General features: G+C 39.0%; 1 protein-coding gene across 1 annotated transcript; it reads left to right on the top strand.

The window, feature by feature from the left end:
• Nucleotides 1-46191: 46191 nt before the first annotated feature.
• On the top strand, nt 46192-57163 carry LOC127664539 (prolactin-5A1-like). The gene is given in 7 exon segments (XM_052156604.1): nt 46192-46271; nt 47784-47848; nt 48072-48253; nt 55007-55114; nt 55996-56052; nt 56054-56188; nt 56978-57163. Coding segments are annotated over 7 exon segments (813 nt in total).
• The last annotated feature ends 14926 nt before the right edge of the window (nt 57164-72089 follow it).

Here is a 72089-nt window from a genome sequence, read left to right as displayed (position 1 = left end):
AACCAAACATCAGACTGAGCACAGGGACCCCAATGGAGAATTTAGGACAAGAACTGAAGGAGATGAAAGAATTTGCAACTCCATAGGAAGAACAGCAACCAACCAGACGCCCCTAACCCAAGGCTTCCAGGTGTGGGCCAACATACCAAAGCTTTCCACAGAGGTCTCTGACACAGCCGGGTATGAGAATTATTTTTTTATTCTATGTATTTTTATTTACATTTCCAATGATTTCCCCTTTTCTGGCCCCCCACTCCCCAAAAGTCCCATAAGCCCTCTTCCCTCCCCCTGTTCTCCCTTCTACCCCTTCCCACTTCCCTGTTCTGGTTTTGCCCTATACTGCTTCATTGAGTCTTTCCAGAACCAGGGGCCACTCCTCCGTTCTTTGATGTGTACCTCATTTGATGTGTGGATTATGTTTTGGGTATTCCAATTTTCTAGGCTAATATCCACATATTAGTGAGTGCATACCATGATTAATCTTTTGAGACTGAGTTACCTCACTTAGTATGATGTTCTCCAGTTCCATCCATTTGTCTAAGAATTTCATGAATTCATTGTTTCTAATGGCTGAATAGTACTCCATTGTGTAGATATACCACATTTTTTGCATCCATTCTTCTGTTGAGGGATACCTGGGTTCTCTCCAGCTTCTGGCTAGTATAAATAGGGCTGCTATGAACATAGTGGAGAATGTATCCTTATTACCTGCTGGGGAATCCTCTGGGTATATGCCCAGGAGTGATATAGCAGGATCCTCTGGAAGTGACATACCCAGTTTTCTGAGGAAACACCAAACTGATTACCAGAGTGGATGTAAAAATTTGCAACCCCACCAGCAGTGGAGGAGTGTTCCTCTTTCTCTACATCCTCACCAACACCTGCTGTCTCCTGAATTTTTCAATCTCAGCCATTATGACCTGTGTAAGGTGAAATCTCAGGGTTGTTTTGATTTGCATTTCTCTAATGACTAATGAAGTTGAACATTTTTTAGGATGCTTCTCAGCCACCCGAAGTTCTTCAGGTGAAAATTCTTTGTTTATCTCCGTACCCCATTTTAATAGGGTTATTTGGCTTTCTGGGGTCTAACTTCTTGAGTTCTTTGTATATATTGGATATTAGCCCTCTATCTGATGTAGGGTTGGTGAAGATCTTTTCCCAATTTGTTGGTTGCCGATTGTCCTTTTGATAGTGTCCTGAAGTCAAACTATCACTATTTGCAGATGATATGATAGTCTACCTAAGTGACCCAAAAACTCCACTAGAGAACTCCTACAGCTGATAAACAACTTCAGCAAAGTGGCAGGTTATAAAATCAACTCAAGCAAATCAGTAGCCTTCCTATACTCAAAGGATAAGCAGGCTGAGAAAGAAATTAGGGAAATGACACCCTTCACAATAGCCACAAACAGTATAAAGTACCTTGGGGTGACTCTGACAAACAAGTGAAAGATCTGTATGAGAAGAACTTCAAGACTCTGAAGAAGGAAATGGAAGAAGACCTCAGAAAATGGAAAAATCTCCCATGCTCATGGATTGACAGGATTAATATAGTTAAAATAGCCATTTTGCCAAAAGCAATCTACATATTCAACGCAATCCCCATGAAAATCCAAACTCAGTTCTTCATAGAGTTAAAAAGAGCAATTCTCAAATTCATCTGGAATAACAAAAAAACCAGGATAGCTAAAACTATTCTCAACAACAAAAGAAATTCCTCAAGCAATGCTACAGAGCAATAGTGTTAAAAACTGCATGGTATTGGTATGGTGACAAGCAGATGGATCAATGAAATAGGACTGAAGACCCAGAAATGAACCCACACACCTATGGCCACTTGATCCTCAACAAAGGAGCTAAAAACATCCAGTGGAAAAAAGATAGCCTTTTCAACAAATGGTGCTGGTTCAACTGGAAGTCAGCATGCAGAAGAATAGCGAATTGATCCATCCTTATCTCCTTGTACTAAGCTCAACTCCAAATGGATCAAGGACCTCCACATAAAGCCAGACACTCTGAAGCTAATAGAAAAGAAACTGGGGAAGACCCTTAAGGACATCAGTACAGAGGGAAAGCTCCTGAACAGAACACCAATAGCATATGCTCTAAGATCAAGAATGAATAAAAAAAATTAAAAAAAATAATAAAAAAAAAAGAATTGACAAATGGGACCTCATAAAAATTACAAAGGTTCTATAAGGGTATGAGAATTCTGACAGAGGGAAGAGGATGGTAACAAAGTGGGAAAGTCATTTCCGACACTGCAGCTGATCCACCTTTTCTTCACTGTGTCACCATCTTGGTTACCCATGTCTTCCTGCACAGAGTCGGGTCAGGCTGGGCCAATGAAAGGGTGACTAACCTGGGAGGAGCAGCTGGTGGTGTTACAGGAGAGCAGATCTCTTCCCAAGTGTTACAGCTCAATGACAGAAGCTCTCAGACAATGGAATAGTTCTTGCACACCTTTAATAATAATCTATAGGATTTAGGGTAGGATTTATATACAGTATTGGGGGTGCTTCAGGGTTTCACAACAGGTACTTCTCATTGGGCTTAGACTGAGCTTGAAACCATGTTTGCATCTGGGAAGGCTTGGTGCTGCTCTACAGAATTGATAGCCACACACCTCTCCTGCAGGGTCATGGGGAGAGGTGTCTGTGAGGGCTGTAGCTGTGACAGGAACCAGGGATCCAGAGGGCATGACCAAAGTAATCTGGTAGAATGTTTGAAGTCACTTATGTATACTATCATATTATCTGCAAATAGCAATCAGTTGGCGTCTTCTTTTCCAATTTCTATCCCCTTTATCGTCTTTAGTATTCTTCTTGCTGTAGCTAGGACTTCAAGTACTATATTGAAGATATACAAAGAAATTCAGCAGATTTGTCTTCTCTCTGATTATAATGAAGTTGCTTTGAGTTTTTCTCCATTTAATTTAATGTTGGCTAAAGGCTTGCTCTATACTGCATTTATTGTGTTTAGGTGTATCCCTTATATCTCTGATCTTTAAAAGACAACATGAAGGGTGCAAGATTTTGTCAAAGGCTTTTCAGCATCTAATGAGATGATCATGTGATTTTCTCAAAGAATTAGCTCTTGATATTCTTGAGTCTTTGTATCATTCTCTTTGTTTATAATTGATTGATTTCAGCCCTGAATTTGATCACTTCCTACTGTCTACTCTTATTGGGTTCTCCCTCTCTCTCTCTCTCTCTCTCTCTCTCTCTCTCTCTCTCTCTCTCTCCCTCTCTCTCTCTCTCTCTCTCACACACACACACACACACACACACACACACACACACACTTTTCTCTCAGTACTGCTTTCATTGTGTCACATAAGTCTGAGTATTTTGTTTCTTCATTTTCATTGAGTTCTAGAAAGTCTTTAATTTCTTTCTTACTTTTTTCCCTGACACAATTAACACTGAAGAAGTAGAGTTGTTCAATTTCCACAAGTTTCTAGACTTTCTCTTGTTTCTGTTGTTGTTGAAGTCTGGCTTTAATTCATCATGGCTTTATAATAAAAAAAAAAAAGCGTAGCTGTTCCAATTTTCTTGTATCTGTTGAGGCTTGCTTTCATGCCAACTATATAGTCAGTTTTGGACTAAGTCCCATGAGGAAAAAAGTATGTATCTGTAAGGACCATTTGAATCACAATATCTGTTGGTTTCATTATTTTTCTGTTTGGTTTCATTGGTAAGTGTGAATTGTTGAAGTCTCTCACTAATAATATGTGGGGTGTGATATGTGATTTAGCTTCAGTAATGTTTCTTTTACAAATGTAGAAATTGACATTTCAGGCATACATGTTCAGAATTAAGAGGTTATCTTGATGGTTTTTTCCTTTGATCAGTATGAAGTGTCCTTCCCTCTCTCTTTTGATTAACTTTGGTTGAAAGTATATTTTATTAGATATTAGAATGTCTACCAACTTGTTGCTTTCATTTGTTTGTAAAAAACCTTTCTTCAAGCCCGCTACTCTGAAGTAATATCTATCTTTGTTTCTGAGATGTTGTTGGTATTGGCAGTAAAATGATGGATCCAGTTTATGCATGTACTCTGTTTGCCTGTGTCTTTTTATTGGGCAACAGAGCCCATTGATGTTGAGAAATACTTATGATCAATGATATCTACTTTCTGATATTTTCTTTTTTGTTTGTTTTTCTTTTCACACTTCTTTTTTTATTGGATATTTTCATTATCTACATCTCAAATGTAATCACCTTTCTCAGTTTCCCCCTCCCAGACACCCCCTACCCCATTCCTCCACCCCCTGCTTCTATGAGAGTGTTCCTCCAATCACCCCATTTCCGCCTCCCTACACTTGATTACTCTACACTGGGGCATCTATGGAACCTTCATAGGACAAGGAACTCTCCTCCCATTGATGCCTGACAAGGCCATCCTCTGCTACATTTTCATCTGGAGCCATGTGTACTCTTTGGCTGGTGGTTTAGTCCCTGGGAGCTCTGGGGTATCTGGTTGATTAATATTGTTCTCCCTATGGGGTTGCAAACCACTCCTCTCCTTCAGTCCTTTCTCTAATTCCTCCATTGGGGACCCAGTGCTCATTCCAGTGGATGGCTGTGAGCATCTGCCTCTGTATTTGTCAGGTTCTGGCAGAGACTCTCAGGAGATAGCTATATCAGGCTCCTGTCAGCCTGTACTTCTTGGCATCCACAATAGTGTTGAGGTTTTGGTGACTGCATATGGGATGTACCTCTGAGGTGGGAGAGCCTCTGGATTACCTTTCCTACAGACTCTGCACTGAACTTTGTCTCCCTATTTGCTCCTGTGACTATTTTGCCCCCCTTTCTAAGAAGGACTGAAGCACTATAGTCTTCCTTCTTCTTGAGCTTCAAGTGGTCTGTGAATTGTACCTTGGATATTTGGAGATTTAGGGCTAATCTCCAAATATTAGTGAGTATATACCATGTATGTTCTTTTGTGATTGAGTTACCTCATTCACTCATAGGGTGAATTATCTAGTTCCATCAATTTTCCTGCTCAATTTCATGAATTAATCTTTTTTAATACCTGACTAGTACTCCAGTGTGTAAATAGATACATTTTCTATATTTATTCCATTGTTGAAGGACATCTGGGGTATTTCAGGCTTCTGGCTAATATAAAGCTATGCTGAACGTAGTGGAACATGTGTCCCAGTTATATGATGGAGAATCTTTTGGATATATGCCCAGGAGTGGTATGGCTGGGTCCAGTTTTCTGAGGAACCACTAGGGAGATTCCAGAATGGTTGTACCAGCTTGCAATCCCACCAACAATGGAGGTGTGTTGCTCTTTCTCCACATTCTCACCAGCATCTGCTGTCACGTGAGTTTTTGAACATTTCCATTCTGACTGGTATGAGTTGGAATCCTAGGGTGGTTTTTATTTGCATTTCGCTGATGACTATGGATGTTAAACATTTCTTTGGGTACTTCTTGGCCATTCAGTATTCCTCAGTTGAAAATTCTTTATTTAGATCTGCACCCCATTTTTTATAGGCTTGTTTGATTCTCGTTTGATTCTCCAGAATCTAACATCCTAACATCTCTCTCTTTTTTTTTATGTCATCACCTGGTATTTTTCTTTTTTTTTATTTATAATTTTTTATGTTCAATATTCTTTGTTTACATTCAAAATGATTTTCCCTTTCCTGGTTCCCCCTTCGCATAAGTTCGCTAAGCCCTCTTCCCTCCGCCCATTCTCCTATCAACCTCCTCCTACTTCTCTGTCCTGGTATTCCCCTACAATGCTGGAACAAGCATTTTCAGGACTAGGGACCTCTCTTTCCTCCTTCTTAGGAGTCATTTGATATGTGAATTGTGTCTTGGGTATTCAGAGTTTCTGAGCTAATATCCACTTATCAGTGATTGCATTCCATGTGCATTCTTTTGTGATTGGGTTACCTCACTTAGAATGATATTTTCCAGGTCCAACCATTTACCTAAGAATTTCATAAATTCATTGTTTTTCATTGCTGAGTAGTATTCCATTGTGTAAATATACCACATTTTCTGTATCCATTCATCCATTGAGGGACATCTGGGTTCTTTCCAGCTTCTGGCTATTATAAATAGGGCTGCTATGAACATAGTGGACCATGTATCCTTCTTGCATGCTAGAGAATCCTTTGGGTATATGCCCAGAAGTGGTATTGCAGGTTCCTCTGGAAGTGCTATACCCAGTTTTCTGAAGAACTGCCAGACTGATTTCCAGAGTGGTTGTACCAACTTGCATTCCCACCAGCAGCGGAGGAGTGTTTCTCTTTCTCCACATCCTTGCCAACACCTACTGTCTCCTGAGTTTTTAATCTTAGCAATTCTCATGGGTTTAGGGTGAAATATCAGGGTTTTTTTGATTTGCATTTCCCTAATGACTAATGATGTTGAAGATTTTTTAAGGTGCTTCTCAGCCATTCCAAGTTCTTCAGGTGAAAATTCTTTGTTCAGCTATGTACCCCATTTTTAATAGGGTTATTTGGCTCTCTGGAGTCTAACTTCCTGAGTTCTTTGTATATATTGGACATTAGCCCTCTGTTGGATGTAGGGTTGGTGAAGACCCTTTCCCAATTTGTTGGTTGCTGCTTTGTCCGCTTGACAGTATCCTTTGCTTTACAAAAACTTTGTAATTTTATGAGGTCCCATTTGTGGATTCTTGATCTTAGAGCATAAGCTATTGATGTTCTATTCAGTAACTTTTCCCCTGTGCCCATGTCTACAAGGGTCTTCTCTAGTTCCTTTCCTATTAGTTTCAGTGTGTCTGGTTTTATGCTGAAGTCCTTAATCCACTTGGAATTGAGCTCAAGGAGTTAGTACAATGAGATAAGAATGGATTAATTCGTTGAAAAGGCTATCTTTTTTCCATTGGATGTTTTCAGCCTCTTTGTCGAGGATCAAGTGGCCATAGGTGTGTGGGTTCATTTCTGGATCTTCAATCCTGTTCCATTGATCCTCCTGCCCGTCACTGTACCAATACCATGCAGTTTTTAACACTATTGCTCTGTAGTATTGCTTGAGGTCAGGGATACTGATTCCCCCAGATTTTCTTTTGTTGCTGAGAATAGTTTTAGCTATCCTGGGTTTTTTGTTGTTCCAGATGAATTTGATAATTGCTCTTTCTAACGCTGTGAAGAATTGAGTTGGGGTTTTGATGGTTATTGCATTGAATCTGTATAGTGCTTTAGGCAAAATGGCCATTTTAACTATATTGATTCTACCGATCCATGAGCATGGGAGGTTTTCCCATTTTTTGAGGTCTTCTTCCATTTCCTTCTTCAGAGTCTTGAAGTTCTTGTCATACAGATCTTTCACATGTTTGGTAAGAGTCACCCCAAGATACTTTATACTGTTTGTGGCTATTGTGAAGGGGGTCATTTCCCTAATTTCTTTCTCAGCCTGCTTATCCTTTGAGTATAGGAAGGCCACTAATTTGCTTGAGTTGATTTTATAACCTGCCACTTTGCTGAAGTTGTTTATCAGCTGTAGGAGCTCTCTAGTGGAGTTCTTTGGGTCACTTAGGTAGACGATCATGTCGTCTGCAAATAATGATAGTTTGACTTCTTCCTTTCCAATTTGTATCCCTTTGACCTCCTTATGTTGTCGAATTGCCCGAGCTAGTACCTCAAGTACAATATTGAAAAGATAAGGAGAAAGGGGGCAGCCTTGTCTGGTCCCTGGAGGTCAGCATGCAGAAGAATGCGAATTGATCCATCCTTGTCTCCTTGTACTAAGCTCAAATCCAAATGGATCAAGGACCTCCACATAAAGCCAGACACTCTGAAGCTAATAGAAAAGAAACTGGGGAAGACCCTTGAGGACATCGGTACAGGGAGAAAGTTTCTGAACAGAACACCAATAGCGTATGCTCTAAGAGCAAGAATTGACAAATGGGACCTCATAAAATTACAAAGTTTCTGTAAGGCAAAGGACACCATCAAGAGGACAAATCGGCAACCAACAAATTGGGAAAAGATCTTCACCAATCCTACATCAGATAGAGGGCTAATATCCAATATATATAAAGAACTCAAGAAGTTAGACTCCAGAAAACCAAACAACCCTATTAAAAAATGGGGTACAGAGTTAAACAAAGAATTCACACCTGAAGAACTTCGGATGGCGGAGAAGCATCTTAAAAAATGTTCAACTTCATTAGTCATTAGGGAAATGCAAATCAAAACAACCCTAAGATTTCATCTTACACCAGTCAGAATGGCTAAGATTAAAAATTCAGGAGACAGCAGGTGTTGGAGAGGGTGTGGAGAAAAAGGAACACTCCTCCACTGCTGGTGGGGTTGCAAATTGGTACAACCACTCTGGAAATCAGTCTGGCGGTTCCTCCGAAAACTGGGCACCTCACTTCCAGAAGATCCTGCTATACCACTCCTGGGCATATACCCAGAAGACTCCCCACCATGTAATAAGGATACATGTTCTACTATGTTCATAGCAGCCCTTTTTATAATTGCCAGATGCTGGAAAGAACCCAGGTATCCCTCAACAGAAGAGTGGATGCAAAAAATGTGGTATATATACACAATGGAGTACTATTCAGCCATTAGAAACAATGAATTCATGAAATTCTTAGGCAAATGGATGGAGCTAGAGAATATCATACTAAGTGAAGTAACCCAGACTCAAAAGGTGAATCATGGTATGCACTCACTAATAAGTGGATATTAACCTAGAAAACTGGAATACCCAAAACATAATCCACACATCAAATGAGGTACAAGAAGAAAGGAGGAGTGGCCCCTGGTTCTGGAAAGACTCAGTGAAACAGTATTCAGCAAAACCAGAACGGGGAAGTGGGAAGGGGTGGGTGGGAGGACAGGGGAAGAGAAGGGGGCTTATGGGACTTCCGGGGAGTGGGGGGTCTAGAAAAGGGGAAATCATTTGAAATGTAAATAAATTATATCGAATAAAAAAAAAGAATGGATCAATTCATATTCTTCTGCAAGCTGACCTCCAGTTGAGCCAGCACCATTTGTTGAAAAGGCTATCTTTTTTCCACTGAATGGTTTCAGCTCCTTTGTCAAAGATCAAGGGACCATAGGTGTGTGGGTTCATTTCTGGGTCTTCAATCCTATTCCATTGATCTACCTGCCTGTCACTGTACCAGTACCATGCAGTTTTTATCACTATTGCTCTGTAGTTCTGGTTGAGGTCCTGGATACTGATTCTCCCAGAAGTTCTTTTACTTTTGAGAATAGTTTTAGCTATCCTGGGTTTTTTGTTATTCCAGATAAATTTGAGAACTGATCTTTCTAACTCTATGAAGAACTGAGTTGGGATTTTGATGGGGATTGCATTGCATCTGTAGATTGCTTTTTGTAAGATGGCCATTTTTACTATATTAATCCTGCTAATCCATGAGCATGGAAGATTTTTTTCCATTTTCTGAGGTCTTTTTCGATTTCCTTCTTGAGAGACCTGAAGTTATTCTCATACAGATCTTTCACTTGTTTGTTTTGAGTCACCCCCAGATACTTTATATTGTTTGTGTCTATTGTGAAGGGTGTCATTTCCCTATTTTCTTTCTCAGCCTGCTTATCCTTTGCGTATAGGAAGGCTACTGATTTGCTTGAGTTGATTTTATAACCAGCCACTTTGCTGAAGTTGTTTATCAGCTGTAGGAGTTCTCTGGTGTTTTGGGGGTCACTTAAGTATACTATCATATCATCTGTAAATAGTGATAGTTTGATTTCTTCCTCTCTAATTTGTATCCCTTTGACCTCCTTATGTTGTCTAATTGCTCTAGCTAGAACTTCAAGTACTATACTAAAAAGATATGGAGAGAGGGGACAGCCTTGTCTAGTCCCTGATTTTAGTGGGATTGCTTCAAGTTTCTCTCCATTTAGTTTGATGTTGGCTACTGGTTTGCTGTATATTGCTTTTACTGTGTTTAGGCATGGGCCTTGAATTACTGGTCGTTCCAAGACTTTTATCATGGAAGAATGCTGAATTTTGTCAAATGCTTTTTTCAGCATCTAATGAAATGACCATGTGGTTTTTTTTTTCTTTGAGTTTGTTTATGTAGTGGATTGCATTGATGGATTTCCATATATTGAACTATCCCTGAATCCCTGGGATGAAGCCTATTTGATCATAGTGAATGATCATTTTGATGTGTTCTTGGATTCGATTGGCAAGAATTTTATTGAGTATTTTTGTGTTGAGTTCCTTGTATATATTGGATATTAGTCCTCTCTCGAAAGTAGGATTGGTAAAGATCATTTACCAATCTGTTGGTTGCTGATTTGTCCTATTGACAGTGTCCTTTGCCTTACAGAAGCTCTGCAAGTTTATGAGGTCCATTTGTCAATTCTTCATCTTAGAGCTTAAGCCATTAGTGTTCTCTTCAGGAAATTTTACCCTGTGCCCATATGTTCGATGCTCTTCCCCACTTTCTCTGCTACAAATTTCAGTGAACCTTGTTTTATGTGGAGGTACTTTATCCACTTGTATGAGAGCTTTGTACAAGGAGATAAGAATGTGTCGATTTGCATTTTTCTACATAATGGCCACCAGTTGAATGACTACCATTTGTTTAAAATGCTGTATTTTTTACACTGTATGGTTTTAACTCCTTTGTCAAAGATCAAGCAACCATAGGTGTCTGGGTTCATTTCTGTGTCTTCAATTCTAATCCATTGATCTTCCTGCCTTTCTCTGTACAGATACCACATAGTTTTTATCATTCAGTTCTGTAATAGAGCTTGCTGTCAGGGATGGTGATTCCCCCAGAATTTCTTTCATTGATGAGAATAGTTTTCAATATCCTGAGTTTTTGGTATTCCAAATGATTTTGCAAATTGCTCTTTTAACTCTATGAAGAATTGAGTTGGAATTTTGATGGGGATTGCATTGAATCTGTAGATTTCATTAGACAAGATGACCATTTTTACTATATTAATCCTGCCAATCAATGAGCATGGGAGATCTTTCCATCTAATGAGATCTTATTTGATTCTTTCTTCAGAGACTTGAAGTTCTTCTCATACAGATTTTTCACTTGTTTGATTAGACTCATATCAAGATATGTAATATTATTTGTGACTATTGTAAAGGGTGTCATTTCCCTAATTTCTTTCTCAGGTTATTTATCCTTTGAATATAAGAAGGCAACTGATTTGTTTGAGTTAATTATATGTCCTATCACTTTGCTGAAGTTATTTATCAGCTGTAGGAGTTCTCTGTTTGAGTTCTTGGGGTCACTTATGTATAACTTATATCTGCAAATAGTGATAGTTTGACTTCTTCCTTTCCAATTAGTATCTGTTTAACTTCCTTTTGTTGTCTAACTGCTCTAGCTAGAACTTCAAGTACTATATTGAATAGATAGGGAAAGAGTGGACAGCCTTGTCTAGTCCCTGATTTTAGTGGGATTGCTTCAAGTTTCTTTCCATTTAGTTTGATGTTGGATACTGGCTTGCTGTATATTGCTTTTATTATGTTTAGGCATGGGCCTTGAATTCTTAATCTTCCAAGACTTTTAACATGAAGGGATGCTGAATCCTTGTCAAATGCTTTTATAGAATCCATTGAAATGATCATGAAACATTTTTCTTTGAGATTTTCTATGTGATGGATTACGTTGATGGATTTCGTAGATTAAAACATCCCTGCATCCATGAGATGAAGCCTACTTGATTATGGTGAATGATCATTTTGATATGCTCTTGTATTTGGTTGGTAAGTGTTTTATTGAGTATTTCTGCTTCAATGTTCATAAGAGAAATTGGTCTGAAGTTCTCTTTCTTTGTTTGGTGTTTGTGTGGTTTTGATATCAGTGAAATTGTGTCTTCATAGAACGAGTTGGGTAATGTTCCTTCTCTTTATATTTTGTGGAATTGTTTGAAGAATATTGGTATTAGGTCTTCTTTGAAGTTCTGACAGAATTCTCCACTAAATCCATCCAGTCCTTGACATTGTTTGGGAGACTATTAATGACTGCTTCTCTTTCTTTAGGGGTTTGGGGACTGTTTAGATAGTTTATTTGATCCTGTTTTAACTTTGGCACCTGGTAACTGTCTAGAAAATTATCCATTTCATCCTGATTTTCCAATTATGTTGAGTATAAGCTATTGTAGTAGGATATGATGATTTTTTTGAATTTCCATGGTTTCTATTCTTATATCTCTCTTTTCATTTCTGATTTTATTAATTTGGACACTGTCTCTGTGCCCTCTGGTTCATTTGGCTAAGGGTTTATCCATCTTGTTGATTTTCTCAAAGAACCAATTTCCAGTTTTGTTGATTCTTTGTATAGTTCTTTTTGTTTCTACTTGGTTGATTTCAGCCCTGAGTTTGATTATTTTATTCTGTCTTCTCCTTTTGGGTGTATTTGCTTCTTTTTGTTCTAGAGCCTTCAGATGTGCTGTCAAGCTACTTGTGTCAGTTCTCTCCAGTTTCTGTTTGGAGGTATACAGAGCTATGAGTTTTCCTCTTAGCACTGATTTCATTGTGTCCCATAAGTTTTGGTATGATATGTCTTCATATTCATTAAATTCTAAAAATTCTTTAATATCTTTCTCTATCTCTTCCTTGACTAAGTTATCATTGAGTAGAGCACTGTTGAGCTTCCATGTGTATATATGCTTTCTGTTTTTTTTTTTTTTGTGGGTATTTAAAACAAGCCTTAGTCCATGGTTTGATCTGATAGAATGCATGGGGATATTTCAGTCTTCTTGTAACTGTTGAGACTTGTTTTGTGACCAATTATATGGTAAACTTTGGAAAATGTGCTGAGACGAAGGTATATTCTTTTGCTATAGGATAAAATGTTCTATAAATATCTCTTAGGTCCATTTAGTTCATAACTTCTGTTAGTTTCACTGTGTCTCTGTTTAGTTTCTGTTTCCATGATCTATCCATTGCTAAGAATGGGGTGTTGAAATCTCCCACTTTTATGTGGAGTGTGATGTGTGCCTTGAGCTTTAGTAAAGTTTCTTTTATGAATGTGTGTGCCCTTACATTTGAAGCATAGCTGTTCAGAATTGACATTTCATCTTGGTAGATTTCTTCCTTTGAGCAGTATTAAGTGTCCCTCCTTATTTTTTTTTTTTTGATAACTTTTGGTTGAAAGTTGATTTTATTTGATATTAGAATGGATACTCCAGCTTGTTTCTTGGGACCATTTGCTTGGAAAATTATTTTCCACCCTTTGACTCTGAGGTAGTGTCTGTCTTTGTCACTGAAGTGCATTTCCTGTATGCAGTAAAATGATGGTCCTGTTTCTATAATCAGTCTGTTAGTCTATGTCTTTTTGTGGGGAATTGAGTCCATTGATGTTAAGAGATATTAAAGAAAAGAGATTGCTACTTCCTGTTATTTTTGTTGTTAGAGGTGGAATTATGTTTTTGTGATTATCTTCCTTCGAATTTGTTAAAAGATTGCATTCTTGCTTTTTCAAGGGTGTCATTTCCCTCCTTATATTGGTGTTTTCCATCTATTATCCTTTGTAGGGCTCGGTTTGTGGAAAGATATTGTGGAAATTTGGTTTTGTCATGGAATATCTTGTTTACTGCATCTATGATAATTGATTGTTTTGCTAGATATAGTTGTCTGGGTTAGCGTTTGTTTTCTATTAGGGTCTGTTTGACCTCTGACCAGGATCTTCTAACTTTCATAGTCTGGTAAGAAGTTTGGTCTAATTCTGATAGGTCTGCCTTTATATGTTAATTGACCTTTTCCCTAACTGCTTTTAATATTCTTGCTTTGTTTAGTGCATTAGGGGTTTTGATTATGTGATGGAAGGAATTTCTGTTCTGGGCCAGTCCATTTGGATTTCTGTAGGCTTCTTATATGATCATTGGCATCTCTTCCTTTAGGTTAGGGAAGTTTTCTTCTATAATTTTTAGTTGGGATTTTTCATATTCCACTATAATTATTATCTTTAGATTTGGTCTTCTCATTGTGTTCTGGATTTCCTGGATGTTTTGGGTTAGGAGCTTTTTGCTTTTTGCTTTTTCTTTGACTTTTGTGTCAATGTTTTCTTTGGTATCTTCTGCACTTGAGATTCTCTCTTCTGTCTTTTGTATTCTGTTGGTGTGGCTTGCATCTATGACTCCTGATCTCTTTCCTATGTTTTCTAACCCCAGAGTTGTCTCCCTTTGTAATTTCTTTATTGTTTCTATTTCTATTTTTAGATCCTGGGTGGTTTTATTCATTTCTTTCTCCTGATTGATTTTGTTTTCCTTTTAAGGGAATTTTAGGGAATTCCCTTTAAGGGAAAAATTCTTTAAGGGATTTTTGTGTTTCCTCTCTAGGGACTTCTATCTCTTTACCTGTGTTCTCCTGTATTTCTTTAAGGGAGTTATTTAATGACCTTTTGAAAGGCCTCTATCATCATCATGAGAAGGGATTTTAGATCCAAATCTTGTTTTTCCAATTTGATGATGTGTCCAGGACTCGCTATGATATGAGAATTGTGTTCCAATGATGCCAAGTACCCTGGGTTTTTGTTGCTTATGTTCTAATGCTTGCCCCCTGCCATCTAGTTATCTCTAGTGCTACCTGTCCTCACTATATCTGACTGAAGCCTGTCCTTCCAGTGATCCTGGCTGGGTCAAAATTCCTCAGAGTCTAGCTGTCTCTATGGTCCTGTGATTCTGTGATACTGGGATCATGAGATCCTAGGTCTGTCACAGCTCATGGGAGTCATGTTGCCTCTGGGACCCGCAGATCCTGGTGTGACCAAGCTCCTGGGATCCTGAGGTCCTATGATCCTATGCCCTGGGCATGTTAGAGCGACTGGGAATGAGGCTTCCTCTGGCTGTTGTGGGACTGGCTGTGGAGTTTATGACCAAGGTCTGCTCAGGGCACCTCTGATCCTGTGATCCTGGGCATGTTAGAGTGCCTGGAAGTGGAACTTCCTCTGAGTGTGTGGGACTGACTGCAGAGTTTGTGACCAGGTTCTGCTCAGGGAACTGACCCAGACCAGAAGGAACCAGTGTCACTGGCCAGGCTGGGTTCCTGTGTCCCTGGATCCCTCTGGTCCTCATTACTCTTGGTGTTGGGACACATGTTGTGTCCTCCTCATCTCTGATTCTATGATCCTGGGTGTGTTAGAGCACCTGGGAGTGGAGCTTCCTCTGGATGTTGTGGAACTGGCCTTGAAGTTAGCATCCAAGTCCTTCTCAGGACACCATCCCAGCCCAGGACAATTTCTGTTATTTTCATGGTGGTGGTGGTTATGGTGGTGGTAGAGGTAGTGTGTGTGTGGGGGGGGGTGGTGTGAGTGTTTCTCTTCTTTTGGTTTTGCTTGTGTGAAATTATTTATTTCTTATATTTTCTTGAGTGTAGCTACATTCCTTGCTCTCCTTGTGTTAGAGAATTCCTTCTAGTATCTTCTATAGGAGTGGATTAGTGGAAAGATATTATTTAAATTTGGTTTTGTTGTAGAATATCTTATTTTCCTCATCTGTGGTTAATGAAAGTTTTCCTGATTATAGTAGTCTGGGATGGCATCTGTGTTCTTTTAGAAAACACAGCAAGACGTCTACTCAGGTTCTTCTGACTTTTAAAGTCTGTTGAAAAGTCTGGGATAATTCTAAAAAGTTTGCCTAAATACGTTACTTTGTTTTTATCCTGTGGCTATCAATATTCTTTCTTTGTTCCATATATTTAGTGTTTGAGTATTATGTGGCAGGAGGATTTTCTTTTTTGGTCCAAGCTATTTGGTATTCTGTTAGGTTTGTGTGTGTGTGTGTGTGTGTGTGTGTGTGTGTTCTAGGGATCTCTTTCGTTAAATTAGGAAAATTTGGTTCTATGACTTTGTTGAAGATATTTACCCAATAAACAATTCACATATCAAATGATTCCCAAGAAGAAGGAAGGAGAGGCCCCCGGTCCTGGAAAGGCTCAGTGCAGCAGTGTAGGGGAATACCAGGACAGGGAAATGGGAAGGGGTTGATTGGGGAACAGAGGGAGGGAGGAGGGCTTATGGGACTTTCAGGGAGAGGGGATCCAGAAAAGGTGAAATCATTTGAAATGTAAATGAAGAATATATCAAATAAAATATAAAAATGTAAAAAAATAGAAAAAAAGAAGATATTTTCTTAGCCTTTGAGTTAGAAATATTCTTTTTTCTACTTGTATTACTCTTAGGTTTGGTGTTTTCATAGTGTGTTTCCTGCATGTTTTGTGTTAGAAACATTTTAGCTTTAACAGTTTCTATGATCCATGTATCAGTTTCTTCTCTCATATCTTCTATGACTTAGAGTCTCCTTGCCATCTCTTGTACTCTGTTCATGTTGTTTGCATCTTTAATTCCTGTTCGCTTTTTTAGGTTTTCCTTCTGCAGGGTTGCTTCAATTTGTGATTGTTTTATTGCTTCTATTTAAAATTTCAGGTCTTGAACAGTTTTACTTATTTTCTTCACCTGTTTGATAGTATTTCCCTGTGTTTCTTTCAGGGATTTATTTGTTTCCTCTTTAAAGGCCTATATCGAGCCTGGGACACAGCGTTCGGTCTCCAGAAAGTGCGAGAGACCTGGTGTGCACCCAGAGGCAGTCTGGGAGCTCACAGCACAGCTCATTCCTGTGGCGCAGAGCTTGGGCTTCAGTCCTGAGGCCTCTGGCGGTGGACCTCAGGCCTCTCCACTTCCGGATCCAGATCAGCCTGAGCAACAGCACCACATCTCCAGGTCCTGGGGGAGGCAAGTGGGGCTTCCAGGCAGCCAGCAGGAGAAGTCGGTGTGCTCCAGTGAATCCAGCCGGGCCCCAGTGGGAGCCTTCAGGCGCCTGCTTTGGGATCTGAACAGCCTGGGACACAGCGCTCAGTCTCCAGGAAGTGTGGAAGACCTGGTGTGCACCCAGAGGCAGTCTGGGAGCTCACAGCACAGCTCTTTCCTGTAACACAGAGCTTAGGCTTCAATCCCGAGGCCTCTGGCTGTAGCCTTCAGACCTCTCCGCTTCCGGATCCAGATCAGCCTGAGCAGCAGCACCACATCTCCAGGTCCTGAAAGAGGCAAGTGGGGCTTCCAGGCAGCCAGCGGGGAGAGGTCGGTGTGCTCCAGTGAATCCAGTGGGCCCCAGCAGGAGCCTTCAGGTGTCTGCTTCTGGGTCTGAACAGCCTGGACAACAACACCCTGTCTCCAGGCAGTGCAGGAGGTAAGCTGTGCACCAGAGGCCACCTGGGAAGGGGCATCTTGCACTGGTGAGTCCAGCATTGACAATACCAACTAACACCAGTGAGAACTAGATGGCAAAAGGAAAACACAGGAATGTCACTAACAGAAATCAAGGCAATACGGCAACATCTGAACCCAATTCTCCTTTACCAGCATGTCCTGGATGCCCCATCAAACGAGTTAAACAAGATTTGGATTTAAAATCACTGGTCATGATGCTGGTACAGGAACACATGAAGGACATACTTAAAGAAATTCAGGAGAAAATGGATCAAAAGTTAGAAGCCCTTGCAAGGGAAACACAAAAATCATTGAAAGAAATCCAGGAGAATACAAAAGCCAATAAGGAGGAAACGCAAAAAACACTTAAAGAAATACAAGAGAACTTTGGTCAGCAGGCTGAGGTCATGAAAGAGGAAACACAAAAATCTCTTAAAGAATTACAGGAAAGCACAAACAAGCAAGTGAAGGAGCTAAGCAAAACCATCCAGGATCTAAAATCAGAAGTAGAAACAACTAAGAAAACTCAAAAAGAGACAACTTTGGAGATAGAAAGCCTTGGGAAGAAATCAGTGGACATAGATGCAAATGTCAACAACAGAATACAAGAGAGAGAAGAAAGAATCTCAGACGCTGAAGATACCATAGAAACCATGGACTCAACAGTTAAAGAAAATGCAAAAAGCAAAAAGCTTGTAACCCAAAATATCCAGGAAATCCAGGACACAATGAGAAGACCAAACCTAAGGATTATAGGCATAGATGAGAGTGAAGATTTACAACTTAAAGGGCCAGCAAATATCTTCAATAAAATTATGGAAGAAAACTGCCCTAACCTAAAGAGAGAGATTCCCATGAATATACAAGAAGCCTACAGAACTCCAAACAGACTGGACCAGAACAGAAATACTTCCCATCACATAATAATCAAAACACCAAATGTACTAAACAAAGAAATAATATTAAAGGCAGTAAGAGAAAAAGGCCAAGTAATATATAAAGGAAGACCTATCAGAATCACAGCAGACTTTTCACCTGAGACTATGAAGGCTAGAAGATCCTGGGCTGATCTCATGCAGACTCTAAGAGAACACAAATGCCAGCCAAAACTACTATATCCAGCAAAACTCTCAATCACCATAGATGGAGAAAGTAAGATATTCCATGACAAAACCAAGTTTACCCAATACCTATCCACAAACCCAGCCCTACAAAGGATAATAGGAGGAAAACACCAATACAAGGAGGGAAACTTCACCCTGAAAAAAGCAAGATAGTAACCTTTCATCAAACCCAAAAGTAGTTAACCAATCAAATTTAAAAAATAACGTCAAAAATGACAGGAAGTAACAATCACTATTCCTTAATATCTCTTAACATCAATGGACTCAATGCCCCAATAAAAAGACATAGACTAACTGACTGGATACGTAAACAGGACCCTACATTTTGCTGCTTACAGGAAACACACCTAAGGGTCAAAGACAAACACTGCCTTAGAATAAAAGGCTGGAAGACAATTTTACAAGCAAATGGTAGCAGGAAACAAGCTGGACTAGCCATTTTAATATCAGATAAAATTGACTTTCAACCCAAAGTCATCAAAATAGACTCTGAGGGACACTTCTTGCTGATCAAAGGAAAAATACAACAAGAAGAACTCCCAATCCTGAACATCTATGCTCCAAATGCAAGGGCACCCTCTTTCGTAAAAGAAACTTTATTAAAGCTCAAAGCACACATTGCACCTAACATAATAATTGTGGGTGACTTCAACACTGCACTTTCTTCAATGGACCGATCAGGGAAACAGAAACTAAACAGGGACATAATGAAACTAATTGAAGCATTGGACCAATTAGATTTAACAGATATATATATATAGAACATTCTATCCTAAAGCAAAAGAATATACCTTTTTCTCAGCACCTCATGGTACCTTCTCCAAAATCGACCATATAATTGGTCACAAGACAGACCTCAACAAATATAAGAAGATCGAACTAATCCCATGCCTCCTATCAAATCACTATGGAGTAAAAGTGGTCTTCAATAGCAACAAAAACAACAGAAAACCCACATACACGTGTAAATTGAACAACATTCTACTCAATGATACCTTGGTCAAGGAAGAAATAAAGAAAGAAATTAAAGACTTTTTAGAACACAATGAAAATGAAGACACAACATACCCAAATCTATGGGACACAATGAAAGCAGTGCTAAGAGGAAAACTCATAGCCCTGAGTGCCTCCAAAAAGAAAATGGAGAGAGCATACACTACCAGCTTAATGACACACCTGAAAGCCCTGGAACAAAAAGAAGCTATTTCACCCAGGAGGAGTAGAAGGCAGGAAATCATCAAACTCAGGGCTGAAATCAATCAAGTAGAAACAAAGAGAACCAACATACCCAAATCTATGGGACACAATGAAAGCAGTGCTACGAGAAAAACTCATAGCCCTGAGTGCCTCCAAAAAGAAAATGGAGAGAGCATACACTACCAGCTTAATGACACACCTGAAAGCCCTGGAACAAAAAGAAGCTATTTCACCCAGGAGGAGTAGAAGGCAGGAAATCATCAAACTCAGGGCTGAAATCAATCAAGTAGAAACAAAGAGAACCATACAAAGAATCAACAAAACCAGGAGCTGGTTCTTTGAGAAAATCAACAAGATAGATAAACCCTTAGCCAGACTGACCAAAGGGCACAGAGAAAGTATCCAAATTAACAAACTTAGAACTGAAAAGGGAGATATATAACACCAGAAACTGAGGAAATCCAAAAAAATCATCAGATCCTACTACAAGAGCCTGTACTCAACACAACTGGAGAATCTGGAGGAAATGGACAATTTCCTTGAAAGATACCAAATACCAAAATTAAATCAGGACCAACTAGACCATCTAAACAGTCCCATAATGCCTAAAGAAATTGAAGGAGTCATAGAAAGTCTTCCAACCAAAAAAAGCACAGGACCAGATGGTTTCAGTGCAGAATTCTATCAGACCTTCAAAGAAGAGTAAACACCAATACTCTTCAAATTATTCCACAAAATAGAAACAGAAGGAACACTACCCAATTCCTTCTATGAAGCCACAATTACTCTGATACCAAAACAACACAAAGATCCAACAAAGAAAGAGAACTTCAGACCTATTTCCCTTATGAACATCGATGCAAAAATACTCAATAAAATTCTTGCCAACCGAATCCAAGAACACATCAAAACGATCATCCATCATGATCAAGTAGGCTTTATCCCGGGAATGCAGGGTTGGTTCAATATACGGAAGTCCACCAATGCAATCCACTACATAAACAAACTCAAAGAAAAAAACCACATGGTCATTTCATTGGATGCTGAAAAAGCATTTGACAAAATTCAGCATCCTTTCATGCTTAAAGTCTTGGAAAGAACAGGAATTCAAGGCCCATGCCTAAATATAGTAAAAGCAATAAACAGCATACCGGTAGCCAGCATCAAACTAAATGGAGAGAAACTTGAAGCAATCCCACTAAAATCAGGGACTAGACAGGGCTGCCCCCTTTCTCCTTATCTTTCCAATATTGTACTTGAGGTACTAGCTCGGGCAATTCAACAACATAAGGAGGTCAAAGGGATAAAAATTGGAAAGGAAGAAGTCAAACTATCATTATTTGCAGATGACATGATAGTCTACATAAGTGACCCAAAAAACTCCACTAGAGAACTCCTACAGCTGATAAACAACTTCAGCAAAGTGGCAGGTTATAAAATCAACTCAAGCAAATCAGTGGCCTACCTATACTCAAAGGATAAGCAAGCTGAGAAAGAAATTAGGGAAATGACCCCCTTCACAATAGCCACAAACAGTATAAAGTATCTTGGGGTGACTCTTACCAAACATGTGAAAGATCTGTATGACAAGAACTTCAAGACTCTGAAGAAGGAAATGGAAGAAGACCTCAAAAAATGGGAAAACATCCCATGCTCATGGATCAGTAGAATCAATATAGTTAAAATGGCCATTTTGCCAAAAGTAATCTACAGATTCAATGCAATACCCATCAAAATCCCAACTCAATTCTTCACAGAGTTAGAAAGAGCAATTATCAAATTCATCTGGAATAACAAAAAACCCAGGATAGCTAAAGCTATTCTCAGCAACAAAAGAAAGTCTGAGGGAATCAGTATCCCTGACCTCAAGCAATACTACAGAGCAATAGTGTTAAAAACTGCATGGTATTGGTACAGTGACAGACAGGAGGATCAATGGAACAGGACTGAAGACCCAGAAATGAACCCACACACCTATGGCCACTTGATTCTTGACAAAGGGGCTGAAAACATCCAATGGAAAAAAGATAGCCTTTTCAACAAATGGTGCTGGTTCAACGGAGGTCAGCATGCAGAAGAATGCGAATTGATCCATCCTTGTCTCCTTGTACTAAGCTCAAATCCAAATGGATCAAGGACCTCCACATAAAGCCAGACACTCTGAAGCTAATAGAAAAGAAACTGGGGAAGACCCTTGAGGATATCGGTACAGGGAGAAAGTTTCTGAACAGAACACCAATAGCATGTGCTCTAAGAGCAAGAATTGACAAATGGGACCTCATAAAATTACAAAGTTTCTGTAAGGCAAAGGAGACCATCAAGAGGACAAATCGGCAACCAACACATTGGGAAAAGATCTTCACCAATCCTACATCAGATAGAGGGCTAATATCCAATATATATAAAGAACTCAAGAAGTTAGACTCCAGAAAATCGAACAACCCTATTAAAAAATGGGGTACAGAGTTAAACAAAGAATTCTCACCTGAAGAACTTCGGATGGCGGAGAAGCATCTTAAAAAATGCTCAACTTCATTAGTCATTAGGGAAATTCAAATCAAAACAACCCTGAGATTTCATCTTACACCAGTCAGAATGGCTAAAATTAAAAATTCAGGAGACAGCAGGTGTTGGAGAGGGTGTGGAGAAAGAAGAACACTCCTCCACTGCTGGTGGGGTTGCAAATTGGTACAACCACTCTGGAAATCAATCTGGCGGTTCCTCCGAAAACTGGGCACCTCACTTCCAGAAGATCCTGCTATACCACTCCTGGGCATATACCCAGAAGACTCCCCACCATGTAATAAGGATACATGTTCTACTATGTTCATAGCAGCCCTATTTATAATTGCCAGATGCTGGAAAGAACCCAGGTATCCCTCAACAGAAGAGTGGATGCAAAAAATGTGGTATATCTACACAATGGAGTACTATTCAGCCATTAGAAACAATGAATTCATGAAATTCTTAGACAAATGGATGGAGCTAGAGAATATCATACTTAGTGAGGTAACCCAGACTCAAAAGGTGAATCATGGTATGCACTCACTAATAAGTGGATATTAACCTAGAAAACTGGAATACCCAAAACATAATCCACACATCAAATGAGGTACAAGAAGAAAGGAGGAATGGCCCCTGGTTCTGGAAAGACTCAGTGAAACAGTATTCAGCAAAACCAGAACAGGGAAGTGGGAAGGGGTAGATGGGAGGACAGGGGAAGAGAAGGGGGCTTACAGGACTTTCGGGGAGTGGGGGGGCTAGAAAAGGGGAAATCATTTGAAATGTAAATAAATTATATCGAATAAAAAAAATAAATAAAAAAAAAAAGAGGACAAATCGGCAACCAACAAATTGGGAAAAGATCTTCACCAATCCTACATCAGATAGAGGGCTAATATCCAATATATATAAAGAACTCAAGAAGTTAGACTCCAGAAAACCAAACAGGGGGAGATCGGCGGCGGTGGTGGCGGCGGCAGCGGCAGCAGTGGCTGCTCCAGCTGAAGGGCCATCAGCAGTGGAACCAAGGCGTCACAGGGACCAGTTAGGCCCTGTGCCCACGACCACTGACCTTCGCTGACCAGCCGGGCAGCAAGCAGCTGCAGTTGTGCGGCGCCTTTCCTGCACGGAGGCCACTTCAAAACTCGGCCTCCCACCAGTCAGGAGAGGAGCATCCATCTTGGTTCTGTACTCCAGGAATCGGACAGACTGAGGTACACAAACATAATCCGAGGCCAACACTGCGGTGGTCTGAGCCCGACGGGCGTTGGCCTGCACCCAGGCCCTGGGCGGGTCGGGGGGCCATCGGGGTGCCAACCCAGCCAGGAGGTTTTTTGCCCAGGCCTGCGAGCACGCCGCCGCCATTTTGCCTGCAGGACGACAGAGAGCTCAGGCGGGCAGACCTGTAACAGGCATAGCCTAAGGCTAACAAAGCGGGGGTCCAGGCCCCAAAAGGCACAGGACTGACCCCAAGAACTGGGCGGCTTGGTGGGCCATCTGTGAGTCAACCCGCCCAGGTGATTGTTAGCAAAGCAGACTCTCCCGGCGCTTTCAGGGAGCGCGGGCGCGCAAGCCCGCCATCCTAGTCACCTGGCAAACCCAATTAACAGTCATAGCCCTAGGGGAACTTTGCTAGGACCTTGGCCTCCCAGGCTTTTGCCTGGACTCAGGGACTGGGCGGCCAGGCTAACCTTGTGTGCGACAGCCCGGTTGGCAGATCGGCTGCCCAGCGGAGTGAGCGGAACACAGGGGAGGTCACAGTAGCATACACTGTCGGCACTCCCTGGGAGTGCACACGGGCTCCATCTGCTCCACAGACACAATCTGGGGCAAGGCCTCAGGCAGAAGCTCTTAGCTCTACTCTCTCCGCTTCCGGATCCAGATCAGTCTGGGCTGCAGCATTACATCTCCAAGTCCTGCAAGTGGCTAGCTGGGCTTCCGGGCGGCCAGCTCGGAGAAGTCAGTGTGCTTCAGTGAATCCAGCGGGCCCCAGCGGGAGCCTTCGGGTGCCTGCTTTGGGATCTGAACAGCCTGGGCAGCAGCACCCTATCTATAAGCAGTACAGGAGGTAAGCTGTGCACCAGAGGCCAACTGGGAAGGGGCAGCTTGCACTGGTGAGTCCAGCACTGACAAGATAAACTAACACCAGTGAGATCTAGATGGCAAAAGGCAAACGCAGGAACGTCACTAACAGAAATCAAGGCAATATGGCAACATCTGAACCCAATTCTCCTCTACCAACATGTCCTGGATACCCCATCACACCAGTAAAACAAGATTTGGATTTAAAATCACTGGTCACGATGCTGGTACAGGAACACATGAAGGTCATACATAAAGAAATTCAGGAGAAAATGGATCAAAAGTTAGAAGCCCTTGCAAGGGAAACACAAAAATCATTGAAAGAAATCCAGGAGAATACAAAAGCCAACAAGGAGGAAATGCAAAAAACACTTAAAGAAATACAGGAGAACTTTGGTCAACAGGCTGAGGTCATGAAAGACGAAACACAAAAATCTCTTAAAGAAATACAGGAGAACTTTGGTCAACAGGCTGAGGTCATGAAAGACGAAACACAAAAATCTCTTAAAGAATTACAGGAAAACACAAACATGCAAGTGAAGGAGCTAAGCAAAACCATCCAGGATCTAAAATCAGAAGTAGAAACAACTAAGAAAACTCAAAGGGAGACAACTTTGGAGATAGAAAGCCTTGGGAAGAAATCAGGGGTCAGAGATGCAAATATCAACAACAGAATACAAGAGATAGAAGAAAGAATCTCAGATGCTGAAGATTCCATAGAAACCATGGACTCAACAGTTAAAGAAAATGCAAAATGCAAAAAGCTTGTAACCCAAAATATCCAGGAAATCCAGGACACAATGAGAAGACCAAACCTAAGGATTATAGGCATAGATGAGAGTGAAGATTTACAACTTAAAGGGCCAGCAAATATCTTCAATAAAATTATGGAAGAAAACTTCCCTAACCTAAAGAGAGAGATGCCCATGAATATACAAGAAGCCTACAGAACTCCAAACAGACTGGACAAGAACAGAAATACTTCCCGTCACATAATAATCAAAACACCAAATGTTCTAAACAAAGAAAGAATTCTAAAGGCAGTAAGAGAAAAAGGCCAAGTAACATATAAAGGAAGACCTATCAGAATCACAGCAGACTTTTCACCTGAGACTATGAAGGCTAGAAGGTCCTGGGCAGATCTCATGCAGACTCTAAGAGAACACAAATGCCAACCAAAACTACTATATCCAGCAAAACTCTCAATCACCATAGATGGAGAAACTAAGATATTTCATGACAAAACCAAGTTTACCCAATATCTATCCACAAACCCGGCCCTAAAAAGGATAATAGGAGGACAACACCAACACAAGGAGGATAACTTCACCCTGGAAAAAGCAAGATAGTAACCTTTCATCAAACCCAAAAGAAGTTAAGCATTCAAATTTAAAAAATAACGTCAAAAATGATAGGAAGTAACAATCACTATTCCTTAATATCTCTTAACATCAATGGACTTAATGCCCCAATAAAAAGACACAGACTAACTGAATGGATACATAAACAGGACCCTACATTTTGCTGCTTACAGGAAACACACCTCAGGGTCAAAGACAAACACTACCTTAGAGTAAAAGGCTGGAAGACAATTTTACAAGCAAATGGTCTCAGGAAACAAGCTGGAGTAGCCATTTTAATATCAGATAAAATTGACTTTCAACCCAAAGTCATCAAAAGAGACCCTGAGGGACACTTCTTGCTGGTCAAAGGAAAAATACAAAAAGAAGAACTGTCAATCCTGAACATCTATGCCCCAAATGCAAGGGCACCCTCTTTCGTAAAAGAAACTTTATTAAAACTAAAAGCACACATTGCACCTAACACAATAATTGTGGGTGACTTCAACACTGCACTTTCCTCAATGGATCAATCAGGAAAACAGAAACTAAACAGGGACACAATGAAACTAATTGAAGCTTTGGACCAATTAGATTTAACAGATATATATAGAACATTCTATCCTAAAACAAAAGAATATACCTTTTTCTCAGCACCTCATGGTACCTTCTCCAAAATCGACGATATAATTGGTCACAAGATAGACCTCAACAAATATAAGAAGATCAAACTAATCCCATGCCTCCTATCTGATCACTATGGAGTAAAAGTGGTCTTCAATAGCAACAGAAACAACAGAAAGCCCACATACATGTGGAAACTGAACAATACTCTACTCAATGATACCTTGGTCAAGGAAGAAATAAAGAAAGAAATTAAAGACTTTTTAGAACACAATGAAAATGAAAACACAACATACCCAAATCTATGGGACACAATGAAAGCAGTGCTAAGAGGAAAACCCATAGCCCTGAGTGCCTCCAAAAAGAAAATGGAGAGAGCATACATTACCAGCTTAATGACACACCTGAAAGCCCTGGAACAAAAAGAAGCTATTTCACCCAGGAGGAGTAGAAGGCAGGAAATCATCAAACTCAGGGCCAAAATCAATCAAGTAGAAACAAAGAGAACCATACAAAAAAATCAACAATACCAGGAGCTGGTTCTTTGAGAAAATCAACAAGATAGATAAACCCTTAGCCAGAATGACCAAAGGGCACAGAGAAAGTATCCAAATTAACAAACTTAGAAATGAAAAGGGAGATATAACAACAGAAACTGAGGAAATCCAAAAAATCATCAGATCCTACTACAAGAGCCTATACTCAACACAACTGGAGAATCTGGAGGAAATGGACAATTTCCTTGACAGATACTAAATACCAAAATTAAATCAGGACCAACTAGACCATCTAAACAGTCCCATAATGCCTAAAGAAATAGAAGGAGTCATAGAAAGTCTTCCAACCAAAAAAAGCACAGGACCAGATGGCTTCAGTGCAGAATTCTACCAGACCTTCAAAGAAGAGTTAACACCAATACTCTTCAAACTATTCCACAAAATAGAAACAGAAGGAACACTACCCAATTCCTTCTACGAAGCCACAATTACGCTGATACCAAAGCCACACAAAGATCCAACAAAGAAAGAGAACTTCAGACCAATTTCCCTTATGAACATCGATGCAAAAATACTCAATAAAATTCTTGCCAACCGAATCCAAGAACACATCAAAACGATCATCCACCATGATCAAGTAGGCTTTATCCCGGGAATGCAGGGTTGGTTCAATATACGGAAATCCATCAATACAATCCACTACATAAACAAACTCAAAGAACAAAACCACATGGTCATTTCATTGGATGCTGAAAAAGCATTTGACAAAATTCAGCATCCCTTCATGCTTAAAGTCTTGGAGAGAACAGGAATTCAAGGCCCATACCTAAACATAGTAAAAGCAATATACAGCAAACCGGTAGCCAGCATCAAACTAAATGGAGAGAAACTTGAAGCAATCCCACTGAAATCAGGGACCAGACAAGGCTGCCCCCTTTCTCCTTATCTTTTCAATATTGTACTTGAGGTACTAGCTCGGGCAATTCGACAACATAAGGAGGTCAAAGGGATACAAATTGAAAAGGAAGAAGTCAAACTATCATTATTTGCAGACGACATGATCGTCTACCTAAGTGACCCAAAGAACTCCACTAGAGAGCTCCTACAGCTGATAAACAACTTCAGCAAAGTGGCAGGTTATAAAGTCAACTCAAGCAAATCAGTGGCCTTCCTATACTCAAAGGATAAGCAGGCTGAGAAAGAAATTAGGGAAATGACCCCCTTCACAATAGCCACAAACAGTATAAAGTATCTTGGGGTGACTCTTACCAAACATGTGAAAGATCTGTATGACAAGAACTTCAAGACTCTGAAGAAGGAAATGGAAGAAGACCTCAAAAAATGGGAAAACCTCCCATGCTCATGGATCGGTAGAATCAATATAGTTAAAATGGCCATTTTGCCTAAAGCACTATACAGATTCAATGCAATACCCATCAAAATCCCAACTCAATTCTTCACAGAGTTAGAAAGAGCAATTATCAAATTCATCTGGAACAACAAAAAACCCTGGATAGCTAAAACTATTCTCAGCAACAAAAGGACATCTGGGGGAATCAGTATCCCTGACCTCAAGCAATACTACAGAGCAATAGTGTTAAAAACTGCATGGTATTGGTACAGTGACAGGCAGGAGGATCAATGGAACAGGATTGAAGATCCAGAAATGAACCCACACACCTATGGCCACTTGATCCTCGACAAAGAGGCTGAAAACATCCAATGGAAAAAAGATAGCCTTTTCAACAAATGGTGCTGGTTCAACTGGAGGTCAGCATGCAGAAGAATGCGAATTGATCCATCCTTGTCTCCTTGTACTAAGCTCAAATCCAAATGGATCAAGGACCTCCACATAAAGCCAGACACTCTGAAGCTAATAGAAAAAAAACTGGGGAAGACCCTTGAGGACATCGGTACAGGGAGAAAGTTTCTGAACAGAACACCAATAGCGTATGCTCTAAGAGCAAGAATTGACAAATGGGACCTCATAAAATTACAAAGTTTCTGTAAGGCAAAGGACACCATCAAGAGGACAAATCGGCAACCAACAAATTGGGAAAAGATCTTCACCAATCCTACATCGGATAGAGGGCTAATATCCAATATATATAAAGAACTCAAGAAGTTAGACTCCAGAAAACCAAACAACCCTATTAAAAAATGGGGTACAGAGTTAAACAAAGAATTCTCACCTGAAGAACTTCGGATGGCGGAGAAGCATCTTAAAAAATGCTCAACTTCATTAGTCATTAGGGAAATGCAAATCAAAACAACCCTAAGATTTCATCTTACACCAGTCAGAATGGCTAAGATTAAAAATTCAGGAGACAGCAGGTGTTGGAGAGGGTGTGGAGAAAGAGGAACACTCCTCCACTGCTGGTGGGGTTGCAAATTGGTACAACCACTCTGGAAATCAGTCTGGCGGTTCCTCCGAAAACTGGGCACCTCACTTCCAGAAGATCCTGCTATACCACTCCTGGGCATATACCCAGAAGACTCCCCACCATGTAATAAGGATACATGTTCTACTATGTTCATAGCAGCCCTATTTGTAATTGCCAGATGCTGGAAAGAACCCAGGTATCCCTCAACAGAAGAGTGGATGCAAAAAATGTGGTATATCTACACAATGGAGTACTATTCAGCCATTAGAAACAATGAATTCATGAAATTCTTAGGCAAATGGATGGAGCTAGAGAATATCATAGTAAGTGAGGTAACCCAGACTCAAAAGGTGAATCATGGTATGCACTCACTAATAAGTGGATATTAACCTAGAAAACTGGAATACCCAAAACATAATCCACACATCAAATGAGGTACAAGAAGAAAGGAGGAGTGGCCCCTGGTTCTGGAAAGACTCAGTGAAACAGTATTCAGCAAAACCAGAACGGGGAAGTGGGAAGGGGTGGGTGGGAGGACAGGGGAAGAGAAGGGGGCTTGCGGGACTTTCGGGGAGTGAGGGGGCTAGAAAAGGGGAAATCATTTGAAATGTAAATAAATTATATCGAATAAAAAAATCAATGTATTTCTACACACACATTACAAACATTCAAGTGTTAGAAGGTAAAAGAATGTTATAACTGGCTTTTTAATAACCTTGGTCACTTGGAAATGAGAATGAACTCTTTATATTGTAACTTCAACTTTTATAATAAATAGATAATCTGAAAAAAAAAAAGAAAACCAAACAACCCTATTAAAAATGGGGTACAGAGTTAAACAAAGAATTCTTACCTGAAGAACTTCGGATGGCGGAGAAGCATCTTAAAAAATGCTCAACTTCATTAGCCATTAGAGAAATGCAAATCAAAACAACCCTGAAATTTCACCTTACACCAGTCAGAATGGCTAAGATTAAAAATTCAGGAGACAGCAGGTGTTGGAGAGGGTGTGGAGAAAGAGGAACACTCCTGCACTGCTGGTGGGGTTGCAAATTGGTACAACCACTCTGGCAATCAGTCTGGAGGTTCCTCTGAAAACTGGGCACCTCACTTCCAGAAGATCCTGCTATACCACTCCTGGGCATATACCCAGAGGATTCCCCACCATGTAATAAGGATACATGCTCTACTCTGTTCATAGCAGCCCTATTTATAATTGCCAGATGCTGGAAAGAAGCCAGGTATCCCTCAACAGAAGAGTGGATGCAAAAAATGTGGTACATTTACACAATGGAGTACTGTTCAGCCATTAGAAACAATGAATTCATGAAATTCTTAGGCAAATGGATGGAGCTAGAGAACATCATACTAAGTGAGGTAACCCAGACTCAAAAGGTGAATCATGGTATACACTCACTAATAAGTGGATATTAACCTAGAAACCTGGAATACCCAAAACATAATCTACACATCAAATGAGGTACAAGAAGAAAGGAAGAGTGGCCCCTTGTTCTGTAAAGACTCAGTGAAGCACTATTCAGCAAAACCAGAACGGGGAAGTGGGAAGGGGTGGGTGGGAGGACAAGGGGAGAGAAGGGGGCTTACAGGACTTTCTGGGAGTGGGAGGGGAGGCTAGGAAAGGGGAAATCATTTGAAATGTAAATAAAAAATATATCGAATAAAAAAAAAAGGCCTATATCATCTTCATAAGATTAGATTTAACGCCATCTTCTTGTGCTTCAGGGCTTCCTGTAGTGTGATAGTTGTAGTCTCATGGTACAATATTGCCCTGGCTTTTGTTGATTGTGTTCTTAAGTTGGCCTCTAGCCATCTGTTCATCTGTAGTCTTGGCAGGTGTGGCAGTACTTGTTAACAATAGTCCTCTGGGATTGGAGATAGAGGTGGTTTTCCAAGGATGCAGGAAGAGCTATGATGGGGGAAATGGAGTTCAAAGGGGACAAAGCAGAACTTGCTGCTGCTAGGTTTGCCTGGAGGAGCCAGAAGGCAGGAAATTGAGATGGGATCTCACCTGGTAGTTACTGATAGCTGTAGGCCTCTTCGTGATATTTTAAATATTTCCCTCCATTTTCAAAATGAAAGCCTATTTTTATTATTGTTGAATATAGATAGATGATAGATAGATAGATAGATAGATAGATAGATAGATAGATAGATAGATAGATAGATGAAAGATAAATAGACACCCAAATATGTAAATATAACCTGCTGAACTAATTTTGTAGTTTGTAGGTATATGGCATCGGGTCTGACTGCTTTATATTGTTTAACTGGTTAAGGGGCTCATCATGGGAAAGGTTAATTCCCCCTCTCTCAGTAGTTGTTGGTTGCTTGCAATTCTTCTTCTAGGGATGGGAAGCTGAGATTTTTTTTTTACCTATACATATTAGCATATCTATTGATATTGTCATTACTCAGGTCTTATATACACTTCCCTGTTTAGAAAACAGTCTCACAGACCTTATGCCATTCTGGTTCCTATAATCCTTCTTCCATTCTTCTGAAATATTCTCTGAGCTATAGATACAGGAGATGTGCTGGAGTTACATCATTTGTGGATAGGGTAACCCCAATTGTTTGAGCTTTGTATTTTATCCAGTGCAGTTTTCTGTAACTGTTTCTTCTCTCTGTTAAGAGAAGCTTCTCTGGCGAGAATTATAACTACATGCATCTGTGGGTATAAGGATAAGATTTAGAATGTACTTAGCAGCTACAAATTAGTGCTGAACTATCAACATGGTAGTAGTAGATTCTCTTCTAAAATCTGTAACCTCCTAAACCCCAGGTAGTTAGCTAATTTTCTAATACCAGGCATGGTTTCCCACCTGTTTAGTTGTATTTAAGTTCAATTTGACAGCTATTATCATAAATATATGAGTACCACTTAATTATACTGAAAATTTTCACAACTCCTGACAATCAACACCATTACATTATGAATTTTTGATGAATGTAGTGAGGTCAATGTTTTTAGTGGTAATTGAGAGAAAAGGTATAATTTTGGCCCAACAGGAAGCATGAGATAGATGAATATAGATATATGTGCACTTTGGCATTGGGCTCAGTCAGAATTAAAAACATAGAGAACGTGAGTATGAGAAGTAATGGGAATAACATGGAAAGAACAATTTGAGGGAGATGATATAAATATACTACTCATGTAGGAAACTGTTAAAGAATAAACTGATCAACTTATGTCAATAAGAAAGGTGGGAAAACCCTGGCTTTGGCTAATTAAACCCACAACTGACCTAAGTGTAGGTGCATTCCATGAGTCCAAAGTGTCTTTTTTGAATATTCAATGTATTCTTTATTTACATTTCAAATGATTTCCCATTTTCTGGGTCCCCACTCACCACAAGTCCCATAAGCCCTCTTCCCTCCCCCGTTCCTCCATCAACTCCTTCCCACTTCTCTGTTCTGGTAGTCCCCTATACTGTTGCATTGAGTCTTTCCAGAACCAGGAGCCACTCCTCTGTTCTTTTTGGACATCATTTAATATGTGGATTATTTCTTGGGTATTCCAAGTTTCTAGGTTATTATCCACTTACGAGTGAGTGCATACCATGATTGATCTTTTGAGACTGGGTAACCTCACTTAGTATGATGTTCTACAGCTCCATTCATTTGTCTACGAATTTCATGAATTCATTGTTTCTAACAGCTGAATAGTACTCCATTGTGTAAATATATCACATTTTTTTTATCCATTCCTTTGTTGAGGGACACCTGTGTTGTTTCTAGCTTCTGGCTACTACAAATAGGGCTGCTATGAACATAGTGGAGCCTGTGTACACATTACATGCTGGGGAATCCTCTGGGTATATGCCCAGGAGTGGTATAGCAGGGTCCTCTGGAAGTGTCATGCCCAGTTTTCTGAGGAACCGCCAGACTGATTTCCAAAGTCGTTGCACCATCTTACAATCCCATCAGCAGTGGAGGAGTGTTCCTCTTTCTCCTCATTCTCTCCAGGACCTGCTGTCTCCTGAGTTTTTGACCTTAGCCATTCTGACTGGTGTGAGGTGAAATCTCAGGGTTGTTTTGATTTGCATTTCCCTAATGATTAATGATGTCGAACATTTCTTAAGGTGTCTCTCAGCCCTCCGAAGTTCTTCAAGTGAAAAATCTTTGTTTAGTTTGGTACCCCACTTTATAATGGGGTTATTTGGTTCTCTAGGTTCTACCTTCTTGAGTTCTCTGTATATATTAGATATTAGCCCTCTCTCAGATTTAGGGTTGGTGAAGATCCTTTCCCAATCTGTTGGTTGACGTTTCGTCCTTTTGACAGTGTCCTTTGCCTTACAGAAACTTTGTAGTTTTTTGAGGTCCCATTTGTCAATTCTTGATCTTAGAGCATAAGTTATTGGTGTTCTAGTCAGGAACTTTTCCCCTGTGCCCATGTCCTCAAGGGTCTTCCTCAGTTTCTTTTCTATTAGTTTCAGTGTGTCAGGTTTTATGTGGAGGTCCTTGATGCATTTGGAGTTGAGCTTAGTACAAGGAGATAAGAATGGATTGATTCACATTCTTCTGCATGCTGACCTCCAATTGAACAAGCACCATTTGTTGAAAAGACTATCTTTTTTCCACTGGATGCTTTCAGCTCCTTTGTCAAAGATCAAGTGACCATCGGTGTGTGGGTTCATTTCTGGGTCTTCAATCCTATTCCATTGATCTGCTTGCCTGACATTGTACCAATACCATGCAGTTTTTATCACTATTGCTCTGTAGTAAAGTTTGAGGTCTGGGATAATGCATCCCCCTGAAGTTCTTTTACTGTTGAGAATAGTTTTAGCTATCCTGGGTATTTTGTTATTCCAGATGAATTTGAGCATTGCTTTTTCTAGCTCTATGAAGAACTGGGTTGGGATTTTGATGGGGATTGCATTGAATCTATAGATTGCCTTTGGCAATATGGCCATTTTAACTATATTAATCCTGCCAATCCATGAGCATGGAAGATTTTTCCATTTTCTGAGATCTTCTTCGATTTCCTTCTTCAGAGATCTGAAGTTCTTGTCATATAGGTCTTTCACTTGTTTGGTTAGAGTCACCCCAAGATACTTTATGCTGTTTGTGGCTATTGTGAAGGGTGTCATTGCCCTAATTTCTTTCTCAGTCTGCTTATCCTTTCAGTATATAAAGGCTTTCCTTGAGTTGATTTTGTAGCCAGCCACTTTGATGAAGTTGTTTATCAGCTGTAGGAGTTCTCTAGTAGAGTTTTTTTTTGGGGGGGGGTCACTTAAGTATACTGTCATATCATCTGCAAATCGTGATAGTTTGACTTCTTCCTTTCCAATTTGTATCCCTTTGACCTCCTGCTGTTGTCTAATTGCTCTAGCTAGGACTTCAAGAACTATATTGAAAAGATATGGAGAGAGGGGGCAGCCTTGTCTAGTCCCTGATTTTAGTGGATTGCTTCAAGTTTCTCTCCATTTAGTTTGATGTTGGCTACCGGTTTGCTGTATATTGCTTTTACTATGTTTAGATATGGGCCTTGAATTCCTGTCCTTTCCAAGACTTTTACAATGAAAGGATACTGAATTTTGTCAAATGCCTTTTCAGCATCTAATGAAATGATCATGTGGTTTTTTTTCTTTGAATTTGTTTATGTAGTGGATTGCATTGATGGATTTCCTTATATTGAACCATTCCTGCATCCCTGGAATAAAGCCTACTTGATCATGGTGGATGGTCGTTTTGATGTGTTCTTGGATTCAGTGGGCAAGAATTTTATTGAGTAATTTTGCATTGATATTCATAAGGGAAATTGGCCTGAAATTCTCTTTCTTAGTTGGGTCTTTGTGTGGTTTTGGTATCAGCGTAATTGTGGCTTTGTAGAAGGAGTTCGGTAGTGTCCCTTCTTTTTCTATTTGGTGGAATAGTTGGAAGAGTATTGATGTTAAGTCTTCTTTGAAGGTCTGATAGAATTCTGCACTGAAACCATCTGGTCCTGTGCTTTTTTTGGTCGGAAGGTGATCTATGACCCCATCTATTTCTTTAGGGGTTATGGGTCTGTTTAGATGATCTATTTGATCCTGGTTTAATTTTGGTATTTGGTATCTGTCTAAGAAATTGTCCATTTCCTCCAGATTCTCCAGTTGTGTTGAGTACAGGCTTTTGTAGTAGGATCTGATGATTTTTTTTTTAATTTCCTCAGTTTCTGTTGTACTATCTCCCTTTTCATTTCTAATCTTGTTAATTTGGATACTTGCTCTGTGCCCTCTGGTTAATCTGGCTAAGGGTTTATCTATCTTGTTGATTTTTTCAAAGAACCAGCTTTTGGTTTTGTTGATTCTTTGTATGGTTCTTTTGTTTTCTACTTGATTGATTTCAGCTCTGAGTTTGATGATTTCCTATCTTCTCCTCTTCCTGGGTGAATTAGGTTACTTTTGTTCCAGGGATTTCAGTTATTATTCCGTTAATATTCTAGTGTATGCTCTCTCGAAATTCTTTTTGGAGGCACTCAAAGCTATGAGTTTTTCTCTTAGCACTGCTTTCATTGTGTCCCATAGATTTGTGTATGTTGTGCCTTCAATTTTGTTAAATTCTAAAAAATCTTTTATTTATTTCTTTATTTCTTCCTTTACCAAGGTATCATTGAGTAGAGTATTGTTCAGTTTCCATGTATATGTGGGCTTTCTGTTGTTTTTATTGTTATTAAATACCACTTTTACTCCATAGTGATCTGATAGGAGGCATGGTACTATTTCAATCTTCTTATATTTGTTGAGGTCTGTCTTGTGACCAACTATATGATCGATTTTGGAGAAGGTACCTTGAGGTGCTGAGAAAAAGGTATAATCTTTTGCTTTGGGATGAAAAGTTCTATATATATTTGTTAAATCCAATTGGTCCAAAGCTTCAATTAGGTTCACTGTCTCCCTGTTTAGTTTCTGTTTTCCTGATCGGTCCATTGATGAGAGTGGCGTGTTGAAGTCATCCACAATTATTGTGTTAGGTGCAATGTGTGCTTTGAGCTTTAGTAAAGTTTCTTTTATGAATGAGGGCGCCCTTGTATTTGGAACATAGATGTTCAGGATTGAGAGTTCTTGTTGGATTTTTCCTTTGACCAGCAAGAAGTGACCTTCCATGTCTCTTTTGATGACATTAGGTTGAAAGTCAATTTTATCTGATATTAGAATGGCAACTCTGGCTTGTTTCCTGAGACCATTTGCTTGTAGAATTGTCTTCCAGCCTTTTACTCTAAAGTAGTTTTTGTATTTGACACTGAGATGTTGTTTCCTGTATGCAGTAAAATATTGGGTCCTGTTTACGTAACCAGTCTGTTAGTCTATGTCTTTTCATGGGGGAATTGAGTCCATTGATGTTAAGAGATATTAAGGAGTAGTGGTTATTACTTCCCATCATTTTTGATGTTAATTTTATATGTTTGTTTATCTTCTTTTGGGTTTGATGAAAGAAGCTTAATATCCTGCTTTTTCCAGGGTATAGTTTCCCTCGTTGTAATGGTGTTTTCCTCCTATTATCCTTTGTAGGGCTGGGTTTGTGGAAAGATATTGTGTAAATTTGGTTTTGTCATGGAATGTCTTGGTTTCTCCATCTATACTGATTGAGAGTTTTGCTGGGTATAGTAGTCTTGTCTGGCATTGGTGTTCTCTCTCTCTGCATGAGCTCTGCCCAGGATCTTCTAGCTTTCATGGTCTCTGGTGAGAACTCTGGTGTAATTCTGATAGGTCTTCCTTTATATGTTACTTGCCCTTTTTCTCTTACTGCCCTAAGTATTCTTTTTTTGTTTAGTACATTTGGAGTTTTGATTATTATGTGATGGGAGGTATTTCTGTTCTCGTCCAGTCTGTTTGGAGTTCTGTAGTCTTCTTTTATATTCATGGGCATCTCTCTCTTTAGGTTAGGGAAGTTTTCTTCCATAATTTTGTTGAAGATATTTGCTGGCCCTTAAAGTTGTAAATCTTCACTCTCATCAATGCCTATAATCCTTAGATTTGGCTTTCGCATTGTGTCCTGGATTTCCTGGATGTTTTGGGTTACAAGATTTTTGCATTTTGTATTTTCTTTGAATGTTGAGTCCATGGTTTCTATGGTATCTTCAGCATCTAAGATTCTTTCTTCTCTCTCTTGTATTCTGTTGTTGATATTTGCATCTATGGTCCCTGATTTCTTCCCAAGGTTTTCTATCTCCAAAGATGTCTCCCTTTGTGCTTTCTTAGTTGTTTCTACTTCTTTTTTTTTTTTTAATTCTTTTTTTTTTAATCTTTTTTTTATTCGATATATTTTTTATTTACATTTCAAATGATTTCCACACTCCCAAAGAGTCCCTTAAGCCCCCTTCTCTCCCCCTGTCCTCCCACCCACCCCTTCCCACTTACCCGTTCTGGTTTTGCTGAATACTGCTTCATTGAGTCTTTCCAGAACAAGGGGCCACTCTTCCTTTCTTCTTGTACCTCATTTGATGTGTGGATTATGTTTTGGGTAATCTAGGTTTCTAGGTTAATATCCACTTATTAGTGAGTGCATACCATGATTCACCTTTTGAGTCTGGGTTACCTCACTCAGTATGATGTTCTCTAGCTCCATCCATTTACCTAAGAATTTCATGAATTCGTTGTTTCTAATGGCTGAATAGTACTCCATTGTGTAGATATACCACATTTTTTGCATCCACTCTTCTGTTGAGGGATACCTGGGTTCTTTCCAACACCTGGCAATTATAAATAGGGCTGCTATGAACATAGTAGAGCATGTATCCTTATTACATGGTGGGGAATCCTCTGGGTATATGCCCAGGAGTGGTATAGCAGGATCTTCTGGAAGTGAGGTGCCCAGTTTTCGGAGGAACCGCCAGACTGCTTTCCAGAGTGGTTGTACCAATTTGCAACCCCACCAGCAGTGGAGGAGTGTTCCTCTTTCTCCGCACCCTCTCCAACACCTGCTGTCTCCTGAATTTTTAATCTTAGCCATTCTGACTGGTGTAAGATGAAATCTTAGGGTTGTTTTGATTTGCATTTCCCTAATGACTAATGAAGTTGAGCATTTTTTAAGATGTTTCTCCGCCATCCGAAGTTCTTCAGGTGAGAATTCTTTGTTTAACTCTGTACCCCATTTTTTAATAGGGTTGTTCGGTTTTCTGGAGTCTAACTTCTTGAGTTCTTTATATATATTGGATATTAGCCCTCTATCTGATGTAGGATTGGTGAAGATCTTTTCCCAATTTGTTGGTTGCCGATCTGTCCTCTTGATGGTGTCCTTTGCATTACAGAAACTCTGTAACCTTATGAGGTCCCATTTGTCAATTCTTGCTCTTAGAGCATACGCTATTGGTGTTCTGTTCAGAAACTTTCTCCCTGTACCGATGTCCTCAAGGGTCTTCCCCAGTTTCTTTTCTATTAGCTTCAGAGTGTCTGGCTTTATGTGGAGGTCCTTGATCCATTTGGATTTGAGCTTAGTACAAGGAGACAAGGATGGATCAATTCGCATTTTTCTGCATGCTGACCTCCAGTTGAACCAGCACCATTTGTTGAAAAGGCTATCTTTTTTCCATTGGATGTTTTCAGCCTCTTTGTCGAGGATCAAGTGGCCATAGATGTGTGGGTTCATTTCTGGATCTTCAATCCTATTCCATTGATCCTCCTGCCTGTCACTGTACCAATACCATGCAGTTTTTAACACTATTGCTCTGTAGTATTGCTTGAGGTCAGGGATACTGATTCCCCCAGAATTTCTTTTGTTGCTGAGAATAGTTTTAGCTATCCTGGGTTTTTTGTTATTCCAGATGAATTTGATAATTGCTCTTTCTAACTCTGTGAAGAATTGAGTTGGGATTTTGATGGGTATTGCATTAAATCTGTAGATTACTTTTGGCAAAATGGCCATTTTAACTATATTGATTCTACCGATCCATGAGCATGGGAGGTTTTCCCATTTTTTGAGGTCTTCTTCCATTTCCTTCTTCAGAGTCTTGAAGTTCTTGTCATACAGATCTTTCACATGTTTGGTAAGAGTCACCCCAAGATACTTTATACTATTTGTGGCTATTGTGAAGGGGGTCATTTCCCTAATTTCTTTCTCAGCCTGCTTATCCTTTGAGTATAGGAAGGCCACTGATTTGCTTGAGTTGATTTTATAACCTGCCACTTTGCTGAAGTTGTTTATCAGCTGTAGGAGCTCTCTAGTGGAGTTTTTTGGGTCACTTAGGTAGACTATCATGTCGTCTGCAAATAATGATAGTTTGACTTCTTCCTTTCCAATTTGTATCCCTTTGACCTCCTTATGTTGTCGAATTGCCCGAGCTAGTACCTCAAGTACAATATTGAAAAGATAAGGAGAAAGGGGCAGCCCTGTCTAGTCCCTGATTTTAGTGGGATTGCTTCAAGTTTCTCTCCATTTACTTTGATGCTGGCTACCGGTTTGCTGTATATTGCTTTTACTATGTTTAGGTATGGGCCTTGAATTCCTGTTCTCTCTAAGACTTTAAGCATGAAAGGATGCTGAATTTTGTCAAATGCTTTTTCAGCATCCAATGAAATGACCATGTGGTTTTGTTCTTTGAGTTTGTTTATGTAGTGGATTGTATTGATGGATTTCCGTATATTGAACCAACCCTGCATTCCCGGGATAAAGCCTACTTGATCATGGTGGATGTGTTCTTGGATTCGGTCTATGACTCCTGATCTCTTTTCTAGGTTTACTACCTCCAGAGTTGTCTCCCTTGGTGATTTTTGTTGTTTCCTTTTCCAGTTTTAGATTCTGTATGGTTTTGTTCAATTCCTTCTGCATTTATTTGTGTTCTCCTGTATTTCTTCAGGGATTAATGAATGTCCTCTTTAAGAGCTTTTGTTTTCTTGTGTTCTCCTGTACTTTTTAAGGTAGTTATTAATGTTTATATAATTATTTATATCACATCAAAACACCAATTGCACAGAACAAAGAAAGAATATTAAAAGAAGTAAGGGGGAAATGTCAAGTAACATTATAAAGGCAGACCTATCAAAATTATACCAGATTTCTCAACAGAGACTAAAAGCCAGAAGACCTTGGGTAGATGTCATAGAGACTATAAGAGAACAAAAATACCAGCCACAGTATACTATACCCAGCAAAACTCTCAATTACCATTTACTTACCATAGATGCATAAACAAAGATATTCAATGACAAAAAAAATTTAAACAATAACTTTCCACAAATTCAACCCTACAAAGGATAATAGAAGGAAAACTCCAACTCAAGTAGGGAAACTACTCCCAAGAAAAAACAAGAAATTAAATTTCTTACACCAAATCCAAAAGAAGAAAGCCACACAAACAGAATTCCACCACTAACAACAATAAACAGAAAGCAACAATCATTGGTCTTTAATATCTCTTAACATCAATGGACTAAATTCCCCCTATGAAAACACCTAGACTAACAGACTGGACGCATAAACAGGACTCGGCATCTTGCTGAATATAGGAAACATACTTCAGTAACAAAGACAGACACTACCTCAGGGTAAAAGACTGGAAATTTTTTTTAAGCAAATGGTCCCAAGAAACATACTGGAATAGCAATTCTAGTATTAAATAAAATAGACTTTCAACCAAAAGTTATATATATATATATATTTATATATGGGATGTCACTACATACTCAACAAAGGAAAAATCCACAAAGATGAACTCTCAATTCTGAACATCCATGCTCCAAATACAGAGGCACCCACATTTGTAAAAGAAATGTTACTAAAGCTCAAAGCCCACATTGAAACTCACACAATAATAGTGGGAGACTTCCAACCCCCACTATCACTAATGGAATGACCACTGAAACAGAAACTAAACAGAGACACAGTGAAACCAACAGAAGTAATGAACCAAATGAATTTAACCGATATCTAGAGAACATTTCACCCTAAATCAAAATATTATACCTCTTCCCAGCATCTGATGGCATCTTTTCCAAAATAGACCATATAACCAGTCAAAAAATAAGCATGAACCTCTACCATGAACTTAGGCTGGTCTTCAATAACAAAAAAAACAACAGGAAGCCCACAGACTCATGGGCGCTGAACAACTGTCTGCTCAATGATAAATAACTTGGTCAGGGGACAAATAAAGAAAGAAATTAAAGACATTTTAGAATTTATCAAAAATGAAGGCACAAAATACCTAAACTAGTGGGACATAATGAAAGCAGTGTTAAGAGGAAAACTCATAACTCTGAGTGTTTCCAAAAAGAAATTGGAGAGAGCATACACTAGATTAACAGTACATCTGAAAACTCCATAACAAAAAGAAGCAAATACATCAAAGAGGAATAGAAAGCAGGAAATAATCAAATTCAGGGCTGACATTAACCAAGTAGAAACAAAAAGAACTATAAAAAGAATCAGTGAAACCAAGGGATGGTTCTTTGAAAAATTCAGCAAGATAGATAAACCCTTAGCCAGATTAATTAGAGGACACAGAGACAGTATCCAAATGAACAAACTCAGAAAAGAAAATGGAAATATAACAACAGAAAACAGATACTCAAAAAATCATCAGATCCTACTACAAAAGCCTTTGCTCAACAAAACTGAAAAATCTAGATGAAATGGACCATTTTCTAGCAGATAGCAGGTATCAAAGTTAAATCAGGATCAGATAAACCATCTAAATAATCATTCAATACCTAAAGAAATAGAAGCAGTCATTAAAAGTCTCACAAACAAAAAATCCCAGGACCAGATGGTTTTAGTACAGAATTCTATCAAGACCTTTAATGAGGACCTAATACCAATACTTCTCAAACTATTCCATAAAATAGAAACAGAAGGAACACTATCCAACAGATTCTTTGAAGCCACAGTTACATGGATACGTAAACCACACAAAGACCCAACAAAGAAAGGGAACGTGTGAATATTGATGCAAAAATACACAATAAAATTCTTGCAAACCAAACCCAAGAACTTATCAAAATGGCTATTCATTGTGACCAAGTAAGCTTCATCCCAAGGATGAGGGGATGGTTCAATTTATAGAAATCTATCAACATAATCGACTATATAAACAAGCTCAAAGAAAAAAAAGCCACATGATCATCTCATTAGATGCTAAAAACACATTTGACAAAATACAATAGAAAACCATGTTAAAAGTCCTGGAAATATCAGGACTTCAAGGACCATATTTAAACATAATAAAAGCAATATACAGCAAACCAATAGTCAATATCAAACTAAATGGAGAGAAAGTTGAATCAATCCCACTAAAATCAGGGACTAGACAAGGCTGCCCACTCTCTGCTCAATATTTTACTTGAACAACTATACAACAAAAGGAGGTCAAAATGATACAAATTAGAAAGGAAGAAGTCAATGAACATAGCACTATTTGCAAATGATATGATAGTATACTTATGTGACTGCAAATTTCCAGCAGAGAACTCCTACCACTGATAAACAACTTCAGCAAAGTGGTTGGATATAAAATTAACTCAAATCAGTAGCCTTTCTCTACTCAAAGAATAAACATGCTGAAAAAATTAGGGAAATGACACAATTCACAATAGTCACAAATAATATAGAATATCTTGGTGTGACCATAACCAAGCAAGCAAAAGATCTGTATGACAAGAACTTCAAGTCTCTGAAGAAAGAAATCTAAGACCTCAGAAGGTAGAAAGATCTCCATTGCTCATGGATGAGAAGGATTATTATAATAAAAATGGTCATCTTACCAAAAGCAATCTATAGATTCAATGTAATCTCCATCAAAATTCCAACTCAAATCTTCACAGAGATAGAAAGAATAGTTCACAGATTCATCTGAAATAAAAAAATTTTAAAAAAAGTAACAAGCATAACAAAACTATTCTCAACACTAAGAGAACTTCTGGGGGAATCTCCATCACTGAACTCAAGCTCTACTACAGAGCAATAGCAATTAAAACCTACATGGCATTGGTATAGATACAAATACCGAAACTACATGGTATTGGTAAAGATCAATGGAAGAGAATTGAAGACCCAGAAGTAATCCCACACACCTATGGCCACCTGATCTTTGACAAATGAGCAAACTTCAACAAATGTTCTGGCTCAAGAGGAAGTCAGTATGTAGAAGAATGCAAATTGATCCATTCTTTTTTTTTTTTATTCGATATATTTTTTATTTACATTTCAAATGATTTCCCCTTTTCTGGCACTCCACTCCCCGAATGTCCCATAAGCCCCCTGTTCTCCCACTTACACCTTCCCACTTCCCTGTTCTGGTTTTGCCCTATACTGCTACACTGAGTCTTTCCAGAACAAGGGGCCACTCCTCCATTCTTCTTATACCTCATTTGATGTGTGGATTAGGTTTTGGGTATTCCAGTTTTCTAGGTTAATATACACTTAATAGTGAGTGCATACCATGATTGATCTTTTGAGACTCGGTTACCTCACTTAGTATGATGTTCTCCAGCTCCATCCATTTGCCTAAGAATTTCATGAATTCATTGTTTCTAATGGCTGAATAGTACTCCATGGTATATATATATATACATTTTTTGCATCCATTCTTCTGTTGAGGGATACCTGGGTTCTTTCAAGCTTCTGGCTATTATAAATAGGGCTGTTGGAAATGAAAATCAAAACAACCCTGAGATTTCACCTTATACTAGTCAGAATGGCTAAGATTAAAAATTCAGGAGACAACAGGTGTTGGTGAGGATGTGTAGAAAGTAGAACACTCCTCCACTGCTGGTGAGGTTGCAAATTGGTACAACCACTCTGGAAATCAGTCTGGCAGTTCCTCAGAAAACTGGACACATCACTTCCGGGAGATCCTGCTATACCATCCTGGGCATATACCAAGAGGATTCCCCAGCATGTAATAAGGATATATGCTCCACTATGTTCATAGCAAATTGATCCATTCTTATCTCCTTGTACAAAACTCAAGTCCAAGTAGATCAATGACTTCTATAAAACAACAGGAACATTGAATCTAATAGAAGATAAAATGGGAAAGAGCCTCAAACACATAGGCACAGGACAAATTTCATGAACAGAACACTAATGGCTCAGGCTTTAATATTAACTATAGACAAAAGTGATCTCATAAAGTTGAAAAGCTTCTGTAAGGTAAAGGATGCTGTCAACAGGACAAAGTAGAAACCTACAGACTGAGAAAAGATTTTTCTAACCCTAGAGCCAATATTGTGTTAATATCTAATACATAAAAAGAAATTAGAGTCCAGAGAGCCAAATAACCCTACCAAAAGTGGGGAACAGAGCTAAACAAAGAATTCATTACTGAGGAATATTGAATGGCCGAGAAGCACTTTAAAAAGTATTCAACATCATTAGTCATCAGAAAAAATGTAAATCAAAATGACCCTGAAATTCTACCTCACACTAGTCAGAATGGCTAAGATCAAAAACTCTGGTGATAGCAGATGCTGTTGAGTATGTGGAGAAAAAAAGGACAGTCCTCCATGGCTGGTAGGATTGCAAGCTGGTACAACCACTCTGGAAATCAGTCTGGCAGTTCCTCAGAAAATTGGACATAGTACTACCTGAAGACCCAGCTATACCACACCTGGGCATATAACCAACAAACCCTGAACATATAACAAGGACACATGCTCCATTATGTTCATAGCAGCATTATTTATAATAGTCAGAATCTGGAACTAATGCAGATGTACCTCACTAGAGGAATGGATACAGAAAATGTGGTACCTTTACACAATGGAGTACTACTCAGCTATTTAAAAAAATGACTTTGTGATATTCAGGAGACAAATTGAATGGAACCAGAAAATATCACCATGAGTGAAGTAACCCAATTACAAAAGAACACACATGGTATGTACGCACTGATAAGTGGATATTGGGCAAAAATCTTGGAATACCCATGATACAATTCAAAGACTATATGAAGCTCAAGAAGTAGGAAGTCCAAAATGTGGATGCTTCAGTCCTACTTAGAAGGGGAATCAAAATAATCATGGAAGGCACAGGGAGGAAAAATTGAGTGGGAGGAAAAAGGGGGTCAGGACCTGGTGTGGGAGGAAACAGAAGAGAAGTACAGAGGGTCAAGTAATTGAATGTAGGTGTGCAGCTTTTGCAGATGGAGAACTGGGGGGGAGCCACTAGAAAGTCCCAGATGCCAGGAAAGCAACAGGCTCCCATGACCAAATGGGTATGACATCAGCTGAAATATGTCCAACAAAGGAGAAATACAACCTGCAAAGACCATATCCAGAGGTCTATATCCAGAGACACAGTCCCTGGTTGAGGGATGGGGCCACCCACCCTTCTCAAAAATGTTAACCCATAATTGCTCCTGTCTAAAGGAACTGCAGGGACAAAGAGTGGAGCAGAGATTGAAGGAACAGCCATTCATAGCCTGCCCCACATATGGATCCATCCCATCTGCAAATACCAAACCCAGTCACTACTGCTGATACCAAGAATTGCTTGCTGACCAGAGCCTGCTAAACTGATAGTGCTTAATATATTACACTGAATATTAGGGCCAATAGATGATCTAGTCAGCTGCATGTTAACACAATTCTGAAACTAGGCACAATGTACTTACCAGTCCAAGGCACAACATGTATAGTTACAACAATCGCCCTTGTGCCAGAATTCAATCTCAGTCAGTACAGAGAACCCTAGTTGTGCTACAAATCTGTGGCTAGTGTAGACCTAGGTACTGTAAAGGTATTTTTAGTGTTCTTTTAATAAATAGATATGGTGTGTTTACCACTCTTCTTAAAGTGATTTTGAGTCTGTTAGGTAGATTACTATTATCAGTGTAAGTAGCAAAGATAAACTTAATAATGGTTGGTGATTGCTGGTAAAGATTAATATCAATTAAAATGCTGAGAATAAATGATTATTACTGTGTTTAAATAAATACATGATTGTCACTATGTATGGATGCCTTATGGCCATATAAGAACTTAAAAATGTACAAACCATTAATGGTTCAAGTAGTTTTGCCAAGAGCAAACAGATTAACATGAGTGCCTGGGGGAAAGAATGAACTGTTATGAAATGGCTGCATTCCTCTCGCTGTGACATGAACATCAGACATCAGGAAGTAGATGGGACTATTGTAATATGTAACCTCAAGGAAGCTAGTCATGGTGTACAAATTAGGAAAAGGCATATCTACAACTACAATAATGGTGATGGGGCAGTTAACATTCCCTGAGGGGTCACAAGGCCCTCATCTAGGAATGTACATCGTCTTTCCTCCTGCAGACCATCTTTGCATAGCTTTGGGGGAGGTCTGGAGAGCTATATAGGTGGTGGGAAGTTAACTGAAGGCAGGATTCTAGTGATGCAGCTTTCCTCAGTTGGTACCCACACTGTGGTGGGATTTTTGAGAGATGCCGCTGTCTACGATTCAATCACACCCCTGTAAGTATTCCCTTACTTGGGCTCCTTAATGCGTAATTAATGCATAATTTGGTAGCAATAGACATTTGTACAGAACACATTCTCTGCTGTCAAGTAGTGCTTACAACACTCTAATCTTTGCTTGCATAAGGGAACTCTGCAGAATATTTAGAATAGTAGTTCTCAAAATGGCTAAGTTTCCTTGTTTCAGAGATATATGACAACTGCAGAAAGTGTGTTTTCTTGATGAGAGTGACAAGAAAAGGTAGACACATTACTGAGTTCTAATGTGTAGAAACTAGAGATATGTCTACACAGCATCCAATCCACAGGACAACTCCAGAGCAAGGAATGGCCTATCTGTAAAAGGCTATGCTGCTGACGCTAAGAACTGTTGCTGGGATGAGACCCCTGTCACCTCTCGGTCTCATTTATTACAACTCCTATATCATGCAGTTAACACTTTTAGGTTTCAAGGCACCATGAACTGCCTGACTTCAGTCAACCTGATTAAATCTCCAATACTCAGCTAAGACAGACAGCACTAACAGATGTGTATCTTGTAGGGCTTTGAGAATTTCGTTTAATCCTAATAAATTTGTAAAGAAAATTGTGAGCTACAAGAGCTAGCTACTTACCTTTATATTCTTGGTAATGTTTTTAAGAAAATGAATTTATGAGTATTAAAGTATGTATTTAAGAAAGCATAAAAGTAGCTTATTTAAACCCTATATATTTCTCCTTTAATTAATTGAAGGTGTGTGTGTGTGTGTGTGTGTGTGTGTGTGTGTGTGTGTTCATCAAATGACAAATAAACTCAGGGAGTACCATGTCTTCAAAAAATGAAGCACTATAAATTCTGAAACTATTATTTTACTTAATTAAATATTGCATTTAATATATTGTTTAATTTACTTGTACATTACACATTTAATTATTTGGCCATTTGAGTGTAGGTATTTATTTCCTGCACATAAATATTTTCACAATTCTCAATTTAATTTTGGACATTTTAAGTTACATTTATAAAAGTCTCTGCAAAATTTAGTTTTTCTAAAGGCTTGCAAATTATTTCCTCTTTTTATTTTCATGGATTGTGTGTAGTGTATGCACATTTATGGGTGCTCCTTTTTATGTATATGTGCTATGGAGGATGAAAGTTTTGATACACAGAAAATCACAACCCATAATTCTTTGACCAAATGCAGAGAGGCAGGGTCTCTTAATGAAATGCAAAGATTACCATTATGATTACTCATGCTGGCAAGCTTGTGATGTGGAGTCCAGGTCTCCACCTGTGGACTTACAATTATAGTGGAACTGAAATATCAGAGTCCCAGAATTCAAATTCCAGCCTTCACACTTTCTTGCCAAGCATTTTAACCATGAAGACAACTCCCCAGTCCAAGGCTCACATTTAATTATAAAGAAACACTCTGTAGTAGTATCATTGAAGTATAAATTTCCTTTTTATAATGGCAGTTGATGTTTCCTCCCTCTTGAACTGACAAACTACTGACTGATGTGTTTTAGGTTTATGTCTGCCAAAAGCACATTGACAATAAAGCTAGCACATATCATTGTCACAAATTTGAAAGGTGGGTGATGTCATAGCAGAGGTACTAGGACCCCTCATATCATACCATTTAATGGATATTGTTGACTAAATTTCTATAGCGGAAGGCACTTTTTTTTTCTCACCCCAGCTCAGATAAACAAAGCTGTAACAGAGGACACTGTGGCTAAACAAGGTTTCACTCCACAGCATAACTCTTGTGACTTCACATGAATAGTTTGTCTCTGTGATTTCTTTCCTTACAGCAGGGGCACGTCTGCTGCTGTTGCAGCTCTCAAACTTGCTTCTGTGGGAGAATGTGGCCTCTGTGGCCAGATGTATGATGAAAGATGGAGGTTGCCAGGAGGTCCTCAATGACATTTTTAATATGACAAGCACCATATCTGAGAACTTCAAAAATCTCTCTTCAGAAACATTAAATGAATTTGTACGTACCCCATTAACACCTGGCTTCTCCACAAAAAGTTTCCTATGTCAATAACTGGGTGCACTACAACTTAAATAGCAAGACCTCATGAATCAAAATCCAAATAATACATATTCAAATGCTCAAGAAAGCAAAGACCAGAGAACATGAAAAGAAAAGTTGATAAACTCACTACATTTTTGAAAAAAAAAGTATTTTTAAAATAACTTTGAATGCCATTTTAAGAGATTTTCTTTAATATGTTTTTATTAAATATTTTATTTTACATTTCAAATGTCCCCTTTCCCAGTCTCCCCTCCGCAAATTCCTGCTCCCATCCCACCTCCCCTTTGCCTCTAAGGTAGTGCTCCTCTACCCACACAGACACCCACTCACTCCTGCCTCACCCCTTAGCATTCCCCTATGCTGGGGCAACAAGCCTCCACAGAACCAAGGGCATCCCCTCCCATTGTTGCCAGATAAGGCAATCCTCTGCTACATATGCAGCTATAATCATGGAACCATCCATATATCCTCTTTGGTTGGTGTTTTTTTCCCTGGGAGCTCTGGGAGGGGTCCTGTTAGTTGATATTGTTCTTCTTCCTATATGATTGCAATCTCCTTCAGTCCTTCCCCTAATTCTTCCTTGTGCATTCCCTTCCCCTGGGGTCAGTTCTAGGATGATTGGCTGTATTTGCATCTGTCTTAGTCAGATACCAGCAAAGCCTCTCAGAGGGCAGACATGCTAGGCTCCTATCTGTGAGCACTTCTTGGCATCAGCAATAGTGCTGGGGTTTAGTGTCTGCAGGTGGGACAGATTCCAAGCTGGGGATCATCTCTGAATGGCCTTTCCTTCAGTCTCTGCTCCATTTTTGTCCCTACATTTCCTTTAGACAGGAACAATTTAGGTTAAAAATTTTGAGATGAATGGGTGGCCCCATGCCCTCAACTACTGGCTATGCCTATCTACTGGAGGTGGTCTCTTCAGGTTTTCCTTCCCCTCTGTTGGGTATTTTGGCTAATGTCATCCCCATTGAGTCCTGGGAATCTCTTGCTTCCCTGGCATCTGGGACTTTCTAGAGGTTCCCCACCCCACTGCTGCATATTTCTATTCATTCTCCTCAACCTCTGAACTTTTCTCCTGTCTCTTCCTACACCTAATCCTGTGCCCCCTTTTTCCCTCCCCCTTAACTTTCTACTCTTGATAGAATGCCCTAAAAGAAATGAATTAAAAGAGCACTAAGATTCTGTTCTTGGGTGATCAGGGTAGTCTCCACTGGCATTCTTCACTTAGCTCACTGAATATATCCAATAAAGGAGAATCAAGTTGGATGAATCTCTTACACTGAAAAGAATTAGTATGACTGAAACAATTTCAAAACCCCCAGATCTAGGAGCCATTGTTTAAAGAATTTGAGGACACGAGTTTACCATTACAAGGTAAGAACTGGGTTAGGAACATAAACAGGCTTTCTCTCCCTATAAAATGTACTTTGAGGGCTGGATCATATCCAGTTTATGTCAGTCTAGGAGTCAAAAAACAGATGAGATCTGCAGCATCAATGAGTATCAGCACAAGGCACCACGTGTGCAGTAAACATGTATTAATATTGTCCTCTGTAGTTGCTGTTTTGAAATTTTTATCCTTCCTTTCTGGTTGGCAACCTTTAATCTTAAGGTCCTTTAAAATTGATGAAGCACTAACAATTTATCTGATTAATAAATTTTAATAATAAGTGTGGTAAATAATATATAGAAACATACAATATTTAGATATTGATTAATATGTAAATATTAAATGATATTTCATACTTTAAATTTTTCATTGTGAAGTATTTCCTAAGATATATTTTGATACTATTGCAATCAACACAGTTACATTCTTAAATCTTCATGAATTTGATATATTCAAGGTATATAGACCCAGTGCTAATAGAAAGTAAAAATATAATTTTATAATATGTATTTAAAGTACATCGGTTTGCTTCAACAGAAATCATGGGTTTGAAGGCATATATTATTAGGTACTGGACTCTAATCCTAGAGAAAGATAATCATTAAAATAGTATTTTGTAAATTTGATGTTTTAGTGCCACCTATGTAAATAGTAACTTTTAATGAGAGAAATCAGAACAGTAAAGTTGTAAAGAGATGAAAAGTTAAAAGTTTAAACATGAAATTAAGATTTACATCTCCAATAAAAAGAAGTAAATATATGAAGGGTTTCTTTTTTAATTTCTTTTTTATACAATATATTCTTTACTTACATTTCAAGTGAGTTTCCCTTTCCTGGATCCCCCGTCCCCAAAAGTCCCAAAGCCCTCTTCCCTCCCCCTGTTCCCCAATCCACCCCTTCCAACTTCCCTGTCCTGGTATTCCCTGACACTGCTGCACTGAGCTTTTCCAGAACCAGGGGCCACTTCTTCCTTCTTCTTGGGCATCATTTGATATGTGCATTGTGTCTTGGGTATTCCAAGCTTCTACGCTAATATCCATTTATCAGTGAGTGCATACCATGAGTGTTCTTTTGAGACTGTGTTACCTCAATTAGGATGATGTTCTCCAGTTCCATCCATTTGTCTAAGAATTTCATGAATTCATTGTTTCTTTTTTTTTTACATTTTTTATTCGATATAATTTATTTACATTTCAAATGATTTCCCCTTTTCTAGCCCCCCCACTCCCCGAAAGTCCCGTAAGCCCCCTTCTCTTCCTCTGTACTCCCTTCCACCCCTTCCCAGTTCCCCGTTCTGGTTTTGCCAAATACTGTTTCACTGAGTCTTTCCAGAACCAGGGACCACTCCTGCTTTCTTCTTGTATCTCATTTGATGTGTGGATTATGTTTTGGGTATTCCAGTTTTCTAGGTTAATAACCACTTATTAGTGAGTGCATACCATGATTCACCTTTTGAGTCTGGGTTACCTCACTTAGTATGATGTTCTCTAGCTCCATCCATTTGCCTAAGAATTTCATGAATTCATTGTTTCTAATGGCTGAATAGTACTCCATTGTGTAGATATACCACATTTTTTGTATCCACTCTTCCGTTGAGGGATACCTGGGTTCTTTCCAGCATCTGGCAATTATAAATAGGGCTGCTATGAACATAGTAGAGCATGTATCCTTATTACATGGTGGGGAATCCTCTGGGTATATGCCAAGGAGTGGTATAGCAGGATCTTCTGGAAGTGAGGTGCCCAGTTTTCGGAGGAACCGCCAGACTGATTTCCAGAGTGGTTGTACCAATTTGCAACCCCACCAGCAGTGGAGGAGTGTTCCTCTTTCTCCGCACCCTCTCCAACACCTGCTGTCTCCTGAATTTTTAATCTTAGCCATTCTGACTGGTGTAAGATGAAATCTTAGGGTTGTTTTGATTTGCATTTCCCTAATGACTAATGAAGTTGAGCATTTTTTAAGATGCTTCTCCGCCATCCGAAGTTCTTCAGGTGAGAATTCTTTGTTTAACTCTGTACCCCCATTTTTAATAGGGTTGTTCGGTTTTCTGGAGTCTAGGTCAGCATGCAGAAGAATGTGAATTGATCCATCCTTGTCTCCTTGTACTAAGCTCAAATCCAAATGGATCAAGGACCTCCACATAAAGCCAGACACTCTGAAGCTAATAGAAAAGAAACTGGGGAAGACCCTTGAGGACATCGGTACAGGGAGAAAGTTTCTGAACAGAACACCAATAGCGTATGCTCTAAGAGCAAGAATTGACAAATGGGACCTCATAAGGTTACAGAGTTTCTGTAAGGCAAAGGACACCATCAAGAGGACAGATCGGCAACCAACAAATTGGGAAAAGATCTTCACCAATCCTACATCAGATAGAGGGCTAATATCCAATATATATAAAGAATTCATTGTTTCTAATGGCTGAATAGTACGCTATTGTGTATATATACTACATTTTCTGTATCCATTCCTCCATTGAGGGACATCTGGGTTCTTTCCAGCTTCTGGCTATTATAAATAGGGATGCTATGAACATAGTGGAGCATGTATCCTTATTACATGCTGGGGAATCCTCTGGGTATATGCCCACTATACCTATGAGTGGTATAGTGGGATATCCTGGAAGTATCATTCCCAGGTTCTGAGGAACTGCCAGACTGAGTTCCAGAGTGTTAGTACCAGCTTGCAACCTCACCAGCAGTGGAGGAGTGTTCCTCTTTCTCCACATCCTTGCCAGTACATGTTTTCTCCTGAGTTTTTGATCTTAGCCATTCTGACTGGTGTGAGGTGAAATCTCAGTTTTGTTTTGATTTGCATTTCCCTGATGACTAAGGATGTTGAACATTTCTTTAGGTGCTTCTCAGCCATTCGATATTCCTCAGGTGAAAATTGTTTGTTTAGCTCTGTACCCCATTTTTAAGGGGATTATTTGGCTCTCTGGAGTCTACCTTCTTGAGTTCTTTGTATATGTTGGATATAAGCCCTCTGTCGGATGTAGTGTTGGTAAAGATCTTTTCCCAATTTGTTGGTTGCTGTTTTGTCCTTTTGACAATGTACACTTGATATCTTAACTCAATGGATAGGAGAAATTTCACAAATTCCCTACCAATACAGGAAGAATTACAAGCAATTAATCACCTCAAATAGACTGAGAACCAGTATTCTTCAGGGAAATGCCTCTCAATATATTGTCCAATCCTAAGTCATTATCTACGAACATATGGACATATGAGCAGCACTAAATGGAATTATGGCATTATATTTACATTTACATACTTATATTTGTTTGTGTGTTAAAAACTGCATGGTATTGGTACAGTGACAGGCAGGAGGATCAATGGAACAGGATTGAAGACCCAGAAATGAACCCACACACCTATGGCCACTTGATCCTCGACAAAGAGGCTGAAAACATCCAATGGAAAAAAGATAGCCTTTTCAACAAATGGTGCTGGTTCAACTGGAGGTCAACATGCAGAAGAATGGGAATTGATCCATCCTTGTCTCCTTGTACTAAGCTCAAATCCAAATGGATCAAGGACCTCCACATAAAGCCAGACACTCTGAAGCTAATAGAAAAGAAACTGGGGAAGATCCTTGAGGACATTGGTACAGGGAGAAAGTTTCTGAACAGAACACCAATAGCATATGCTCTAAGAGCAAGAATTGACAAATGGGACCTCATAAAATTACAAAGTTTCTGTAAGGCAAAGGACACCATCAAGAGGACAAATCGGCAACCAACAAATTGGGAAAAGATCTTCACCAATCCTACATCAGATAGAGGGCTAATATCCAATATATATAAAGAACTCAAGAAGTTAGACTCCAGAAAACCAAACAACCCTATTAAAAATGGGGTGCAGAGTTAAAGAATTCTCACCTGAAGAACTTCGGATGGCGGAGAAGCATCTTAAAAACTGTTCAACTTCATTAGTCATTAGGGAAATGCAAATCAAAACAACCCTGAGATTTCATCTTACACCAGTCAGAATGGCTAAAATTAAAAATTCAGGAGACAGCAGGTGTTGGGGATGGTGTGGAGAAAGAGGAACACTCCTCCACTGCTGGTGGGGTTGCAAATTGGTACAACCACTCTGGAAATCAGTCTGGCGGTTCCTCCAAAAACTGGGCACCTCACTTCCAGAAGATCCTGCTATACCACTCCTTGGCATATACCCAGAGGATTCCCCACCATGTAATAAGGATACATGCTCTACTATGTTCATAACAGCCCTATTTATAATTGCCAGATGCTGGAAAAAACCCAGGTATCCCTCAACAGAAGAGTGGATGCAAAAAATTGTGGTATATCTATACAATGTAGTACTATTCAGCCATTAGAAACAATGAATTCATGAAATTCTTAGGCAAATGGATGGAGCTAGAGAACATCATACTAAGTGAGGTAACCCAGACTCAAAAGGTGAATCATGGTATGCACTCACTAATAAGTGGATATTAACCTAGAAAACTGGAATGCCCAAAACATAATCCACACATCAAATGAGGTACAAGAAGAAAGGAGGAGTGTCCCCTGGTTCTGGAAAGACTCAGTGAAGCAGTATTTGGCAAAACCAGAACGGGGAAGTGGGAGGGGGTGGGTGGGAGGACAGGGGAAGAGCAGGGGGCTTACGGGACTTTTGGGGAGTGGGGGGCTAGAAAAGGGGAAATCATTTGAAATGTAAATAAATTATATCGAATAAAAAAATTTAAAAAAAAAAGAAAAAAAGAAAAAACAAGAAAATCATATAGCTCCTTCCATAGAGTGTGCTGAACTATCCAAAGAGGACTCACTCATTGCACATGCCTCAGGGTGCTCATGTTCTCCATCCCTTGTTACATATGTGAATTGCATTTATTCAAGGTATATCTTAATATTTTTTCAAGAAAATAAATTAATGACAATTATGGGATTTATTTTACGAAATGTTGAAAAATAGAAGCTTATTGAAGCCTTGAATATCTCTCCATTATTTAATTGTAAGTGTGTGTGTGTGTGTGTGTGTGTGTGTGTGTGTGTGTGTTCGTCTTCATCAAATGTCAAATAAACTCATGGAAAGGACCATGTTGGTGAAAAATGAAATCATAAAGTTGAGAGGGAGTGGGGAATCTAGGAAGATTTGCAGGGAGGAGAGTTTAGGATGATCATCTTGTAAAAACAGTACTCATGGGTGAAATTCTACAAAAAAAAATGGAAAAAATGGAAAAGAAATATTTTAAGCACCTATAGAAAATACATTAATAATTAACAGTCTGCTCATGAGTTCATTTGGTCAGTTTCAAAACTCCAACTGATTTTTTTCTTAAATTTTCAGGATACAGAGTATGATGCACACCAGAAATTCCAGAACAGGCCCACCATGACCTGTCACACTTCATCCCATTCTATCCCAAACAACAAAAGGAAGGCAGAAAGAATGCAGGTAAGTCCTGATAACAGATATTCTCAAGACACAGTCACCAAGCCTTCAGGAATGTTCAGAAAGAACAAGCAACCCAAGACTGGCATACCATATAGCTAATAAAATACTTGTAAAATAAAAGAGTAACTTTGAAGCACAGCCATGAATTGGTCATAAAACATTCCCTATTTTAATAACAGCTTTGTCATTAGGATTGAAACTTTTATTATGGAAGAGACTTTGAATTGAATTGGATTTTCACAGTTAAATTTATTCTCCCATGCAGGATTTTTATTTTTTATAAAAAGAACTAGAGTTCTGATTTTGCTATTTCTAAAGTACTTCCATGGGAAGCTTTGTATGCAACCAACCATGACATCAACTTTTCTTGACAAGGAAGATATCACTTGTACTTCTGCTCTTCTGCCTACTTCTTCACTCTTACCTGAAATCATTCTCTAGGGTCTTAACACGCAGGTCCAGTAAAATACTATTCATGTTTCATGGGGTATAGGTAGGCAGTACTGGTGTGTTTTTTATTATATATAGGCTACTCATTTGATGTCCTGCTCATAACCAATCTCAGCATGATTCTAAGTAATTATGATAATATATGTGCACATGACACACATATAATCTGTTCTCCATCATGATTTGCTAGCCCAGCACTTTGTATATCTGCTAGGCACATAACAATTGTAACGTATAAGAAAAGGTGAAGGAAGAGAAAGTGCCTGCTGGGTGCTGCGCCATAGCTAGACACTTCACAAAGCGCTGACTCAGTATTGCTTCAATCAATCATCAAAAACTTCACAAGCCATAATACCGAACTAGTTATCACATACAATTCAACTCCCAGTTGTACCCTTATATTAATGTGATGCTCAATCCTATTTGCTTAGCCTCTGGTGCTTCTGAATGTGATAATCAGAATGCGGGCTGCATGGAAAAATCTTCCGTAGAAAGAATGTAGAAAACAACATGGCTGATCTTGATGGCACTCCTTATACTATCATATCAAAAGTTAAATTGATTGATAGGCAAATCAAAAACCTCACAAAATGTCTACAGGACATTAAGACTATACTCAGTCAGGTAAGTTGTCTCTTTTAAACCTTACAGCTTTTGTTCTTTATGAAAGATGTAACATCTATAATGAAAACTAAATTTGGGACTGATTCTCTGCATGCCAGAGTGAAATTTAGCCAGATAATATGATAAACAGTCTAAGGACAATAAGGTTTGTGGTATCTCAAAAGTGTTTCACTCAGCACCCCACAACACAGAGCTCCCCTGATATATTAATGATTCCTAGAAATAACATGGACAATGCCTTTCCTGGGCAGAGTCAAAGTATCCCGACTATTTCAGCACAATCATCCATACATTAGAAGAATTTTAACCCATCAGGTGCAATCCTCACCAGTTCTGTAGCTTTGTGTCCATAATTTATGAAAAACAAATATTGTTGAAAGAAAAGAATGCAAAATTGTCAATTAAGAAAAGTAATAAACTACAAATGGCACATTATGGATTACACAGAGAACATGAAAGTATCCTCACAAGAAGAATATAGATTCTCCATTGTCTCTTAGTCAAAACCATGTCCATAATCAAGTAGTAATTCTGTCTACTCCTAGAATGATATATTTCATCTTGGATCAAAGCTATTACAAAAATATAGACATAGTTTTTCTGTCTAGTTTTTAGATAACTAACAGATTGGTAGTACCTTAGTCAACATACATGAACAACATACGTGTTTTTCCTTAAGATTTACGTTCATAATACTTTTCAAAACATTATTCAAAATTATCAAGTGATGAGGTTCAATAAATATAAAAAATATAAATAATAACTGGCTGACTTTCATTTACTGAATAGGTTCATCCTGAACTTAAGGAAAATGTGGACTACCCTGCCTGGTCAGGAGAGCCTTATGTACAGCAATCAAAAAGAAGAAGTCAACTTTTTGGTTTGCATAGTTTGTTCTTCTGCTTGTCCAATGATGCACAGAGGGTTTCTGATTTCATCAATATCCTGAGCAACCAAATTGTCCCTAATAATTGAAAAGCTCTCATCCTTCCTATCTGTTTCTAGGGCAATCCATACTGATCCAATCCTAAAAAGATTCTTTAAGTTTATAGTATTCAAATGTGTGATTAAATGTAAAGGGTTACTTCTTTTTAAAAGTTTTGTTTAATTAAATATGATAACATCACTCGTCATTCCCACTAACACTTCTTAGCCACTGTTTGTTGCCTGTCTCACTCTATTCTCTATAAAATAAATTGATTCTTTTTATTTTATTATAATTTTACATACATATAATGTATTATTGATACATATATGCATAAATAAATGAATAAATATATAAATATAGCCTTCCTTAATTGTTGTTTTTATGTATAATTTTAGGGTTGACCACATAATAATGGATAACTATTTTTTCCATTTCTCTCTTCATGTCACCTATACACTGATATTTCCTCTCTAGTACTCCTCCCCCTCCCACCATGGCCTCTTTGCTCTTTCCAGATTTATGTAGTTGTTCCAGGTAATAAACTCACTTCTGAAATTTGAAGCTAAGTAGCATAGATGGGAGATAAGATGCAGTGTTTGTCTCTCTGAGTCTGGCTTACTTCACTGATACTTTACAAATGTCAATGTCTAACAGACTTAATTTTTCATCATTGCTTTTGTTCACTGAAAAATAAAAAATTAAACGTGTTCAAATTTGTTACCAAAAAATGAGTTTTTCTTAAGATGATTCAATTTCACTTAGAATCACAATAAGTTAGTATGTTATTACAATTAAGGCTTTGATCCTACAAAATAAACTGAAATCCCAAATATTTTATGAAAGCCAGCCATTGACCATGAACTATTTTTCACAGAAAAGTGACAAAATGCAAATATTATAGTTTCTTTCGTCAAATAACATAAAAAGAAAAATGATAAAGAAAACTCCTACTGGAATAGGAAAGACAAATACATATCATTCCATCCAACAATTAAAATAACAGACGAAAAAAAAAAAAAAAAGAATTGCTGCAGACTAAATAGTGAAACAAGACAATACTCGACATTTGCACCACCATGTTTCAAAAAGGAAAAAAATTAGTGTTGCTTGACTCCTCAAAGGAGGGAAAGCTGAAAACCTTTTAACTTTGGTAGGAGATAAAACCTTAAATATTCAAGACTCTTTATACCTACAGTTAGGGTAAATCTGGGGCTGTCTACGCTGCTGACCAACACAGTCAACTTTCATGAAAAACAATTTAATTATTTAAAACAGACATGAGGGCCTGTTGCCTTACCCACAAAGGGACAAAAAATTCAAATATCTGTGGATCTGTTCTAAATCCATGACATCTGTAATCAGTTATGTAGTATGCACTAAAAATAAATTTTTATGCCTAGATAGACTTTCTGAAATGAAATAAACAATTTCAGAAAAAGAAGGCTTCTTTGGTGGTATTAAACCTAACTGAAAGAACTCATGCATGCTAAAATATCACTGTGGAATTCAATTTTAGCCATCAGCTGATCTATTCTTAATAATTGCTCAAAGAAACAATAGGAAATTTTTTTTCCACACAGAAAAGATGGATTTTCTGCAGTATTCTATCAGATAATCAAAGAACAGTGAGAACAAATGCTTCTCACTCTATTCTGTAAAACAGAGAGAGAATAAACACTATAGAATTCATTCTAATGAAAGCAATATTACCCTATTACCAAAGCCATATAATGATAAAACAAGAAAAACTATAAACATTTTTGTTGACCATGTGGCACAAAATAATAAAATACCTGCAAATAGTATTCAAAAACATATTGGATCTAGAACAGAGCATGACAAGTTATTCCTCATTTTAGGAATGCAAGGATGGTTGCTAGTAAAAATATAGTATGCTAAGAAAACATGCTGCATTTACACAATGGAATATTCAGTTGTTATAAAAAACAAAAATTATGAAATTTGAAGCTAAATGTATAGAGCTAAAAATAATTCTCTAGGAAGACAAATATAGCATGTTTCTTCTTATATATTGATGTCAGTTTTTAAGCTTTAGACATGTGTGCTTAAATCCAAATACCCACAAAGGTTAGATAGCTTTAAATTGACTAGGAAAGGGAGGAACTTTTTCAAAGAAAGGGAAAGAGAGGATAGTACTAACAATGAGATAAAGGGAATCTAGAATAGACAGATTAAATAGGGAGGAGCATGTGATATCAGGGTAAGTGATGGAATATGGGAAGGGTCACCTAATGCTAAAGGTCTTTTAAAAAGCCATATGGACAACTACTACTGTAGAAACTTCCTCAAATATGCATACATGTGTTTTTTTGTGCTCTACACAAACACACACACACACACATATACATATATATACATGCATATACATACATACATGCATACATACATACATGCATACATATATACATATGTATGTGGAAGTTAAACGGGGTTTCCTTACAATAGATAAGACAATGTCCCTACAACACATCTTTTGTCATCATCATGTTGATGAGCATGGTTGGTGTTTTTTGTGCTCTAGGTGGTACTTTGTATATAAATAAATGTAGCTTTTTCATTTGTGTTTTCTTTAGATTTAGTTTCTGTATTATAATATTGTTAGATTTATCATGGAAAGTTTTTCTTTCTCTTTCAATTATGGCACATAGTTTTGCTGGGTATATAATTCTAGGGTGGCTGCCATAGACCTTTAGTAATACATTTTACTAGGCTCTTCTGGCTTTCTGTTTCCATTGAGAAACCAGCTGTTATTCTGATGAGTTTTCCTATATGTATTACTTGTGTTTTTTCTTTCAGCTTTCAAACTTTCTTTCTCATGTAAACTATGTATACTTAGTATTTTAACTATGATACATTTTGGGTATTTTTTTCAGTTCTTGTTGATTTAATGTTCTCTGTGCTTCTTGTATCTATATGGATGTATTTTGTAAGTTTGGGGGAGTTTTCCTCTATGATCCAGCTGAATATCTGTTCTCTGTCATTGACAGGTAATTATTCATTCTTGCCTACACCTAGAATTCAAAGTTCTTTATTTTTCATAGTATCTTACATTTCTTGTATATTAGCTTTCCTATGTTCCCTTAAATTTGTCACGTTTGTTACTTATTTCATCTAGATACTTGGCATTGTCTGCAAGTCCTAATACTCTCTCCCTTCTACTTGATTGTGTCCTCATCAAAGTTTCTAACTCCTTATTGATTTCCATTCTGAATTTCTGAATTGTTTTCTTCAGATATATTAGTTTTCTGTTTGTGTTTGTTTCTGCATCCTTGGGTGTTTATTCTCCTTAATTTAAGATTTTCCCCTTAATTTCACTGAGCTATTTATTTGTGCATTCTTAAATCTCCTTTAATTCTTTGATAAACTTTATGTCAGTTCCTTTAAATTCTATGTACTGTGATTCATTTAATTTTCACCAGCAGGCATTTCTACAGGAGTAGTTATTTTTAGAAGACACAGGCTTTATCTTTTATATTATTGATATTTCATTCATGAGATCTTAGCATGTGAATTTCTTTTCTTAGTTCTAGGTCTGATATAGACATATAAGATTGGTACAGATGAGACAGTATACAGGCAAGTTGAAATTAGAAATTAGAACTAGCTTGAATGAAATGAGGTCAGATGGACAGAAAGGAGTGTGCTGATGAATAGAATTTGCACCCTGGTCCAAGCCTAGAGTGTAAGGGTAGATCTGGTTAGGTGAAAAGATCAGATGTGATTTTAGAGGATCCTGTGCATTATGTGATGAGTAGATAAGGTCCTGGAAGACACCGAGGCATCATTTGGAGCCCAGTCAGGGGAGGCAAGATTAGGCCCAGGCAATAGATGTGTGACCATGACTATATATGATGGGTTGAGGAGGGCAGGTAGATGGGAGGGTCAAGAATACATATCACACAGTGACAGGCAAGTAGATCAATAGAATAGAATTGTAGGCCCAGAATGAACCCACACACTTATGGTCATTTCATCTTTGACAAAGGAGCTGAAACCATCCAGTGGGAAAAAAAGACAGTATTTTGAATGATGCGGATTCAACTGGCAGTCAACATGTAGAAGAATGCAAATTGATCCATTCTTTGTGTGTGTGTGTAGTCTTTTTTTTTTTATTTTCTACGTTCTTTGTTTATATTCCAAATGATTTCCCTTTCCCAGTTCACCCCTCCGCATAAGTCCCATCAGCCCTCTTCCCTCCACCTATTCCCCAATCAACTCCCTCCCACTTCTCTGTCCTGGTAATACACTACATTGCTGCATCAAGTCTTTCCAGGACCAAGACCCTCTCCTTCCTTCTTGGGAATCATTTGATATATTAATTGTGTCTTGGGTATTCAGAGCTTCTAGGCTAATATCCACTTATCGGCGACTGCCTTCCATGTGTGTTCTTTTGTGATTGGGTTACCTCACTTAGGATGAGATTTTCCAGTTCCAACCATTTGCCCAAAAATTTCATGAATTTATTGTTTTTAATGGCTGAGTAGTAATCCATGATGTAAATATACCACATTTTCTGTATCCTTTCCTCCATTGAGAGATATCTGGATTCTTTCCAGCTTCTGGCTATTATAAATAAGGCTGCTATGAACATAGTGGAGCATGTGTCCTTATTGCATGCCGAGGAATCCTCTGGGCATATGCCCAAGAGTGGTATAACAGGGTCCTCCGGAAGTGTCATGCCCAGTTCTCTGAGGAAATGCCAGACTGATTTCCAGAGTGGTTGTACCAGTTTGCAATCCCACCAGCTGGGGAGGAGTGTTCCTCTTTCTCCAAATCCACTCCAACACCTGCTGTCTCCTGTGTTTTTAATCTTAGCCATTCTGACTGCTTTGAGGTGAAATCTCAAGGTTGTTTTGATTTGCATTTCCCTAATGACTAATGATGTTGAACTTCTTAAGGTGCTTCTCAGTCATTCCAAAATCTTCAGGTGTAAATTCTTTGTTTAGCTCTGTATCCCATTTTTTTTATTCGATATAATTTATTTACATTTCAAATTATTTCCCCTTTTCTAGCCCCCCCCCACTCCCCGAAGGTCCCGTAAGCCCCCTTCTCTTCCCCTGTCCTCCCTCCCACCCCTTCCCAGTTCCCCGTTCTGGTTTTGCCAAATACTGTTTCACTGAGTCTTTCCAGAACCAGGGACCACTCCTGCTTTCTTCTTGTATCTCCTTTGATGTGTGGATTATGTTTTGGGTATTCCAGTTTTCTAGGTTAATAACCACTTATTAGTGAGTGCATACCATGATTCACCTTTTGAGTCTGGGTTACCTCACTTAGTATGATGTTCTCTAGCTCCATCCATTTGCCTAAGAATTTCATGAATTCATTGTTTCTAATGGCTGAATAGTACTCCATTGTGTAGATATACCACATTTTTTGCATCCACTCTTCTGTTGAGGGATACCTGGGTTCTTTCCAGCATCTCACAATTATAAATAGGGCTGCTATGAACATAGTAGAGCATGTATCCTTATTACATGGTGGGGAATCCTCTGGGTATATGCCCAGGAGTGGTATAGCAGGATCTTCTGGAAGTGAGGTGCCCAGTTTTCGGAGGAACCGCCAGACTGATTTCCAGAGTGGTTGTACCAATTTGCAACCCCACCAGCAGTGGAGGAGTGTTCCTCTTTCTCCGCACCCTCTCCAACACCTGCTGTCTCCAGAATTTTTAATCTTAGCCATTCTGACTGGTGTAAGATGAAATCTTAGGGTTGTTTTGATTTGCATTTCCCTAATGACTAATGAAGTTGAGCATTTTTTAAGATGTTTCTCCGCCATCCGAAGTTCTTCAGGTGAGAATTCTTTGTTTAACTCTGTACCCCACTTTTTAATAGGGTTGTTCGGTTTTCTGGAGTCTAACTTCTTGAGTTCTTTATATATATTGGATATTAGCCCTCTATCTGATGTAGGATTGGTGAAGATCTTTTCCCAATTTGTTGGTTGCCGATCTGTCCTCTTGATGGTGTCCTTTGCCTTACAGAAACTCTGTAACCTTATGAGGTCCCATTTGTCAATTCTTGCTCTTAGAGCATACGCTATTGGTGTTCTGTTCAGAAACTTTCTCCCTGTACCGATGTCCTCAAGGGTCTTCCCCAGTTTCTTTTCTATTAGCTTCAGAGTGTCTGGCTTTATGTGGAGGTCCTTGATCCATTTGGATTTGAGCTTAGTACAAGGAGACAAGGATGGATCAATTCGCATTCTTCTGCATGCTGCCCTCCAGTTGAACCAGCACCATTTGTTGAAAAGGCTATCTTTTTTCCATTGGATGTTTTCAGCCTCTTTGTCGAGGATCAAGTGGCCATAGGTGTGTGGGTTCATTTCTGGATCTTCAATCCTGTTCCATTGATCCTCCTGCCTGTCACTGTACCAATACCATGCAGTTTTTAACACTATTGCTCTGTAGTATTGCTTGAGGTCAGGGATACTGATTCCCCCAGATTTTCTTTTGTTGCTGAGAATAGTTTTAGCTATCCTGGATTTTTTGTTGTTCCAGATGAATTTGATAATTGCTCTTTCTAACTCTGTGAAGAATTGAGTTGGGATTTTGATGGGTATTGCATTGAATCTGTATAGTGCTTTAGGCAAAATGGCCATTTTAACTATATTGATTCTACCGATCCATGAGCATGGGAGGTTTTCCCATTTTTTGAGGTCTTCTTCCATTTCCTTCTTCAGAGTCTTGACGTTCTTGTCATACAGATCTTTCACATGTTTGGTAAGAGTCACCCCAAGATACTTTATACTGTTTGTGGCTATTGTTAAGGGGGTCATTTCCCTAATTTCTTTCTCAGCCTGCTTATCCTTTGAGTATAGGAAAGCCACTGATTTGCTTGAGTTGATTTTATAACCTGCCACTTTGCTGAAGTTGTTTATCAGCTGTAGGAGCTCTCTAGTGGAGTTTTTTGGGTCACTTAGGTAGACTATCATGTCGTCTGCAAATAATGATAGTTTGACTTCCTCCTTTCCAATTTGCATCCCTTTGACCTCCTTATGTTGTCGAATTGCCCGAGCTAGTACCTCAAGTACAATATTGAAAAGATAAGGAGAAAGGGGGCAGCCTTGTCTGGTCCCTGATTTCAGTGGGATTGCTTCAAGTTTCTCTCCATTTAGTTTGATGCTGGCTACCGGTTTGCTGTATATTGCTTTTACTATGTTTAGGTATGGGCCTTGAATTCCTGTTCTCTCCAAGACTTTAAGCATGAAAGGATGCTGAATTTTGTCAAATGCTTTTTCAGCATCCAATGAAATGACCATGTGGTTTTGTTCTTTGAGTTTGTTTATGTAGTGGATTGTATTGATGGATTTCCGTATATTGAACCAACCCTGCATTCCCGGGATAAAGCCTACTTGATCATGGTGGATGATCGTTTTGATGTGTTCTTGGATTCGGTTGGCAAGAATTTTATTGAGTATTTTTGCATCGATGTTCATAAGGGAGATTGGTCTGAAGTTCTCTTTCTTTGTCGGATCTTTGTGTGGCTTTGGTATCAGTGTAATTGTGGCTTCGTAGAAGGAATTGGGTAGTGTTCCTTCTGTTTCTATTTTGTGGAATAGTTTGAAGAGTATTGGTGTTAACTCTTCTTTGAAGGTCTGGTAGAATTCTGCACTGAAACCATCTGGTCCTGTGCTTTTTTTGGTTGGAAGACTTTCTATGACTCCTTCTATTTCTTTAGGATTTATGGGACTGCTCAGATGGTCTAGTTGGTCCTGATTTAATTTAGGTATTTGGTATCTGTCAAGGAAATTGTCCATTTCCTCCAGATTCTCCAGTTGTGTTGAGTACAGGCTCTTGTAGTAGGATCTGATGATTTTTTGGATTTCCTCAGTTTCCGTTGTTATGTCTCCCTTTTCATTTCTAAGTTTGTTAATTTGGATACTTTCTCTGTGCCCTTTGGTCAGTCTGGCTAAGGGTTTATCTATCTTGTTGATTTTCTCAAAGAACCAGCTCCTGGTTTTGTTGATTTTTTGTATGGTTCTCTTTGTTTCTACTTGATTGACTTCGGCCCTGAGTTTGATGATTTCCTGCCTTCTACTCCTCCTGGGTGAAATAGCTTCTTTTTGTTCCAGGGCTTTCAGGTGTGTCATTAAGTTGGTAATGTATGCTCTCTCCACTTTCTTTTTGGAGGCACTCAGGGCTATGAGTTTTCCTCTTAGCACTGCTTTCATTGTGTCCCATAGATTTGGGTATGTTGTGTTTTCATTTTCATTGTGTTCTAAAAAGTCTTTAATTTCTTTCTTTATTTCTTCCTTGACCAAGGTATCATTGAGTAGAGTATTGTTCAATTTCCACATGTATGTGGGTTTTCTATTGTTTCTGTTGCTATTGAAGACCACTTTTATTCCATAGTGATCAGATAGGAGGCATGGGATTAGTTCGATCTTCTTATATTTGTTGAGGTCTGTCTTGTGACCAATTATATGGTCGATTTTGGAGAAGGTACCATGAGGTGCTGAAAAAAGGTATATTCTTTTGTTTTAGGATAGAATGTTCTATATATATCAGTTAAATCTAATTGGTCCAAAGCTTCAATTAGTTTCATTGTGTCCTTGTTTAGTTTCTGTTTTCCTGATCGGTCCATTGAGGAAAGTGCAGTGTTGAAGTCACCCACAATTATTGTGTTAGGTGCAATGTGTGCTCTGAGTTTTAATAGTTTCTTTTATGAAAGAGGGTGCCCTTGCATTTGGAGCATAGATGTTCAGGATTGAGAGTTCTTGTTGTATTTTTCCTTTGACCAGCAAGAAGTGTCCCTCAGAGTCTCTTTTGATGACTTTGGGTTGAAAGTCAATTTTATCTGATATTAAAATGGCTACTCCAGCTTGTTTCCTGAGACCATTTGCTTGTAAAATTGTCTTCCAGCCTTTTACTCTAAGGTAGTGTTTGTCTTTGACCCTGAGGTGTGTTTCCTGTAAGCAGCAAAATGTAGGGTCCTGTTTACGTATCCAGTCAGTTAGTCTGTGTCTTTTTATTGGGGCATTGAGTCCATTGATGTTAAGAGATATTAAGGAATAGTGATTGTTACTTCCTATCATTTTTGATGTTATTTTTTAAATTTGATTGCTTAACTTCTTTTGGGTTTGATGAAAGGTTACTATCTTGCTTTTTTCAGGGTGAAGTTTCCCTCCTTGTATTGGTGTTGTCCCATTTTTAATAGGGTTATTTGGCTCTCTGGAGTCTAACTTCTTGAGTTCTTTGTATATATTGGATATTAGCCCTCTGTCAGATGTAGGGTTGGTGAAGATCTTTTCCCAATTTTTTGGTTGCCATTTTGTCCAATTGGCAGTGTCCTTTGACTTACAGAAACTTTGTAATTTTATGAGGTCCTATTTATCAATTCTTTATCTTGAAGCATAAGCTATTGGTGTTCTGTTCGGGAGCTTTTCCCCTGTGTCCGTGTCCTCAAGGTCTTCCCCAGTTTCTTTTCTATTAGGTTCAGTGTGTCTGGTTTTATGTGGAGATCCCTGAAATTGATCTATTCTTATCTCCCTGTACAATTCTCAAATCCAGGTGGATCAAAGACCTCCACATAAAACCAGATACACTGAATCTAATAGAAGAGAAATTGGGAAAGAGCATGGAACACATGGGCATAGGAGACTATTTCCTGAACAGAACACCAATGGCTTAGGCTCTAAGAGCAAGAATTGACAAATGGGACCTCATAAAATTACAAAGCTTCTGTAAGACAAGGGACACTGTCAATAAGACAAAAAAGGCAACCAACAAATTGGGAAAAGATCTTCACCAACCCTACATCCAATAGAGGACTAACATCCAGTATATACAAAGAACTCAAGAATTAAGACTCCAGAGAACCAAATAACCCTATTAAAAATGGGGTACAACACTAAAAAAGAATTCTCACCTGAGCAATACCAATGGCTGAGAAGCACCTAAAGAAATGTTCAACATTCTTAGTCATCAGGGAAATGCAAATCAAAACAATCTAGAGATTTAACCTTACACTAGACAGAATGGCTGAGCTCAAAAACTCAGGTGACAGCAGATGCTGGAGAGGATGTGGAGAAAGAGGAATACTTCTCCATTGCTGGTGAGATTGCAAGCTGGTAAAACCACTCTGGAAATCAATTTGGTAGGTCATCAGAAAATTGGAATAGTACTAACTGAGGATCCGGCTATACCAACCACTTCTGGACATATACCCAGAAGATGTTTCAACAGGCAATAATGACATATGCTCCACTATGATCATATCAGCCTGATTTATAATAGCTGGATGTTGGAAACAACCCAGATGACCCTCAAAAGAGGAATGGATACAGAAAATGTGGTATATTTACACCGTGAAATACTACTCAACTATTAAAAACAATGAATTGATGAAATTCTTAGGCAAATGAATGGGACTAAAAAATATCGTCCTGAGTGAGCTAACCCAATCACAAAAAAAACCACACACACACACACACACACACACACACACACACACACACACAGTCCAGTGATGGACTGTGGTATGGAACTGTGAGCTGCAATAAAAGCTGCCCTTCCCAAGGTGCTTTTGGGCATGGTGTTTAAGCACAGCAATATCAACCCTGACTAAGCCAGGTTCTCAGCATATGCCTTGGACAAATGAGAATCTTCCACAAATGGTATTCAACCCTTGACATCCACATTTACAGGAAAACAAAATTTTGTTTTCTAATCTCAGACAAAATAAATTTCATGTGTGTTTCAATGTTAATTTGAACCTGGAATTTGGGAACTGCTAGAAGACAGCACTAGGAAAATGATTCAAGACACAGGCATAGAGAAGAGCTTCCTCACAAAGACTCTAACAAGGAGTTCAACAACTTCTGGGAAGATTATAAATAATAATACACACCGCAGCTGGAAATATAAGATATAAAATAGTTCACCTATAATGGAAATCAAAATGTGAGCTTCTCAAACAAATTACAGCTCCTATATAATCCAGCTCTATCACTCCTCTGAACTATGGAAGAAATCTGATCAGCATTTGCAGACACATGGAACACTTGCGCTTTCTGAACCACTATTCAAAATAGTCAAAATAAGAACAAGCCTGGATGCCCACCAACATATAAAGGGGAAGTGACATGGAGCTGGAGAGATGCCTTGATAGTCAAGATCAATGGTTGGGTTCTACAGAGAACTCAGATTTGGGTCCCAGTATCTACATTTCCTGCTCAGACTTTCCTTCAGTGACAGACTACAATATGGCTCCAATAAATATTTTTCTTCCCAAAATACTTTAGGCCATGGTATTTAAGCACAGCAATATAAACCCTGACTAATACATGCTTGCATCCATCCTTAACATCCAGTACCAGAGGATCTGATATCCTCTTCTGATTGCCTCAGAAACCAGATATTTATACACATACATATATGCAGCCAAAACATCTCACATAAAATAAAATAATTCTAACATGATTTTAAAAGAATATATGTGCACTTACCTGTGTGTATGTTTTCAGACCAAATGGAATTGTTTTCAGCCATGAAAATGAAATTATATTATCTACAAGAATATAGATGGAATTGGAGAGCATTAGGTTTAGCAAAATACACTCATGAAGAGAAATATCTTATATTTTCTGTGATGTACAAAGAACATGGAGCACAAAAGCCACATAGTTATTAAGAAAAGCCATAGTCAAGATTTTTAGTCATGAAGTTTATGACTAAGGAGACCCTGAGGTCCTTCATGAAGTAAAGGCTACTGCCACTGCTGTGAGTTGTGCAGCAAAGCTACACCATAAGAGCCTAATGATAAAGGCACAATGCTCTGTTTTCAGATATGGACAATTAAGTCTGACCTGAGCTGATCTCTACTGTGTGCTTGAGGGTTTGATAGTGACAATCACACTGTGCTGGATATACCAATGGACTGACTCTGCAACATCTGAACAGAATCACAAAGCAAGACAAAATGTAACCAGTGGTACAATAGTGACGGTACTGGCTAGGTTCATGTGTCAACTTGACACAGGCTGGAGTTATCACAGAGAAAGGGGTTTCAGTTGGGGAAGTGCCTCCATGAGATCCAGTTGTGGGGCATTTTCTCAATTAGTGATCAAGTGGGGAAGGCCCCGTGTGGGTGGTACCACCTTTGGGCTGGTGCTCTTGGGTTCTATAACAGAGCAGGCTGAGCAAGCCAGGGGAAGCAAGCCAGTAAGAAGCATCCCTCCATGGCCTCTGCATCAGCTCCTGCTTCCTGACCTGCTTGACTTCTAGTCCAGACTTCCTTTTGTGATGAACTACAACGTGGAAGTGTAAACTCAATAAACCATTTCCTCCCCAAATTGCTTCTTGGTCATGATGTTTGTGCAAGAATAGAAACCCTGACTAAGACAAATTGGTACCAGTGTAGTGGGGTATTCCTGTGACAACCTGACCATGTTTTGGGGAGGACTGTGAAAGGACTTTGGAACTTTGAGCTAGAAAATCCATTAGAATATTAAGAGCTCAGTGGAAAGTTCTGTAGGAGTTTGGAAGACAATGTTAAGAACAGTGCAAAAGATGGCGGCCTGGCTTGTGAAATTTCAGAGGGAAGATTAAAGACTCTTACAGTGGCCATGTTTTGATTGTGAAGATTCTGTGGTTTTGGTTAACTGGGGCTGAAGAATCAGCTGTGAGTAACAAGATACCAGAACTACTAAAGCAAACCTTTGTGTTACTGGGACTATTGATGCTGGTTAGCTGGAGCTAAGAAATTAGCGGTGATTAAGAAGAGACCAGCATCACTGAGATGAAATCTTCTTGGAAGTGTTTTCTGAGAGCACAGAGAGTATGTTCCAGAGATAGCCACAGTTGTGCTTTGTGCTGTGGCTGGACTTGGGACTGTGTAAGAGTCACCCAGACAGTACTGGTTTTAAAGGCATGAAGGGGTCATGAAGATCAGCTGAGGCTCTTGGCACAGTGAGAGGCCACGGAAGGCCATTGGTGAAGATGCAGCCTCAGTTGCAATTGATGGCCCAGGACTTGAAGGGGTCATGCATAGGAGCAGAGGCTTGTCACCCTGATGAGAGCCTATGAGAGGCTATTGGTGAAGCCTAATTACAGTGGAAGATAGCAGCGTTTTGGAGATTCCAGTAACATGTGATGACCACCAAGAACAGCAGCAGAAGTGGAGTACAGGCAGCTGGAGCCTAGAAGACAAATTGTGTGCTACAAAAGGCAGGACTGAAGAAGTGACCCAAGCCCTTGGAGGAGCCCAGAAGATCATGAGTTGGATCCCAGACATTGAACCATTGGAGTTTGAGTTTTTCTTTTGGTTGTGACTGTGCCCTGATATGTTACCCTCTTGAAGGAAGAAAGTATTTTAATGGAGCCCACAGTTGAGAGACGTTGAATTTTTAAAAGAATTTGAATTTTAAAGATATTGGACATTTTAAGGCGATTGAAAGTTTAATATGTAAAGACTGTGGGACTTTTAAAGTAATTTAGATCTTGGAGATAAATAAGAAAGTAAGGGTTGAGGCTTAATAGTGATGTGTTTGTGTGTCAAGTTGACAAGGGGTCAATTGTACTGGCTAGTTTCATGTGTCAACTTGACACAGGCTGGAGTTATCACAGAGAAAGGAGTTTCAGTTGGGGAAGTGCCTCCATGAGATCCAGCTGTGATCTCAATTAGTGATCAAGGGGGATGGCCCCTTGTGGGTGGTACCACCTTTGGGCTGGTGCTCTTGGATTCTATAAGAGAGCAGGCTGAGCAAGCCAGGGCAAGCAAGCCAGTAAGTCCCTGTCTTGAAAAAACCAAATCCAAAAAAACAAAAACAAAAAACAAACAAAAAAAAATACTGTTAATCAAAATACTTCTAAGTATTTTAAAAGTCTTCATTAGGCTGATTCCAATGTATTTTTTCCAGGAATATTATTATTAATAGCCTAAGCTTATTAAAACTACAATAAATAGAAGTCCGAGGGTTGGACACACCAAGAGCAATGACTTCACTGATCTCTCGATTTTCATTTTTCTAGTTTTGACCTCCTCTCAGGCGCTGTCTTGGAAAGGTTCTGGTCCTGCGGCCTCTCTTCGGCTGTCCTGACAGATGTCATCCCTTTCACGGGCCTCTATCCTCTTTCCACATGGGTTTTGATCCCAGCTCTCCTGTCTCTGGTTGCCTGGGCCACTGCTCTGAGTTTCTCTTCATGTTTCTCCTTTTCTTTTTGAGCCATCTTTCTCTCTACTTGGGCTTCCATTTTCACCGCTTCCCAAGCCTTCCAATGAGCAATGTATAGGGCTTCAGTTAGTTTGGCAAATTTTTCATTTATATGGGCCATCTGAAGTCCTATTCCCTCAGCAGCCAGCCGTTTATCTACTGGAATGGTATCCCCCTTAGAGTTCTTCCACTTGGAAATACAAGGAGGGCTTTTCCATTCTTGCTGTTTCTTTACAGTCATCTTCTGAGGAGGAGATGGTGGTCCTGAGCGAATTTTATTTTGAATCTTGAAGGCTCCATTGGGTCTTTCTGCATTTCTACTATCCAAATAACCCTCTGTTTTGCTCCAGAATTGAATGCTACTCCTTGGTGAGATGGTGTGTCACTGGTGAGCACCATCTCCGAAGGAGGACTGAGACATGTCCGAAAGATGACTCATTCTTCCTGAGATAGGGCTCTTCTGTGTCGTCCTGGGGGCCCTGGGACTCTTTCTACAGACCAGGTTGGCCTAGATCAGATATCTGCTTGCCACTGCCTCCCAAGTTGAAGGCAGCAGAGAGAGACTACTGTCCATACTGAACTTTGAGTTAGTCTCTGGCTAGACTTGTGAGTAACCGACTTCAGTTATGTGAATACTGGGGATTAACTGATAACTGATGTGTAAGACTGCTTTGTATACTTTGTGGGTTTTGTAATGTAAGTAAATTGATTAACTCTTATTTCACTGATACTAACCAAGTGTGCAGTGTACAGTTGAAAATCATTCAGCATCTCTCTTTAAAATTGGATTTGTGATCATGGTATAGC

Source organism: Apodemus sylvaticus, chromosome 14 (assembly GCF_947179515.1).
Source record: "Apodemus sylvaticus chromosome 14, mApoSyl1.1, whole genome shotgun sequence".
NCBI classification, from domain to species: domain Eukaryota; kingdom Metazoa; phylum Chordata; class Mammalia; order Rodentia; family Muridae; genus Apodemus; species Apodemus sylvaticus.
Note: the sequence above shows the minus strand (reverse complement) of the source record. Positions and strands in the feature narration are given on the sequence as shown.